Below are 71,760 nucleotides of genomic sequence, written 5' to 3' on the forward strand. Positions count from 1 at the left end.
TGGCAGAGTCCTCCGTGAGCAGAATGAACTGACCACCCTCTACTGTAGGATGTCCTACAGGGAGAGACAGCCCTGGCAGAGTCCTCCGTGAGCAGAATGAACTGACCACCCTCTACTGTAGGATGTCCTACAGGGAGAGACAGCCCTGGCAGAGTCCTCCGTGAGCAGAATGAACTGACCACCCTCTACTGTAGGATGTCCTACAGGGAGAGACAGCCCTGGCAGAGTCCTCCGTGAGCAGAATGAACTGACCACCCTCTACTGTAGGATGTCCTACAGGGAGAGACAGCCCTGGCAGAGTCCTCCGTGAGCAGAATGAACTGACCACCCTCTACTGTAGGATGTCCTACAGGGAGAGACAGCCCTGGCAGAGTCCTCCGTGAGCAGAATGAACTGACCACCCTCTACTGTAGGATGTCCTACAGGGAGAGACAGCCCTGGCAGAGTCTTCCGTGAGCAGAATGAACTGACCACCCTCTACTGTAGGATGTCCTACAGGGAGAGACAGCCCTGGCAGAGTCTTCCGTGAGCAGAATGAACTGACCACCCTCTACTGTAGGATGTCCTACAGGGAGAGACAGCCCTGGCAGAGTCCTCCGTGAGCAGAATGAACTGACCACCCTCTACTGTAGGATGTCCTACAGGGAGAGACAGCCCTGGCAGAGTCCTCCGTGAGCAGAATGAACTGTCCACCCTCTACTGTAGGATGTCCTACAGGGAGAGACAGCCCTGGCAGAGTCCTCCGTGAGCAGAATGAACTGACCACCCTCTACTGTAAGATGTCCTACAGGGAGAGACAGCCCTGGCAGAGTCCTCCGTGAGCAGAATGAACTGACCACCCTCTACTGTAGGATGTCCTACAGGGAGAGAGAGCCCTGGCAGAGTCCTCCGTGAGCAGAATGAACTGACCACCCTCTACTGTAGGATGTCCTACAGGGAGAGACAGCCCTGGCAGAGTCCTCCGTGAGCAGAATGAACTGACCACCCTCTACTGTAGGATGTCCTACAGGGAGAGACAGCCCTGGCAGAGTCCTCCGTGAGCAGAATGAACTGACCACCCTCTACTGTAGGATGTCCTACAGGGAGAGACAGCCCTGGCAGAGTCCTCCGTGAGCAGAATGAACTGACCACCCTCTACTGTAGGATGTCCTACAGGGAGAGAGAGCCCTGGCAGAGTCCTCCGTGAGCAGAATGAACTGTGCAGCATCAATGCAAGGACAAATGAACTGAAAAATTTGACCATAACTACCGCTGTCAGTCTTTTTCATAACCAAATGTGACTTTTAAACTGTAATTCCTTGTTAGCTAGTACCTTTTTAATTGAATGTAGTATCTTGTGTTTTTAAACTGTGCATTCTACATCATTCAGGCTGTGATCAAATCAAAATCATTGAAAATAACTAAGGTTACGTATGTAACCACGGGTTACGTGAGTGATCCGATCCCTCCAATATGGTGTCCTTCTGCTCAGCAGGATACATTCTGAGTAAGAATTCCGGATTAGTCCCGTGTACCAGGTAATGCTGCGGCTGACCCCCTTAAATAGCTTCCACGCACTACTCCCACCTTGTGTCCTTTTCGGGCTGCCGTAGATCACCGACAAGAGAATTGGAGTGATCCAATAGCTCACATAACCGTGGTTACATATGTAACCATCATTATGTAGCAATATATTGATCACTCCAATATGGTATCACAATACCAGATAAATCGGTGAACTAGGCCAGGCCAGACAAGAGCAAAATCCCGTAGGACTGAGCTCAGGGCAGTCATTGTTGCTGTGTCCCTTCATCCCCTTCCAGGGAAGTGTGGTCAACACCCAACAAGGCCGTCCCGACCTGGTTGGCGGCAGCAACATTGACTCGATAGTACCTAGGAAAAGTGCTAGACGACGCCTGTGTCACATCTGCTCCTGCCACACCCCCTAGTGGTCATCCGGTGTCTGCTTGACCTGCAGCCATTCCCCAGAACACCCTTTCTCTCTCTTTCCCCCTCCCTTTCTGTTTGTGTGATTGTGTGGTTGGAGACAGGTGTGCTGGATTCAGAGCAGATCCCTACCAGCTGCAACTCGTTCCATTATCAAGACCTCTACAAATACTCAGTCCTGCCACTTCCACTCTGCCAGATTGTAATCTCTGCTCAGTCAGTTCAGGATTCTAGCCATCATTATTATTCAAGCTCCTGTTACTCTGCCTGACGCTGTTTATCCTCTCACTGCAGTTTTGCCACTCTGACTCTGTCTCCTGTTCCACATTTCACCACACTGCTACCTTGTTCTGGACTCACCACACCACCTCTCCCCTGGATTCCCATCCAGACCTGTTTCCTCTGTCACAACCCAGCTCACTCCAACCTCAGCCTCCACTTCTGGTTTCCTACAACTCATCCGAGCTTCCCTGGATCTGCACTTCATTTCTCCCTGTGTACAATAAATATCTTGGTTCATTCATCCCTGTTTCCTGGTCTGAGTCTGCTCTTGGGTTCCCCTGTGCTGCTCCACCTGACACCCTGTGGTAGAAATTATATAGGAAGAGAGACTGCAGATACTTCCAAACAACAACTTTATAAGATTTGCAAAAATTGAACAGTTCAACAATCCACTCACAGTGCACAGTTAAAAAGCCCAACGAACAGAGTTGGCGTTCTCCTTTTACAGAAAGTATATCCTCTTATCTATGTGGCAGATTGCATAAACAGGGCCTAGGAACAGAGTTTACCATTCTTTGTTCCTCCCTGCAATTCCCACTTAGCTACATTCCTGCTGGTAATAAACACAGGAGGTCACACATTGCGGTCACACCCAAACGGCTCACAAATCTGTACGCTCAGTCACACGACAAGTTTGTATCAGTAAAAAACACTAGCATATGACAATGGACAATCTTTAATAAAAAAAACAGCAAAGCATATCTAATTAAACAATATAGTATGTAATGAATATTCATTTCCTCCACACGCCCAACTGGCCGAGGCGCAAATTTCATCAAGGGGAACTCCTCGGAGCAGGGCCCACGATGTAGCGACCCCTCTTGTTAGAGCCGATTTGGACATATTTGTGTAAAAGACAGAACATACAGAGCTCCATGTACATTTGTGTAATATATTAAATATGAATGTATATGATGAAATATTAGGTCAATATTTACCTGATTGAGATGTATTCATTTGTTGTTAGTGTAACTTCGTTTTTGCCCATTTTTTTGTTAGATATAAGAAGAATAAACCTTTTTGTTGCACCATATCCCTGGATCTCATTGAACGTTTTGGCCGTTTGGAAACCTTGAGTGTGGACTCTATGCGTACGAAACAACCCGGCTTCAGGCTAGGGCAATGGCTATGGTAAAGAGGAAAGGAAGCCACGACACCTCTAGTAGAATGCTTCACCACAGCGGACGGAAAAGGCCGGCCGGCCAACTGGTATGCTGTAGTAATAGTGTCTACAATCCAATGTGAGAGTGTTTCGATAGGCTCTTCTCCAGAACTCTCTGACCACAACACACAAACAGCTGATCCAACTGTCGTATTGTCTTAGTCAGTGTAACGTAAGTGTCTAGTGCCCTCACCGGGCACAGCACACTTGGGGAAAATCCCAGCCCATGGGAGGTGCGTATGCAGACAAATGTAAGGGCCGCTCCACAGACAGGACCTTCGGCTAGAAGACAGGACCTTATTGTGTATTGTGGCCAAATACATTGTGGCCAAAGTACAGTGAGGGAAAAAGTATTTGATCCCCTGCCGATTTTGGAAGTTTGCCCACTGACAAAGAAATTATCAGTCTATAATTGTAATGGTAGGTTTATTTGAACAGTGAGAGACAGAATAACAACAACAAAATCCAGAAAAACACATGTCAAATGTTATAAATTGATTTGCATTTTAATGAGGGAAATAAGTATTTGACCCCCTCAATCAGAAAGATTTCTGTCTCCCATGTGTCTTTTATACAGGTAACGAGCTTAGATTAGGAGCACACTCTTAAAGGGAGTGCTCCTAATCTCAGCTTGTTTTTATTTATTTATCCGTTATTTTACCAGGTAAGTTGACTGAGAACACATTCTCATTTGCAGCAATGACCTGGGGAATAGTTACAGGGGAGAGGAGGGAGATTAATGAGACAATTGTAAACTGGAGATTATTAGGTGACCGTGATGGTTTGAGGGCCGGATTGGGAATTTAGCCAGGACACCGGGGTTAACACCCCTACTCTTACGATAAGTGCCATGGGATCTTTAACCTTTAGCGTCGCGCAATCCCGTATACGGGAGCGTAATTATAGCCTCAAGCTCATTACCATAACGCAACATGAACTATTCATGAAAATCGCAAATGAAATGAAATAAATATATTCACTCACAAGCTTAGCCTTTTGTTAACAACACTGTCATCTCAGATTTTCAAAATATGCTTTTCAACCATAGCTACACAAGCATTTGTGTAAGAGTATTGATAGCTAGCATAGCATTAAGCCTAGCATTCAGCAGGCAACATTTTCACAAAAACTAGAAAAGCATTCAAATAAAATGATTTACCTTTGAAGAACTTCGGATGTTTTCAATGAGGAGACTCTCAGTTAGATAGCAAATGTTCATTTTTTCCCAAAATATTATTTGTGTAGGAGAAAACGCTCCGTTTTATTCATCACGTTTGGCTAAGAAACAAATCCGAAAATGCAGGCTCTACAATGCCGAACTTTTTACCAAATTAACTACATAATATCGACAGAAACATGGCAAATGTTGTTTAGAATCAATCCTCAAGGTGTTTTTCACATATCTATTCGATGATAAATCATTTCTTGGCAGCTGTGTTTCTCCTCGAAGCAAACGAAAAATACACGCAGCTGGAGATAACGCAATAATTGCAACGGAGGACACCAAGCGGCCACCTGGTAGATGTAGTCTCTTAAGGTCAATCTTCCAATGATTTGCCTACAAATACGTCATAATGCTGTCGACACCTTGGGGAAACGACAGAAAGTCTAAGCTCATTCGTGACCCATACACAGCCATATAAGGAGACATTGGAACACAGCACATTCAAAATCTGGGGCACTTCCTGTATGAAATTTCATCTTGGTTTCGCCTGTAGCATTAGTTCTGTGGCACTCACAGACAATATCTTTGCAGTTTTGGAAACGTCAGAGTGTTTTCTTTCCAAAGCGGTCAATTATATGCATAGTCGAGCATCTTTTCGTGACAAAATATCTTGTTTAAAACGGGAACGTTTTTTATCCATAAATTAAAAGAGTGCCCCCTATATCAAAGAAGTTAATGACCTCAGAGAGGTACAGTTGTTGCCTGTATAAAAGACACCTGTCCACAGAAGTAATCAATCAGATTCCAAACTCTCCAACATGGCCAAGACCAAAGAGCTCTCCAAGGATGTCAGGGACACAATTGTAGACCTACACAAGGCTGGAATGGGCTACAAAACCATCGCCAAGCAGCTTGGTGAGAAGGTGACAACAGTGCGATTATTCGCAAATGGAAGAAACACAAAACAACTGTCAATCTCCCTCGGCCTGGGGCTCCATGCAAGATCTCACCTCGTGGAGTTGCAATGATCATGAGAACAGTGAGAAATCAGCCCAGAACTACACAGGAGGATGTTGTTAATGATCTCAAGGCAGCTGGGACCATAGTCACCAAGAAAACAATTGGTAACACACTACACCGTGAAGGACTGATGTCCTGCAGCGCCCGCAAGGTCCACCTGCTCAAGAAAGCACATATACAGTGCCTTGCGAAAGTATTCGGCCCCCTTGAACTTTGCGACCTTTTGCCACATTTCAGGCTTCAAACATAAAGGGGCTGAATAATTTTGCATGCCCAAATTTTCAGTTTTTGATTTGTTAAAAAAGTTTGAAATATCCAATAAATCTCGTTCCACTTCATGATTGTGTCCCACTTGTTGTTGATTCTTCACCAAAAAATACAGTTTTATATCTTTATGTTTGAAGCCTGAAATTTGGCAAAAGGTCACAAAGTTCAAGGGGGCCGAATACTTTCGCAAGGCACTGTACATGCCTGTCTGAAGTTTGCCAATGAACATCTGAATGATTCAGAGGACAACTGGGTGAAAGTGTTGTGGTCAGATGAGACCAAAATTGAGCTCTTTGGCATCAACTCAACTGGCCATGTTTGGAGGAGGAGGAATGCTGCCTATGACCCCAAGAACACCATCCCCACTGTCAAACATGGAGGTGGAAACATTATGCTTTGGGGGTGTTTTTCTGCTAAGGGGACAGGACAACTTCACAGCATCAAAGGGACGATATGTACCGTCAAATCTTGGGTGAGAACCTCCTTCCCTCAGCCAGGGCATTGAAAATGGGTCGTGGATGGGTATTCCAGCATGACAATGACCCAAAACACACGGCCAAAGCAACAAAGGAGTGGCTCAAGAAGAAGCACATTAAGGTCCTGGAGTGGCCTCGCCGGTCTCCAGACCTTAATCCCATAGAAAATCTGTGGAGGGAGCTGAAGGTTCGAGTTGCCAAACGTCAGTGTAACGGTTTTCTTGACTTGAAGGAGAGGCGGACCAAAATGCAGCGTGGTTTCTATTCATGGTTCTTTAATAAAGACTCTACACATGAACAAACTAACAAAACAAGAAATGTGAAAACCCAAAACAGCCCTATCTAGTGCAAACACAGAGACAGGAACAATCACCCACAAAACCCAACACCAAACAGGCTACCTAAATATGGTTCCCAATCAGAGACAATGACTAACACCTGCCTCTGATTGAGAACCATATCAGGCCAAACATAGAAATAGACAAACTAGACATGTAACATAGAATGCCCACTCAGATCACACCCTGACCAAACAAAACATAGAAACATACAAAGCAAACTATGGTCAGGGTGTGACAGTCAGCCACAAAACCTTTATGACTTGGAGAAGATCTGCAAAGAGGAGTGGGACAAAATCCCTCCTGAGATGTGTGCAAACCTGGTGGCCAACTACAAGAAACGTCTGACCTCTGTGATTGCCAAAAAGGGTTTTGCCACCAAGTACTAAGTCATGTTTTGCACAGGGGTCAAATACTTATTTCTCTCATTAAAATGCAAATCAACTTATAATGTTTTTGACATGAGTTTTTCTGGATTATTTTGTTGTTATTCTGTCTCTCACTGTTCAAATAAACCTACCATTACAATTATAGACTGATCATTGCATTGTCAGTGGGGAAACGTAGGGCATCAAATACTTTCCCCCCTCACTGTAAATGCAGTTTAGCCCGCATCAAGCAGTGATTGTAAAAAGTGTAAAACCGTGTGTACATCACATGACTCGGGGGCAACATTATGACCCTCACACCAAGAAAAGAATATGCCCCACCGCATGTTATATGACACATTGGTGGAGGAGGCTCTGGTGTTCTGCACTGTGCTCACCACATTGTCCTGAATGCCTAGACTTGCCCATTTACGCCTCTCAGGGGCCAAGCCCAATACTGGAGGCGGCGTGGGTCCGGATCCCCGAGCCTGAGAGAGCAGGTCGGGTCTCAGCGGCAGTTGCCATTGGGTCCCACAGAGGAGGGACAACAGGAGGCTGGACCATAGTCGTCTAGGCCAGTATGTGACTATCAGGAGCTGCCAGTGGCCCTTCAAACTGACCCTGTCTAGTGTAGTTGTGATCAGCGGAAATGGTGGGAATGCATAAAGTGTCGTTGCCGACCAATCGTGAGCAAGGGCATCCAAACCCAGAGTGCCTGTAGGGTTCGATATCGAGAACCAGCTGGGACAATGAGTGTTCTCCTGAGATGCAAACAGGTGCACCTGCGCTCTCCCGAACCTTTCCCACAGCTGTAACACCAACTGAGGGTGTAGATTCCAGTCCCCCTCCATTGGGCCATTGCTGCTGTGCGGTTTGTTGCTAACGTTACTTTGCTACCTGACAACTTCACAGTTTTTACTTTTTAATTACTGTTTTATATTTGAATTTTTTTCCCTCCCTTGACTTTTTTCATTCAACTTTTTCACCCCGGACGCTTTATCTAGACATGGTTCTACTGGACCTCCACCAGGTAGTAACATTAACATGATGCCTTCTAATTGCAGTCGCTGTACTCATAAAATACAGGATAACTTAGGGTGAGGATTGCTATGCTGCAAGCCCAGCTTCAGACACAATCGTTAGTATGCTGGACGATAGAATGAGTCAAAACTCACCCAAGGCTGAAAAACAGTAAAAGAACGTTGGCTGAGCTGGAACACTAGCGAGTCCATAGCAAATGAATGGAATGGAACGTTGGCTGAGCTGGAACACTAGCGCGAGCCCATAGCAAATGAATGGAATGGAACGTTGGCTGAGCTGGAACACTAGCGCGAGCCCATAGCAAATGAATGGAATGGAACGTTGGCTGAGCTGGAACACTAGCGCGAGCCCATAGCAAATGAATGGAATGGAACGTTGGCTGAGCTGGAACACTAGCGCGAGCCCATAGCAAATGAATGGAATGGAACGTTGGCTGAGCTGGAACACTAGCGCGAGCCCATAGCAAATGAATGGAATGGAATGTTGGCTGAGCTGGAACACTAGCGCGAGCCCATAGCAAATGAATGGAATGGAACGTTGGCTGAGCTGGAACACTAGCGCGAGCCCATAGCAAATGAATGGAATGGAACGTTGGCAGAGCTGGAACACTAGCGCGAGCCCATAGCAAATGAATGGAATGGAACGTTGGCTGAGCTGGAACACTAGCGCGAGCCCATAGCAAATGAATGGAATGGAACGGTGGCTGAGCTGGAACACTAGCGCGAGCCCATAGCAAATGAATGGAATGGAACGTTGGCTGAGCTGGAACACTAGCGCGAGCCCATAGCAAATGAATGGAATGGAACGTTGTCTGAGCTGGAACACTAGCGCGAGCCCATAGCAAATGAATGGAATGGAACGTTGGCTGAGCTGGAACACTAGCGCGAGCCCATAGCAAATGAATGGAATGGAACGTTGGCTGAGCTGGAACACTAGCGCGAGCCCATAGCAAATGAATGGAATGGAACGTTGGCTGAGCTGGAACACTAGCGCGAGCCCATAGCAAATGAATGGAATGGAACGTTGGCTGAGCTGGAACACTAGCGCGAGCCCATAGCAAATGAATGGAATGGAACGTTGGCTGAGCTGGAACACTAGCGCGAGCCCATAGCAAATGAATGGAACGGAACGTTGGCTGAGCTGGAACACTAGCGCGAGCCCATAGCAAATGAATGGAATGGAACGTTGGCTGAGCTGGAACACTAGTGCGAGCCCATAGCAAATGAATGGAATGGAACGTTGGCTGAGCTGGAACACTAGTGCGAGCCTATAGCAAATGAATGGAATGGAACGTTGGCTGAGCTGGAACACTAGCGCGAGCCCATAGCAAATGAATGGAATGGAACGTTGGCTGAGCTGGAACACTAGTGCGAGCCCATAGCAAATGAATGGAATGGAACGTTGGCTGAGCCTGTTTTAACTGGAGTGATGCTTAGAATTCCATTTAGCTTAAATAGCACAAAGAACATGTATCCTTTTTATTTTACCAGTAACAGTCTGTTCGTCGGACGAAACTGGAAAAAAACTACTTGTGTAGAAAGTAAACATCAGCCCGTTGATGCTGTCAACTATGCTTATGTCTGAGTAATGAGAAAGATGCTGTCAACTATGCTTATGTCTGAGTAATGAGAAAGATGCTGTCAACTATGCTTATGTCTGAGTAATGAGAAAGATGCTGTCAACTATGCTTATGTCTGAGTAATGAGAAAGATGCTGTCAACTATGCTTATGTCTGAGTAATGAGAAAGATGCTGTCAACTATGCTTATGTCTGAATAATGAGAAAGATGCTGTCAACTATGCTTATGTCTGAGTAATGAGAAAGATGCTGTCAACTATGCTTATGTCTGAGTAATGAGAAAGATGCTGTCAACTATGCTTATGTCTGAGTAATGAGAAAGATGCTGTCAACTATGCTTATGTCTGAGTAATGAGAAAGATGCTGTCAACTATGCTTATGTCTGAGTAATGAGAAAGATGCTGTCAACTATGCTTATGTCTGAATAATGAGAAAGATGCTGTCAACTATGCTTATGTCTGAGTAATGAGAAAGATGCTGTCAACTATGCTTATGTCTGAGTAATGAGAAAGATGCTGTCAACTATGCTTATGTCTGAGTAATGAGAAAGATGCTGTCAACTATGCTTATGTCTGAGTAATGAGAAAGATGCTGTCAACTATGCTTATGTCTGAGTAATGAGAAAGATGCTGTCAACTATGCTTATGTCTGAGTAATGAGAAAGATGCTGTCAACTATGCTTATGTCTGAGTAATGAGAAAGATGCTGTCAACTATGCTTATGTCTGAATAATGAGAAAGATGCTGTCAACTATGCTTATGTCTGAGTAATGAGAAAGATGCTGTCAACTATGCTTATTCCTGATTAATGAGAAAGATGCTGTCAACTATGCTTATGTCTGAATAATGAGAAAGATGCTGTCAACTATGCTTATGTCTGAGTAATGAGAAAGATGCTGTCAACTATGCTTATGTCTGAGTAATGAGAAAGATGCTGTCAACTATGCTTATGTCTGAGTAATGAGAAAGCAGGGACAAAATGAAGACTTCTGACTATTTCTGGTCTAGTGATAGATGGCGTCCGACTTGATATTTGGCGAAATAGACGGACCTTAATATATATTTTTTTAACTAGACAAGTCAGTTAATAACAAATTCTTATTAACAATGACAGCCTAGGAACAGTGGGTTAATTGCCTTGTTCAGGGGCAGAATGACAGATTTATACCTTGTCAGGTTGGGGAGTTGATTTAACAAACTTTTGGCTACTGGCCCAATGCTCTAACCACTAGGCTACCTGCCACCCCGTACTTACTCTACAGCAGAGTCTCACAACTCAATTGATGGTTGAAAACTGTTTTCTGCCCCTCCCAAAAGATAGAATTTGTAGATAATTGGCCATCTTTCCGGGACTCACCCACAAACAGGGCCATGCCTGGCTTGCTGAGGAGAGACGGACTCCATCCGAGCTGGAGGGGTGCTCTCATCTTATCTACCAACATAGACAGGGCTCTAACTCATATAGCTCTACAATGAGATAGGGTGCAGGCCAGGCAGCAGGCTGTTAGCCATGACTTAAAGATTGCTGTACACCAGAAGAACCCATCCAACCTGAAGGAGCTGAAGCAGTTTTGCCTTGAAGAATGGGCAAAGATCCCAGTGGCTAGATGTGCCAAGCTTATAGACACATACTCCAAGAGACTTGCGGCTGTAATTGCTGCAAAAGGTGGCTCTACAAAATATTGACTTTGGGGGGGGGGGGGGGGGGGTGAATAGTTATGCAAAGCTCAATTTAAAAATATGGCGAGAGCATCTTCAGCTTGAGCTCCTTTAAACATTTGTTGAATACGTGGAGTGGAACCCACTTAACCGTTCTAGCGGCTCTATCTTCCTATCTCCAACCGGAGCACCTTCTTCCTCACCCCATCTGCCAAGGAGGTGACACCGATGCCTGACCCCTGACCCCTGTAGGACGACGGTCGGCATCGGAACTGGAGTTTGTATCCCTCCAGGACTGTGCTCAGTACCCAGGGAGACTCCACCTGCCTCTCCCATTTTCCCATTTGGGCCTGGGACAGATGGCCGAGACCGACCACCAGCATCTCTGGAGGACTGCCGGAGACCATCCTTCTTAGCCGTGTGTGTTGAATCATTTCTCTTATTTCCCCCCTTTCAGGGGTAAATAACACCTTCATCTTGTAATGAACACTAGTGAACTATTTAACTAACTATTCAAAACAAACATAAACAGAGGCAGTGGGAGCAGATCAGCACATCACGTTACAGCAGCACAGCCCACTGCAGCGCCTGGACGCTCACCGACCCATAGAGCTATAGGCTGCTATACTATCCACCAATCAATGGATCAGACTGGATCCATGTTCAAACTGTTTCCTGCAAATTGCACTTATTACATTCCCCAGTAGGTGTCAGCACCACTCCATTGTGTCCTCCGTCCTGTTCAGTCACAGCGGATCAAACTGAAATACATCACTGTAATGTCCAGTAGGCTACAGTCAGTGCATCATATTATCATAAGTCTTTTAGTCAAGTATAGAAACAAATGGCCATTTTCAAACAAACCCAAACATGCCTACTGGGGGTTTGGTCATGGACAATCCAGTTGTTGTTTTGTGCTTGTTCATGATATAACTACTGTATATATGCATGTGTTTTGTGATACTGGTTGAGTTATATATTAACAAACTGAGTCTCTAGCAGGTGTATTGGAGTGTATAATGAGATTCTAAAGTAGAAGCTATGGTACAGTATACTGCTTACGTTCAGTGTCACTTCCTTACTGTAATTTTAAATTGTAATGTGTGGCTCTGCCAACCTTCACCAGAGCAGTGTTCATTACTGCTCCATCAGTTTATATCCCTCTCTCTTTCTCTTAACGTCCTTCACTAACTATGTTCCATGTGTTACATTTGAATCCCCCTCCCCCACTCATCCTAGCCTCCACACTTCATTAATCCCCCCTCACGGAGACTGAAGAGGAGAAATAGGGGAGGGGGAGGGAGTGGGATATAAGGGAGATATAGGGGGAAAGGCAGTGAGAAAGTCATTCTGAGCAGAGAGCGAGGTTAGGGGTTGGGTGGGGGTGGAGAGAGATGAGTAGTGTATTGGGAAGGTATTGGGTATTGGGGTGATCCTGCCTCTCAGTCTCAACCTCTCTCTGTTTTGATCAGAACTGCTCATTCCTTTCCTCACTCTCTTCCCCTCTCCCTCTGTTTCTGCCACTGCCTGGCTACCACTCTGCTGCCTCTTCCCCTCTTTACCTCACTCCCTCTGTTGCTGCCAGCTTCTCTTCCTCTCTACCACCCCAACCTCCCTCCCTGCCCCACTCTCCTTGTTTCTCTCTCTCTCCCCCCTCTCCCCCTCCTCCTCCTCATCCCCCCCCCTCTGTCTGTTGCTGCCAGCTTCTCTTCCTCTCTACCACCCCAACCTCCCTCCCTGCCCCACTCTCCTTGTTTCTCTCTCTCTCCCCCCTCTCACCCCTCTCCCACTCCCTCTGTCTGTTGCTGCCCGACCTGCTCCTGACTTGTCCTCCCTCCCTCTCTATTCCACTCTACCCTGCCTCTCTCTCTCTCTCTCTCTCTCTCTTCCCTCTGTCTGTTGCTGCCCGACCTGCTCCTGACTTGTCCTCCCTCCCTCTGTATTCCACTCTACCCTGTCTCTCTCTCTCTCTCTCTCTCCCCTCTGTCTGTTGCTGCCCGACCTGCTCCTGACTTGTCCTCCCTCCCTCTGTATTCCACTCTACCCTGACTCTCTCTCTCTCTCTCTCTCTCTCTTCCCTCTGTCTGTTGCTGCCCGACCTACTCCTGACTTGTCCTCCCTCCCTCTGTATTCCACTCTACCCTGCCTCTCTCTCTCTCTCTTCCCTCTGTCTGTTGCTGCCCGACCTGCTCCTGACTTGTCCTCCCTCCCTCTGTATTCCACTCTACCCTGCCTCTCTCTCTCTCTTCCCTCTGTCTGTTGCTGCCCGACCTGCTCCTGACTTGTCCTCCCTCCCTCTGTATTCCACTCTACCCTGCCTCTCTCTCTCTCTCTCTCTCTCTGTTGTTCCCTGTCTTTTTCTCTGCTCTCTATTTTCAGTGGTGCAACATGAGGCAGTTTGTGGCTATCTGTCTGTTTGGACTCTCAGCTCTGCTCCACGGTGAGTGACTTTCATTCCCTCTCTCTCTCTGTATGTGTGTGTATGTATTTGTTGTGTGTGTTTGTGTGTCTGTGTCTGTCCGTGAATGTACAGTGTGTGTGTGTGTGTGTGTGTGTGTGTGTGTGTGTGTGTGTGTGTGTGTGTGTGTGTGTGTGTGTGTGTGTGTGTGTGTGTGTGTGTGTGTGTGTGTGTGTGTGTGTGTGTGTGTGTGTGTGTGTGTGTGTGTGTGTGTGTGTGTGTGTGTGTGTGTGTGTGTGTGCATGTGTGTGTGTGCATGTATGTGTGTGAGAGAGAGATGCATAGTGTCACGGCAGTGACAGTGAATTTACACAACTTTCTATAAACAGGGACACACAGTTTGTATGTCTGGGTGCACGGCCATTGATATATGAGATAACTCAACCGTACAGTTCCAGCTGTATAGCAGAGAGAGAAGAGAGGAGAGGGAAATGAACAGAGAGGGAGGAGAGAAGAGGAGCAGGAATAAAGAGAGACAAGGGAGAGGAATGATCACAGAGCTTGCAGGTTAGAATGTTGTTTATCACAGTTGTAAAATCCAACACTCATGTCTGTTTTAATCCATCGTTGGTTGATGTGTTCCTCTCTGCACCAGCAGCAGTATCTTAGATGACTAACTGTATATTGATATGGGCATCTCCATGCCCCATGTAAAGCTCATGATGGGGAGCACATCAAAAGCTAATAGTCTTTTTGAGAAGTTAAGAACATACAGTGCCTTCCGAAAGTATTCAGACCCCTTGGCTATTTCCACATTTTGTTACGTTACAGGCTTATTAGAAAATGGATGAAATAAATAAAAATCCTCAACAATCTGCACACAATACTCCATAATGACAAAGCAAAAACAGTTTTTCAAATGTATAAAATATTTCCATAACTATTCAGACCCTTTGCTATGAGACTCAGGTGAGCTCAGGTGCATCCTGTTTCCATTGATCCCGTTTCCATCCTTGAGATGTTTCAACAACTTGATTGGAATCCACCTGTGGTAAATGCAATTAGTTGGACCTGATTTGTAAAGGCACACACCTGGCTATATATGGTCCCACAGTTGACAGTGCATGTCAGAGCAAAAACCAAGCCATGAGGTCAAAGTTATTGTCCATAGAGCTCTGAGACAGGATTGTGTTGAGGCACAGATCTGGGTAAGGGTACCAAAACATTTCTGCAGCATTGAAGGTCCCCAAGAGCACAGTGGCCTCCATCATTCTTAAATGGAAGAAGTTTGGAATCACCAAGACTCTTCCTAGAGTTGGCCACTTGGCCCACTTGGCCAAACTGAGCATTTGGGGGAGAAGGGCCTTAGTCAGGGAGGTGACCAAGAATCCGATGGTCAATCTGACAAAGCTCCAAAGTCCCTATGTGGAGATGGGAGAACTTTCCAGAAGGACAACCATCTCTGCAGTACTCCACCAATCATTCCTTTACAGTAGAGTGGCCAGACTGAAGCCACTCCTCAGTAAAAGGCACATGACAGCCCACTTGGAGTTTTCCAAAAGGCACCTAAAGGACTCTCAGACCATGAGAAACAAGATTCTCTGGTCTGATGAAACCAAGATTGAATTGTTTGGCCTGAATGCCAAGCGTCATGTCTGGAGGAAACCTGGCACCATCCCTATGGTGAAGCATGGTGGTGGCAGGATCATGCTGTGGGGATGTTTTTCAGCGTCAGGGACTGAGAGACTAGTCAGAATGGAGGGAAAGATGAACAGAGCAAAGTACAGAGATATCCTTGATGAAAACCTACTCCAGAGTGCTCAGGACCTCAGATTGCAGCACAGAGCCAAGACAATGCAGGAGTGGCTACAGGACAAGTCTCTGAAGGTCCTTGAGTGGCCCAGCCAGAGCCCGGATTTGAGCCCGATCGAACATCTCTGGAGAGACCTGAAAATATCTCTGCTGCGACACTCCCCATCCAACCTGACAGAGCTTGAGAGGCTCTGCAGAAACTCCTCAAATAGAGGTGTGCCAAACTTGTACCATCATACCCAAGAAGAATAGAGGCTGTAATCGCTGCCAAAGGTGCTCCAACTAAGTGCTGAGTAATGGGTCTGAAAGCTTATGTAAATGTTTTTGCTTTGTCATTATTGGGAGTTGTGTATAGATTGATGAGGGGTAAAAGATTTTAATACATTTTAGAATAAGGCTGTAACATAACAAAATATGGAAAAAGTCAAGGGGTCTGAATACTTCCCGAATGCACTGTATACTGTACTGTATGTGGGCCTACAATAACCTTGTTAGACATTGCTACAGAATTGAATCAACTGCACAGATACATTAAGTCTGATACAGTTGTGAAACAGGAGTGAGTGAAGTCAGTCCACGATGGAGCTGCTAGAAGTGAGGTTCCTGGTCTGTCTGTCTGTCTGTCTGTCTGTCTGTCTGTCTGTCTGTCTGTCTGTCTGTCTGTCTGTCTGTCTGTCTGTCTGTCTGTCTGTCTGTCTGTCTGTCTGTCTGTCTGTCTGTCTGTCTGTCTGTCTGTCTGTCTGTCTGTCTGTCTGTCTGTCTGTCTGTCTGTCTGTCTGTCTGTCTGTCTGTCTGTCTGTATGTCTGTATGTCTGTCTGTCTGTCTGTCCTCCTGTCTGTGTGGAGTGTGTTAGTGTTTAATGTGTCTCTATTTGAAGGACTCGAGCATACGTTTTAACGGCCACAGAAAAGACTCTTGTCTGTTACTGATCGAGTCACTTAACAATTAACTGGCCTGTCTTGATACTTTCTCCCTCTCGTCACTCTCTCTCTCTTCTTGATTCTCCTCATTCTTCTTCTCTCGCCTCATCTTTCTCCCTCTCGTCACTCTCTCCTCTTGATTCTCCTCTTTCACCCTCTCTTCATGTCCCGCTCCCTGCCTCTTCCAGTCATCTATAAATCACTGTACTCGTTTTCAAAACAGCTTCGTTCAAAACCATTTGAAATTGTTCCATTCAGATGCTCTTCTTTTTTGCTGCATTTGTTCTCATCATGTTTTCATCTTCATCACTCACTTCTGTATTCATCTTTTCTTTTCCTACAGCTTCTCTCTTCCCCCTGTTTTACATATTCTTCATCTATCAGTGCATTCACATCTCCCACTCTCCTCCTTTTCTATTTATTTCTCTCTCATTTTCCTTCTGTCTTCTGGAATGTAGCTGTCTCTTTGTAACTGTCAGTTTTCTCTCCTCTGTTCCACTGTCTTCCAACCCCCCCATTGCCCTCTCTCCCCTCCCTCCTCATCCTTTTCCCTCCTTTCTACTCCTTATTCCCCCCCTCTCTCTCTCTCCCCTCCCTCCTCCTCATCCTTTTCCCTCCTTTCTACTCCTTATCCCCCTCTCTCTCTCCCCTCCCTCCTCATCCTTTTCCCTCCTTTCTACTCCTTATCCCCCTCTCTCCCCTCCCTCCTCCTCATCCTTTTCCCTCCTTTCTACTCCTTATCCCCCTCACCCCCTCCTCCTCATCCTTTTCCCTCCTTTCTACTCCTTATCCCCCCTCCCCTCTCTCTACCCCCTCCTCCTCATCCTTTTTTCTCCTTTCTACTCCTTATCCCCCATCCTCATCCTTTTCCCTCCTTTCTACCCCTTATCTTCCCCCTCTCTCTCTCCCCTCCCTCCTCCTCATCCTTTTCCCTCCTTTCTACTCCTTATCCCCCCTCTCTCCCTCCCCCTCTCTCAGTATCTGAGCAGGGTCCCCACCAGCGTAATCTATTGAGGGAGCTACTGAGGGACTATAACCGTATGGAGAGACCTGTTGCCAACGACTCTCTACCACTCACTGTCCGATTCTCCTACACTCTCTTACAAGTCATGAATGTGGTACGCTACCATGTTCTCTTATACATTCATATAAACACACACACACACACACACACACACACACACACACACACACACACACACACACACACACACACACACACACACACACACACACACACACACACACACACACACACACACACACACACACACACACACACACACACACACACACACTAACTGAACTGTCTTCATCTTATTCCAGGATGAGAAAAACCAGATCCTCACCACTAATGCCTGGCTTCAGATGGTGAGGATGACCCTGCATGTGTGTCCATGCCCGCTTGTGTGTGTGTGTGGCTCCCTGGCTGCGTTTAGACAGGCAGCCCAATTCTGTAATTTCTTTCACTAATTGGTATTTTGCTCTGAAAAAGATCTGATGTGAAAAGATCTGATGTGATTGGTCAAAATATCAATTAGTGGCAAGATATCAGAATTGGTCTGCCTGTGTAAACACAGCCCCTGTAACCTTAATAATTTATTGACTGGATTTGTATAGCAATGGTTTGACCACTACCTTCAGTGGAACCAGTCAGAGTACCCTGGAGTGAAAACCCTTCGCTTCACTACTGACCAGGTCTGGATACCTGATATACTACTGTACAACAGGTGTGGGTCTCTCTCTTTCTCTTTCTCTCTCTCTCTTTCTAAAAATGTATTTGTTTATTAAAATTAAAATATCAAGGCAACCAGCTGCAATAGGATTTATAGTTTGCTCAACTGTATAGGATAGATAGCAAGAGCTTAACACACGTGCGTTGTACTATATACTGAGTTTGGAAGGACACCTGTATCTTTGTAGTGACTGGGTGCATTGATACACCATCAAAATGGAATTAATAACACCATGCTCAAGGGGTATTCAATGTCTGAATTTTTTTAACGTCTCAACCAATAGGTGCCCTTCTTTGCGAGGAATTGGAAAATATCCCTGGTCTTTGTGATTGAATCTGTTTGAAATTCACTTCTCGACTGAGGGACCTTACAGATAATTGTATGTGTGGGGTACAGAGATGAGGTAAAGAACCATGTTAAACACTAATATTGCACACAGAGCAAGCAATATATATTTAAAAAAAAGTTGAATAATTATTGACTCAAGACATGCAGCTTTTCATTTTTAATTAATTTCAAAACATTTCTAAAAAACGAAATTCAACTTTCACATTATGGGGTACTTCGTGTTGTCCAGTGACACAAAATCTCAAAGTAATCCATTTTAAATTCAGGCTGTAACACAACAAAATGTGGATCAAGTCTAGGGGTTGTGTCACGGATCCCCGGTACTACTGCTCATTCCGGAGGTACTACTGTTCATTCCATTCACCAGCTCCGGAGGTACTACTGCTCATTCCTCATTCCATTCACCAGCTCCGGAGGTACTACTGCTCATTCCGGAGGTACTACTGCTCATTCCATTCACCAGCTCCGGAGGTACTACTGCTCATTCCATTCACCAGCTCCGGAGGTACTACTGCTCATTCCATTCACCAGCTCCGGAGGTACTACTGCTCATTCCGGAGGTACTACTGCTCATTCCATTCACCAGCTCCGGAGGTACTACTGCTCATTCCTCATTCCATTCACCAGCTCCGGAGGTACTACTGCTCATTCCGGAGGTACTACTGCTCATTCCATTCACCAGCTCCAGAGGTACTACTGCTCATTCCATTCACCAGCTCCGGAGGTACTATTGCTCATTCCATTCACCAGCTCCGGAGGTACTACTGCTCATTCCATTCACCAGCTCCGGAGGTACTACTGCTCATTCCATTCACCAGCTCCGGAGGTACTACTGCTCATTCCATTCACCAGCTCCGGAGGTACTACTGCTCATTCCATTCACCAGCTCCGGAGGTACTACTGCTCATTCCATTCATCAGCTCCGGAGGTACTACTGCTCATTCCATTCACCAGCTCCGGAGGTACTACTGCTCATTCCGGAGGTACTACTGCTCATTCCATTCACCAGCTCCGGAGGTACTACTGCTCATTCCGGAGGTACTACTGCTCATTCCATTCACCAGCTCCGGAGGTACTACTGCTCATTCCATTCACCAGCTCCGGAGGTACTACTGCTCATTCCATTCACCAGCTCCGGAGGTACTACTGCTCATTCCATTTACCAGCTCCGGAGGTACTACTGCTCATTCCATTCACCAGCTCCGGAGGTCTATGTCACCGGCCTTCTAGGCGTCACTGGATTCATTACCACCAACCACAGACTGTCTTGTCTCATTGCGCACCCCTGGTTCCCATTCCCCCTGATTAGTATGTTATATATGTGCCCTCTGTTCCCCATTGTCCTTGTCGGTTATTGTTACCATGTCCCTTAGTCCTGTGAGTACCTGTGCTATTGTTTCGGCTTCCATGATACGTGTTATTGTGTACTTGTTTTACGGGTCTCATCCCGTGTATTATTTAGAAGTTTCTACCTCGCTCTTATGTTTGGGTGGAGAGAATAAAAACCCTATTACGCATTCCTGCAGCTGTCTCCAATCATTAGACAACGTGAAAGGTTGTGAATGCTTTATGAGCTACATTATAATAGGTTACATATTAGTGATGAGTTGTTCGCAAATGAACAGCTCTTTTTGAACAGATCTTTTTGATGAACGTCTGGAACCATATTGTATCTGTGAATGAGGCGTTCATTTGACTCACTGCTACTACTGCTTTAGGAGCTCCAGACAACCATTCTCTGAAGCTATTCATTCCTCGCTGCAGGAACAGTAGGTAGTGAGGAGAGAGCCAAGCAATCTAATTTTGTCATTTAAAATGTATTTGAACTCACATTTCACTATCTGCATAATGGTAGGGAACATTTTAGGCTTTATATTAGAAATATGCTATTTTTTATGTTTCTCACACTTTTTTTATGCACTACTAAATAAAGAGCCGTTTGGGAGCCAAATGAACGGCTCATTTAGGTGAACGGCACCAAAGATCTGGCTTCCCGAAAAATACTCATCACTAGTTATACCCTAACACAGTGATCTGAAACTCCTGGTTTACAGGCCACATCAAGCCTGCAAGTCACATAATTGCTGGCTTGCAAAATTATGTAATTCCTATTAGAATCTAGCCAGAGTGAAGATATCCAGACTAATAGATTGGATTAGTTTAGAAAAATGCCTTTTGTCTTTGTGTAGCATAAGCTTAGTCAGCCAAACAATGTGTATGCAAAAACACAGGTATTAAAACAAAAAAAATCATCCTGTAATAAAGCACGCTGGGAAATATGTTAATGATGGGCATGGCTTTGAGCAGAATCTAGAATCTTGTGTTGAGAAAACAGCTGGTTGCCTTGATATTTGAATTTAAATCAACTTAAATGCTATTTTGAAGTTCACTCAACCCAGAGAATAATGCTGATTAAGCAACTGGTTAAGTTAAAGTATACGCACGCACGCACGCACGCACGCACGCACGCACGCACGCACGCACGCACGCACGCACGCACGCACGCACGCACGCACGCACGCACGCACGCACGCACGCACGCACGCACACACACACACACACACACACACACACACACACACACACACACACACACACACCTTGCTGATCTTTCTTTTTTGTCCTTCTCAGTGCTCATGATAAATTTGATGCCACCTTTAAGAGCTATGTGCTGGTCAACTCCAGTGGATTCTGTGAGTACCTCCCTCCAGGTAAGTCTATAGATCAACCTTTCTCTCGTTTTATTCTTCCCTGACCTTCCCCTCTCTCATTTTAGGGATATTCATAGTTTCACATAGACATACCAGTAAAGCACTTCTCTCTCAATGTCTGTTTCATCTTCTCCCTTCTCTCACTCCCTCTCTCCTACTCTCTCACCTTCCCCCTCACTGTCCCAGGTATTTTCAGCAGTGCGTGTAATGTGGACGTGCGTTGGTTTCCATTTGACATCCAACGGTGTGAGCTGAAGTTTGGCTCGTGGACGTTTGACGGCTGGCTGCTGGACCTCCAGATGCAGGAGGCTGACCTGTCAGGATACATGTCCAATGGAGAGTGGGACCTGCTGGGTGAGAGAGCTCTGTCTGCCCCTGACCCAGGTTGTCCCTCCTCCTTTACCCTCCCTCTCTTCTTTTCCATCTCTCTTGTATCTCTCTCTCCTCTCTCTTATTTTCTAATCTCTCACTCCCTCTTTCCTCCCCTCCCCCCTCTTGTAGGTGTACCAGGTGATCGTCATGAGATATTTTATGAGTGCTGTACAGAGCCCTACTCTGACGTGACCTTTGTTGTGACCCTACGACGGAGAACTCTGTTCTACGCTCTCAACCTCCTCGTCCCCTGTGTTCTCATCTCCTCCTTGACATTGCTGTTGTTCATACTGCCAGCCCGATCGGGGGAGAAGATCGGTCTGGGTGAGGAAAGGGGGAGGAGGATAAGAGGGGGAGATGGAGGACAGGGGGAGGGAGGGTAGCAGGGATGGAGACAGGAGAGATGTGGCGGTGAAAAGGGGAGTGCTGAGGCGCTCTCTCCCTCTCTTTCTCTACTCTCTCCTTTCCGCTCTTTTCTCCGTACCTGACCTCTCTCTTTCACTGTTTCTGTGTCAGTAATTCTGCAGTGTTCCAAGAAAATCTCTATTAAATGTTTACAATCAGAAAGACAGAGAGTAGAGGGGAGCGACAGAGATGGAGGGAGAGAAGGGGGCAGGGAGGTGAGGGACAGTGATAGAGGGAGAGAAGGGGGCAGGGAGGTGAGGGACAGTGATAGAGGGAGAGAAGGGGGCAGGGAGGTGAGGGACAGTGATAGAGGGAGAGAAGGGGGCAGGGAGGTGAGGGACAGTGATAGAGGGAGAGAAGGGGGCAGGGAGGTGAGGGACAGTGATAGAGGGAGAGAAGGGGGCAGGGAGGTGAGGGACAGTGATAGAGGGAGAGAAGGGGGTGGGGAATTGAGGGACAGTGATAGAGGGAGAGAAGGGGGCAAGGAGGTGAGGGACAGTGATATAGGGAGAGAAGGGGGCAAGGAGGTGAGGGACAGTGATAGAGGGAGAGAAGGGGGCTAGGATCTGACGGACAGTGATAGAGGGAGAGAAGGGGTGTGGGTAGGGGAGGGACAGAGATAGAGGGAGAGAAAGGGTGTGGGTAGGGGAGGGACAGAGATAGAGATAGAGGGAGAGAAGGGGTGTGGGTAGGGGAGGGACAGAGATAGAGATAGAGGGAGAGAAGGGGTGTGGGTAGGGGAGGGACAGAGATAGAGGGAGAGAAGGGGTGTGGGTCGGGGAGGGACAGTGATAGAGGGAGAGAAGGGGCTGGGATCTGACAGACAGTGATAGAGGGAGAGAAGGGGTGTGGGTAGGGGTGGGACAGAGATAGGGGGAGAGAATGGGCTGGGATCTGACGGACAGTGATAGAGGGAGAGAAGGGGTGTGGGTAGGGAAGGGACAGAGATAGAGGGAGAGAAGGGGTGTGGGTAGGGGAGGGACAGTGATAGAGGGAGAGAAGGGGTGTGGGTAGGGGAGGGACAGTGATAGAGGGAGAGAAGGGGCTGGGATCTGACAGACAGTGATAGAGGGAGAGAAGGGGTGTGGGTAGGGGAGGGACAGAGATAGAGGGAGAGAAGGGGTGTGGGTAGGGGAGCGACAGAGATGGAGGGAGAGAAGGGGGCAGGGAGGTGAGGGACAGTGATAGAGGGAGAGAAGGGGGCAGGGAGGTGAGGGACAGTGATAGAGGGAGAGAAGGGGGCAGGGAGGTGAGGGACAGTGATAGAGGGAGAGAAGGGGGTGGGGAGTTGAGGGACAGTGATAGAGGGAGAGAAGGGGGCAGGGAGGTGAGGGACAGTGATAGAGGGAGAGAAGGGGGCAAGGAGGTGAGGGACAGTGATAGAGGGAGAGAAGGGGGCAAGGAGGTGAGGGACAGTGATAGAGGGAGAGAAGAGGGCAAGGAGGTGAGGGACAGTGATAGAGGGAGAGAAGGGGGCAAGGAGGTGAGGGACAGTGATAGAGGGAGAGAAGGGGGCAGGGAGGTGAGGGACAGTGATAGAGGGAGAGAAGGGGGCAAGGAGGTGAGGGACAGTGATAGAGGGAGAGAAGGGGTGTGGGTAGGGGAGGGACAGAGATAGAGGGAGAGAAGGGGTGTGGGTAGGGGAGGGACAGAGATAGAGATAGAGATAGAGGGAGAGAAGGGGTGTGGGTAGGGGAGAGACAGAGATAGAGATAGAGGGAGAGAAGGGGTGTGGGTAGGGGAGGGACAGAGATAGAGGGAGAGAAGGGGCTGGGATCTGACGGACAGTGATAGAGGGAGAGAAGGGGTGTGGGTAGGGGAGGGACAGAGATAGAGGGAGAGAAGGGGCTGGGATCTGACAGACAGTGATAGAGGGAGAGAAGGGGTGTGGGTAGGGGAGGGACAGAGATAGAGGGAGAGAAGGTGCTGGGATCTGACAGACAGTGATAGAGGGAGAGAAGGGGTGTGGGTAGGGGAGGGACAGAGATAGAGGGAGAGAAGGGGCTGGGATCTGATGGACAGTGATAGAGGGAGAGAAGGGGTGTGGGTAGGGGAGGGACAGAGATAGAGGGAGAGAAGGGGCTGGGATCTGACGGACAGTGATAGAGGAGAGAAGGGGTGTGGGTAGGGGAGGGACAGAGATAGAGGGAGAGAAGGTGCTGGGATCTGACAGACAGTGATAGAGGGAGAGAAGGGGTGTGGGTAGGGGAGGGACAGAGATAGAGGGAGAGAAGGGGCTGGGATCTGATGGACAGTGATAGAGGGAGAGAAGGGGTGTGGGTAGGGGAGGGACAGAGATAGAGGGAGAGAAGGGGTGTGGGTAGGGGAGGGACAGTGATAGAGGGAGAGAAGGGGTGTGGGTAGGGGAGAGACAGAGATAGAGATAGAGGGAGAGAAGGGGTGTGGGTAGGGGAGGGACAGAGATAGAGGGAGAGAAGGGGCTGGGATCTGACGGACAGTGATAGAGGGAGAGAAGGGGTGTGGGTAGGGGAGGGACAGAGATAGAGGGAGAGAAGGGGCTGGGATCTGACGGACAGTGATAGAGGGAGAGAAGGGGTGTGGGTAGGGGAGGGACAGAGATAGAGGGAGAGAAGGTGCTGGGATCTGACAGACAGTGATAGAGGGAGAGAAGGGGTGTGGGTAGGGGAGGGACAGAGATAGAGGGAGAGAAGGGGCTGGGATCTGATGGACAGTGATAGAGGGAGAGAAGGGGTGTGGGTAGGGGAGGGACAGAGATAGAGGGAGAGAAGGGGCTGGGATCTGACGGACAGTGATAGAGGGAGAGAAGGGGTGTGGGTAGGGGAGGGACAGAGATAGAGGGAGAGAAGGTGCTGGGATCTGACAGACAGTGATAGAGGGAGAGAAGGGATGTGGGTAGGGGAGGGACAGAGATAGAGGGAGAGAAGGGGCTGGGATCTGATGGACAGTGATAGAGGGAGAGAAGGGGTGTGGGTAGGGGAGGGACAGAGATAGAGGGAGAGAAGGGGTGTGGGTAGGGGAGGGACAGTGATAGAGGGAGAGAAGGGGTGTGGGTAGGGGAGGGACAGTGATAGAGGGAGAGAAGGGGCTGGGATCTGACTGACAGTGATAGAGGGAGAGAAGGGGTGTGGGTAGGGGAGGGACAGAGATAGAGGGAGAGAAGGGGTGTGGGTAGTGGAGGGACAGTGATAGAGGGAGAGAAGGGGTGTGGGTAGGGGAGGGACAGAGATAGAGGGAGAGAAGGGGTGTGGGTAGGGGAGGGACAGTGATAGAGGGAGAGAAGGGTGTGGGTAGGGGAGGGACAGAGATAGAGGGAGAGAAGGGGTGTGGGTAGGGGAGGGACAGAGATAGAGGGAGAGAAGGGGTGTGGGTAGGGGAGGGACAGTGATAGAGGGAGAGAAGGGTGTGGGTAGGGGAGGGACAGAGATAGAGGGAGAGAAGGGGTGTGGGTAGGGGAGGGACAGAGATAGAGGGAGAGAAGGGGTGTGGGTAGGGGAGGGACAGTGATAGAGGGAGAGAACATTTAACATTTACATTTAAGTCATTTAGCAGGCGCTCTTATCCAGAGCGACTTACAAATTGGTGCATTCACCTTATGACATCCAGTGGAACAGCCACTTTATGATAGTGCATCTAAATCTTAAAGGGGGGGGGGAAATACTTATCCTATCCTAGGTATTCCTTAAAGAGGTGGGGTTTCAGGTGTCTCCGGAAGGTGGTGATTGACTCCGCTGTCCTGGCGTCGTGAGGGAGTTTGTTCCACCATTGGGGGGCCAGAGCAGCGAACAGTTTTGACTGGGCTGAGCGGGAGCTGTACTTCCTCAGTGGTAGGGAGGCGAGCAGGCCAGAGGTGGATGAACGCAGTGCCCTTGTTTGGGTGTAGGGCCTGATCAGAGCCTGGAGGTACTGAGGTGCCGTTCCCCTCACAGCTCCGTAGGCAAGCACCATGGTCTTGTAGCGGATGCGGGATCTGACAGACAGTGATAGAGGGAGAGAAGAGGGATGGGGAGGTGAAGGTGGAGGACAGTGATAGAGGGAGAGAAGAGGGGTGGGGAGATGGAGGACAGTGATAGAGGGAGAAAAGAGGGGTGGGGAGATGGAGGACAGTGATAGAGGGAGAGAAGAGGGGTGGGGAGGTGGAGGACAGTGGTAGAGGGAGAGAAGAGGGGTGGGGAGATGGAGGACAGTGATAGAGGGAGAACAGAGGGGTGGGGAGATGGAGGACAGTGATAGAGGGAGAGAAGATGGGTGGGGAGGTGGAGGACAGTGATAGAGGGAGAGAAGAGGGGTGGGGAGATGGAGGACAGTGATAGAGGGAGAGAAGGTGTGTTGGTAGGGGAGGGACAGAGATAGAGGGAAAGAAGGGGTGTGGGTAGGGGAGGGACAGTGATAGAGGGAGAGAAGAAGGGTGGGGAGATGGAGGACAGTGATAGAGGGAGAGAAGAGGGGTGGGGAGATGGAGGACAATGATAGAGGGAGAAAAGAAGGGTGGGGAGATGGAGGACAATGATAGAGGGAGAAAAGAAGGGTGGGGAGATGGAGGACAGTGATAGAGGGAGAGAAGAGGGGTGGGGAGATGGAGGACAGTGATAGAGGGAGAGAAGAGGGGTGGGGAGATGGAGGACAGTGATAGAGGGAGAGAAGAGGGGTGGGGAGATGGAGGACAGTGATAGAGGGAGAGAAGAGGGGTGGGGAGATGGAGGACAGTGATAGAGGGAGAGAAGAGGGGTGGGGAGATGGAGGACAGTGATAGAGGGAGAACAGAGGGGTGGGGAGATGGAGGACAGTGATAGAGGGAGAGAAGAGGGGTGGGGAGGTGGAGGACAGTGATAGAGGGAGAGAAGAGGGGTGGGGAGATGGAGGACAGTGATAGAGGGAGAGAAGGTGTGTTGGTAGGGGAGGGACAGAGATAGAGGGAAAGAAGGGGTGTGGGTAGGGGAGGGACAGTGATAGAGGGAGAGAAGAAGGGTGGGGAGATGGAGGACAGTGATAGAGGGAGAGAAGAGGGGTGGGGAGATGGAGGACAATGATAGAGGGAGAAAAGAAGGGTGGGGAGATGGAGGACAATGATAGAGGGAGAAAAGAAGGGTGGGGAGATGGAGGACAGTGATAGAGGGAGAGAAGAGGGGTGGGGAGATGGAGGACAGTGATAGAGGGAGAGAAGAGGGGTGGGGAGATGGAGGACAGTGATAGAGGGAGAGAAGAGGGGTGGGGAGATGGAGGACAGTGATAGAGGGAGAGAAGAGGGGTGGGGAGATGGAGGACAGTGATAGAGGGAGAGAAGAGGGGTGGGGAGATGGAGGACAGTGATAGAGGGAGAGAAGAGTGGTGGGGAGATGGAGGACATTGATAGAGGGAGAAAAGAGGGGTGGGGAGATGCAGGACAGTGATAGAGGGAGAGAAGAAGGGTGGGGAGATGGAGGACAGTGATAGAGGGAGAGAAGAGGGGTGGGGAGATGGAGGACAATGATAGAGGGAGAGAAGAAGGGTGGGGAGATGGAGGACAGTGATAGAGGGAGAGAAGAGGGGTGGGGAGATGGAGGACAGTGATAGAGGGAGAGAAGGTGTGTTGGTAGGGGAGGGACAGAGATAGAGGGAAAGAAGGGGTGTGGGTAGGGGAGGGACAGTGATAGAGGGAGAGAAGAAGGGTGGGGAGATGGAGGACAGTGATAGAGGGAGAGAAGAGGGGTGGGGAGGTGGAGGACAGTGATAGAGGGAGAGAAGAGGGGTGGGGAGATGGAGGACAGTGATAGAGGGAGAGAAGAAGGGTGGGGAGATGGAGGACAGTGATAGAGGGAGAGAAGAAGGGTGGGGAGATGGAGGACAGTGATAGAGGGAGAGAAGGGGTGTGGGGAGATGGAGGACAGTGAGAGGGAGAGAAGAAGGGTGGGGAGATGGAGGACAGTGATAGAGGGAGAGAAGAAGGGTGGGGAGATGGAGGACAATGATAGAGGGAGAAAAGAAGGGTGGGGAGATGGAGGACAATCATAGAGGGAGAGAAGAAGGGTGGGGAGATGGAGGACAATGATAGAGGGAGAGAAGAAGGGTGGGGAGATGGAGGACAATGATAGAGGGAGAGAAGAAGGGTGGGGAGATGGAGGACAATGATAGAGGGAGAAAAGAAGGGTGGGGAGATGGAGGACAATGATAGAGGGAGAGAAGAGGGGTGGGGAGATGGAGGACAGTGATAGAGGGAGAAAAGAAGGGTGGGGAGATGGAGGACAATGATAGAGGGAGAAAAGAAGGGTGGGGAGATGGAGGACAATGATAGAGGGAGAGAAGAGGGGTGGGGAGATGGAGGACAGTGATAGAGGGAGAAAAGAAGGGTGGGGAGATGGAGGACAGTGATAGAGGGAGAGAAGAGGGGTGGGGAGATGCAGGACAGTGATAGAGGGAGAGAAGAAGGGTGGGGAGATGGAGGACAGTGATAGAGGGAGAGAAGAGGGGTGGGGAGATGGAGGACAATGATAGAGGGAGAGAAGAAGGGTGGGGAGATGGAGGACAGTGATAGAGGGAGAGAAGGTGTGTTGGTAGGGGAGGGACAGAGATAGAGGGAAAGAAGGGGTGTGGGTACGGGAGGGACAGTGATAGAGGGAGAGAAGAAGGGTGAGGAGATGGAGGACAGTGATAGAGGGAGAGAAGAGGGGTGGGGAGGTGGAGGACAGTGATAGAGGGAGAGAAGAGGGGTGGGGAGATGGAGGACAGTGATAGAGGGAGAGAAGAAGGGTGGGGAGATGGAGGACAGTGATAGAGGGAGAGAAGGGGTGTGGGGAGATGGAGGACAGTGATAGAGGGAGAGAAGAAGGGTGGGGAGATGGAGGACAATGATAGAGGGAGAAAAGAAGGGTGGGGAGATGGAGGACAATGATAGAGGGAGAGAAGAAGGGTGGGGAGATGGAGGACAATGATAGAGGGAGAGAAGAAGGGTGGGGAGATGGAGGACAATGATAGAGGGAGAAAAGAAGGGTGGGGAGATGGAGGACAATGATAGAGGGAGAAAAGAAGGGTGGGGAGATGGAGGACAATGATAGAGGGAGAGAAGAGGGGTGGGGAGATGGAGGACAGTGATAGAAGGAGAAAAGAAGGGTGGGGAGATGGAGGACAATGATAGAGGGAGAAAAGAAGGGTGGGGAGATGGAGGACAATGATAGAGGGAGAGAAGAGGGGTGGGGAGATGGAGGACAGTGATAGAGGGAGAAAAGAAGGGTGGGGAGATGGAGGACAGTGATAGAGGGAGAGAAGAGGGGTGGGGAGATGGAGGACAGTGATAGAGGGAGAGAAGAGGGGTGGGGAGATGGAGGACAGTGATAGAGGGAGAGAAGAGGGGTGGGGAGATGGAGGACAGTGATAGAGGGAGAGAAGGTGTGTTGGTAGGGGAGGGACAGAGATAGAGGGAAAGAAGGGGTGTGGGTAGGGGAGGGACAGTGATAGAGGGAGAGAAGAAGGGTGGGGAGATGGAGGACAGTGATAGAGGGAGAAAGAGGGGTGGGGAGGTGGAGGACAGTGATAGAGGGAGAGAAGAGGGGTGGGGAGATGGAGGACAGTGATAGAGGGAGAAAAAAAGGGGGGGAGATGGAGGACAGTGATAGAGGGAGAGAAGAAGGGTGGGGAGATGGAGGACAATGATAGAGGGAGAAAAGAAGGGTGGGGAGATGGAGGACAATGATAGAGGGAGAGAAGAAGGGTGGGGAGATGGAGGACAATGATAGAGGGAGAGAAGAAGGGTGGGGAGATGGAGGACAATGATAGAGGGAGAGAAGAAGGGTGGGGAGATGGAGGACAATGATAGAGGGAGAGAAGAGGGGTGGGGAGATGGAGGACAGTGATAGAGGGAGAAAAGAAGGGTGGGGAGATGGAGGACAATGATAGAGGGAGAAAAGAAGGGTGGGGAGATGGAGGACAATGATAGAGGGAGAGAAGAGGGGTGGGGAGATGGAGGACAGTGATAGAGGGAGAAAAGAAGGGTGGGGAGATGGAGGACAGTGATAGAGGGAGAGAAGAGGGGTGGGGAGATGGAGGACAGTGATAGAGGGAGAGAAGAGGGGTGGGGAGATGGAGGACAGTGATAGAGGGAGAGAAGAGGGGTGGGGAGATGGAGGACAGTGATAGAGGGAGAGAAGGTGTGTTGGTAGGGGAGGGACAGAGATAGAGGGAAAGAAGGGGTGTGGGTAGGGGAGGGACAGTGATAGAGGGAGAGAAGAAGGGTGGGGAGATGGAGGACAGTGATAGAGGGAGAGAAGAGGGGTGGGGAGGTGGAGGACAGTGATAGAGGGAGAGAGAGGGGTGGGGAGATGGAGGACAGTGATAGAGGGAGAGAAAAAGGGGGGAGATGGAGGACAGTGATAGAGGGGAGAAGAAGGGTGGGGAGATGGAGGACAGTGATAGAGGGAGAGAAGAGGGGTGGGGAGGTGGAGGACAGTGATAGAGGGAGAGAAGAGGGTGGGGAGATGGAGGACAGTGATAGAGGGAGAGAAAAAGGGGGGAGATGGAGGACAGTGATAGAGGGAGAGAAGAAGGGTGGGGAGATGGAGGACAATGATAGAGGAGAAAAGAAGGGTGGGGAGATGGAGGACAATGATAGAGGGAGAGAAGAAGGGTGGGGAGATGGAGGACAATGATAGAGGGAGAGAAGAAGGGTGGGGAGATGGAGGACAATGATAGAGGGAGAGAAGAAGGGTGGGGAGATGGAGGACAATGATAGAGGGAGAGAAGAGGGGTGGGGAGATGGAGGACAGTGATAGAGGGAGAAAAGAAGGGTGGGGAGATGGAGGACAATGATAGAGGGAGAAAAGAAGGGTGGGGAGATGGAGGACAATGATAGAGGGAGAGAAGAGGGGTGGGGAGATGGAGGACAGTGATAGAGGGAGAAAAGAAGGGTGGGGAGATGGAGGACAGTGATAGAGGGAGAGAAGAGGGGTGGGGAGATGCAGGACAGTGATAGAGGGAGAGAAGAAGGGTGGGGAGATGGAGGACAGTGATAGAGGGAGAGAAGAGGGGTGGGGAGATGGAGGACAATGATAGAGGGAGAGAAGAAGGGTGGGGAGATGGAGGACAGTGATAGAGGGAGAGAAGAAGGGTGGGGAGATGGAGGACAATGATAGAGGGAGAAAAGAAGGGTGGGGAGATGGAGGACAATGATAGAGGGAGAGAAGAAGGGTGGGGAGATGGAGGACAATGATAGAGGGAGAGAAGAAGGGTGGGGAGATGGAGGACAATGATAGAGGGAGAGAAGAAGGGTGGGGAGATGGAGGACAATGATAGAGGGAGAGAAGAGGGGTGGGGAGATGGAGGACAGTGATAGAGGGAGAAAAGAAGGGTGGGGAGATGGAGGACAATGATAGAGGGAGAAAAGAAGGGTGGGGAGATGGAGGACAATGATAGAGGGAGAGAAGAGGGGTGGGGAGATGGAGGACAGTGATAGAGGGAGAAAAGAAGGGTGGGGAGATGGAGGACAGTGATAGAGGGAGAGAAGAGGGGTGGGGAGATGCAGGACAGTGATAGAGGGAGAGAAGAAGGGTGGGGAGATGGAGGACAGTGATAGAGGGAGAGAAGAGGGGTGGGGAGATGGAGGACAATGATAGAGGGAGAGAAGAAGGGTGGGGAGATGGAGGACAGTGATAGAGGGAGAGAAGAGGGGTGGGGAGATGGAGGACAGTGATAGAGGGAGAGAAGAGGGGTGGGGAGATGGAGGACAGTGAGAGAGGGAGAGAAGAGGGTTGGGGAGGTGGAGGACAGTGATAGAGGGAGAGAGAAGGAGAGTGTGGAGGGGAAGGACAGAGATGGGGGAGAGATGGATGGGTGGGGTGAGTTGGCAGAGAGATGGAGAATTGTACTACCCACAAGTATTGCTGTATTTCCCAGTGTCATAATATCCCTTTCCCCATCTCTCTCTCCAGGCATTACAGTTCTTCTCTCTCTGACTGTCTTCATGTTGCTGGTGGCTGAGATTATGCCAGCTACCTCAGACTCCATACCACTGATAGGTAAGTAACTGTGTGTGTGTATGCAAGTGTGTGCACATGCCTTGTGTGCGTACGCATTTAACTAGCCTGCTAATATAGACTGACTTCGGAAAGTATTCAGACCCCTTGAATTTTTCCACATTTTGTTAGGTTACAGCCTTATTCTGAAATGTATGAAATAGTTTTTTCCACTCATCAGTTTACACACAATATCCCACAATGACAAAGCTAAAACAGGTTTTTAGAAATGTTTGCTAATTTATAAATATCAAATTTACATAAGTATTCAGACCCTGTACTCAGTACTTTGTTGGAGCACCTTTGGCAGCGATTCTACATTGAGTCTTGGGTATGACACTACGAGCATGGCACAGCTGTACTTGGGGAGTTTCTCCCATTCTTCTCTGCAGATCATCTCAAGCTCTGTCAGGTTGGATGGGGAGCGTTGTTGCACAGCTATAACCAGGTCTCTCCAGAGATGTTCGGGTTCAAGTCCGGGCTCTGGCTGGGCCACTCAAGGACATTCAGAGACTTGCCCTAAAGCCACTCGTGATTGCTCGCACCTGTGGACTTATGAAAGCTTCCTGGCAGAGCGCAGCCCTGACCCTGTTGGTGCTGCCCCCTGGGGATGGAGTGTGGAAGTGGTAGTGTCTAATCATGCTCCTAAGACCTAATCTACGGAACCTATTCCATTACAGTGTGTATAATACTGTGTCTCCATCCTAGGTCAGTATTTTGTGAGTACCATGGTTACCGTAGGGATGTCAGTGGTGGCGACTGTAGTTGTACTTCAGTACCATCACCACGACCCCAACAGTGGAGACATGCCTCAATGGGTGAGGCTCTGTCTGTCTACTGATTATGACGTGTGTCTGTGACTGTCTGTGTGTGTTCATCTCATATCTGTGAATGTCTGCACCTTGTGTGTGTCCTGTCCTCTTCTATCAGGTGCAGTTTGTTCTGCTGCAGTACATTCCCTGGTTCCTCTTATCTATGTGTGTGTGTCCTCTCCCTATCTCTGTTTCTTCTGCCACAATGGGTCTCTGGGTCCTCTTGCCTACTCTCACTCTCTGTGTGTCTCTCAGGTTGAGTTGGTTCTACTCCAGTGGGTTCCCTGGTTTCTGAGGATGAAGCGTCCAGGAGAGTGGGGTGAGCTCACACCCCACCACAGCCCCTCCAACCCCCAGACCAAGAACTGCTCCTCTCCCCCCTACCACCACCACCACCACCCCAGCCCCCTCCACCCTCCCTCAGAGCCTCACCTCTCTGCAGGCCAGTCTAAGCCAGCTCAGTCAGCCCCTACCACACCCACCGTCCAACCCAACCCTCCAGTCCTATACCAACCATAACCCAAACCTCCAGCCTAACATCCACCCTACCCCAAATCTCCCCTCCACCCCCCACTCCCACCCACAGCCAAATGGACACCGACCCTACATTGGCTTCCAGAATCCTATTGAACCAGACCCTGCTGTCACCTGGAGAGGAGGAGGAAGGGGTTCTGACACCCCAATCCTCCACCACCACCCACCCTCCTCCACAATGTTTGGTAGCCCCCCCTCCACAACCCCCCACATCTCTGGACCCTGACCCCTCAGGCTCCAGCTGTGTGGAGGATGGGGCTGGAGCAGTCGAAGCGGGTACTTGCCATGCCCAGGCCAGGGTGTTCCAGGCTGGGGTAGTGGAGGCCCAGCTCCAGGCCCTGCTGGAGGAAGTGCAGTTCCTGGCCAATCGTTTCCGTGAGCAGGACCGCAGGGTGAGCGTGGCGGAGAAGTGGCAGTTTGCAGCGGCGGTCATCGACCGCCTGTGTCTGGTGGGGTTCAGTGTGTTCAACATCATTTGTACCATCACCATCCTCATGGCCGCACCCAACTTTGTGGAGGCCGCCTCCAAGGACTTCTTCTGAGATGGAGAGAGAGAGGGGAGGTGGAGAGAGGGGGAAGAGGAGAGGGGGGAGGGGGAGAGAGGGAGAGAGGGGGAGGAGGAGAGAGGGGGAAGAGGAGAGGGGGAGGAGGAGAGAGGGGGAGAGAGGGAGAGAGGGGGAGGAGGAGAGAGGGGGAAGAGGAGAGAGGGGGAGAGGGGGAGAGACGGGGAGAGACGGGGAGAGGGGGAGAGAGGGGGAGGAGGAGAGAAGGGGAAGAGGAGAGAGGGGGAGGAGGAGAGAAGGGGAAGAGGAGAGAGGGGGAAGAGGAGGGAGGGGGAGGAGAGAATGGGAGGAGGAGAAAGGCGGGAGAGGATAGATGGGGAAGAGAGAGGGGAGGTGGAGAGGAGTAGAGGAGAAAGGGGTCTAGAGAGGGGGAAGAGGAGAGAGGGGGAAGAGGGGAGAGGGGGAGAGGAGAGAGGGGGAGAGGATAGAGAGGGAAGAGAGAGGGGGAGGAGGAGAGAGGGGGAAGAGGAGAGAAGGGGGAGAGGAGAGAGGGGGAGAAGATAGAGAGGGAAGAGAGAGGGGGAGGAGGAGAGAGGGGGAGAGGAGAGAGGGGGAGAAGATAGAGAGGAAAGAGAGAGGGGGAAGAGGAGAGAGGGGGAGGCGGAGAGGAGAGAGGGGGAGAAGATAGAGAGGGAAGAGAGAGGGGGAGGAGGAGAGAGGGGGAAGAGGAGAGGGGGAGGAGGAGAGGGGGAAGAGGAAAGAGTGGGAGGAGGAGAGAGAGAGAGGAGGAGAGAGGGGGGAGGAGGAGAGAAGGGGAGAGGAGAGAGGGGGAGAAGATAGAGAGGGAAGAGAGAGGGGGAGGAGGAGGAGAGGGGGAGAGAAGGGGGAGAGGAGAGAGGGGGAGAAGATAGAGAGGGAAGAGAGAGGGGGAAGAGGAGAGAGGGGGGAGGAGGAGAGAAGGGGAGAGGAGAGAGGGTGGAGAAGATAGAGAGGGAAGAGAGAGGGGGAGGAGGAGAGAGGGGGAAGAGGAGAGAGGGGGAGGAGGAGAGAGGGGGAAGAGGAGAGAGGGGGAGGAGGAGAGAGGGGGAAGAGGATGGAGGGTGAGGAGAGAGGGGGAGGAGGAGAGAGGGGGAAGAGGATGGAGGGGGAGGAGAGAGGGGGAGGAGGAGAGAGGGGGAAGAGGATGGAGGGGGAGGAGGAAAGAAGGGGAGGAGGAGAGAGGGGGAGGAGGGAGAGAGGGGGAGGAGGAGAGAGGGGGAAGAGGAGAGAGGGGGAAGAGGATGGAGGGGGAGGAGGAGAGAGGGGGAGGAGGAGAGAGGGGGAGGAGGAGAGAGGGGGAAGAGAATGGAGGGGGAGGAGAGAGGGGGAGGAGGATGGAGGAGGAGGAGAGAGGGGGAAGAGGATGGAGGGGAGGAGAGAGGGGGAGGAGGATGGAGGAGGAGGAGAGAGTGGGAAGAGGATGGAGGGGGAGGAGGAGAGAGGGGGAAGAGGATGGAGGGGGAGGAGAGAGGGGGAGGAGGAGAGAGGGGGAGGAGGAGAGAGGGGGAAGAGGAGAGAGGGGGAAGAGGATGGAGGGGGAAGAGGAGGGAGGAGAGGACCCTTGCTATCTTTATGGACTATGGCTGTACAGACTTACCATGTGGAAACTGGACAGTCACTTGAGTTTCTTGTCACCTCATCATGTTACAAAAAGTGAACTTGTGATTGTACATGGTGGAACTGTTTTAAATACTGCTGTTCATCTGAACTTTGTGGCTGTAGATAAGAGTGTCACCTTAATGATTAAAACGTCAGTATAAATCAGATATGTGGCCTGCCCAAATTCAAAGTGCTTACTGTGCAATTCTTCTGTCTTCTGGGTCTTCATGCCCAGTTTGGCTAATGCAGGGAGTTATGTGTCCAATCCTTCACTGATGATGATGTTATTGCCCTTTGGCCATGTGTTAATGAATGTGATATGATGGTGGGAATTGGACAGAGTGATCTGAGCTCAAACTGGGCAGGCCTCAGCTGAGCACTGCTGTAGCCAAAAGACCCACAGACGTGTGAATTATTCACAAAAGAACATGTTGATTCTGGCACCAGATTCTGGCAAGAGAAACTTTTTCTGTTCTCCCTTTCTCGCTCACTGTCACTTTCAAATAATACTTTTAATAAATAAAACATAACTGGTTGTTGACAGACTGTCTGGAGGAACTACAATAAGTGTCAGTCTACGTTTTGCATTTCTACTTTTCTATGTCTTTTCTGGACAGTCTCCTTCCGATCGAAGACGCAGAGACAGAGAGTAGTTAACAGAGACGCAGAGAGTAGTTAACAGAGATGCAGAGACAGAGAGTAGTTAACAGAGACGCAGAGAGTAGTTAACAGAGATGCAGAGACAGAGAGTAGTTAACAGAGACGCAGAGACAGAGAGTAGTTAACAGAGAGTAGTTAACAGAGACAGAGAGTAGTTAACAGAGAGTAGTTAACAGAGACAGAGAGTAGTTAACAGAGACGCAGAGACAGAGAGTAGTTAACAGAGACGCAGACACAGAGAGTAGTTAACAGAGACGCAGACACAGAGAGTAGTTAACAGAGACGCAGACACAGAGAGTAGTTAACAGAGACGCAGAGGGAGATAGTAGTTAACAGAGACACAGAGACAGAGAGTAGTTAACAGAGACGCAGAGACAGAGAATAGTTAACAGAGACGCAGAGACAGAGAGTAGTTAACAGAGACGCAGAGACAGAGAGTAGTTAACAGAGAGTAGTTAACAGAGACAGAGAGTAGTTAACAGAGAGTAGTTAACAGAGACGCAGACACAGAGAGTAGTTAACAGAGACGCAGAGACAGAGAGTAGTTAACAGAGACGCAGAGACAGAGAGTAGTTAACAGAGACACAGAGACAGAGAGTAGTTAACAGAGACGCAGAGACAGAGAGTAGTTGACAGAGACGCAGAGGGAGATAGTAGTTAACAGAGACACAGAGACAGAGAGTAGTTAACAGAGACGCAGAGACAGAGAGTAGTTAACAGAGACGCAGAGACAGAGAGTAGTTAACAGAGAGTAGTTAACAGAGACAGAGAGTAGTTAACAGAGAGTAGTTAACAGAGACAGAGAGTAGTTAACAGAGACGCAGAGACAGAGAGTAGTTAACAGAGACGCAGACACAGAGAGTAGTTAACAGAGACGCAGACACAGAGAGTAGTTAACAGAGACGCAGACACAGAGAGTAGTTAACAGAGACGCAGAGACAGAGAGTAGTTAACAGAGACACAGAGACAGAGAGTAGTTAACAGAGACGCAGAGACAGAGAGTAGTTAACAGAGACGCAGAGACAGAGAGTAGTTAACAGAGACTCAGAGACAGAGAGTAGTTAACAGAGGCGCAGAGACAGAGAATAGTTAACAGAGACACAGAGACAGAGAATAGTTAACAGAGACACAGAGACAGAGAGTAGTTAACAGAGACACAGAGACAGAGAGTAGTTAACAGAGGCGCAGAGACAGAGAGTAGTTAACAGAGACACAGAGACAGAGAATAGTTAACAGAGACACAGAGACAGAGAGTAGTTAACAGAGGGAGAGATGCAGAGACAGAGAGTAGTTAACAGAGACACAGAGACAGAGAGTAGTTAACAGAGACACAGAGACAGAGAGTAGTTAACAGAGGCGCAGAGACAGAGAATAGTTAACAGAGACGCAGAGACAGAGAGTAGTTAACAGAGACGCAGAGACAGAGAGTAGTTAACAGAGACGCAGAGGGAGAGAGTAGTTAACAGAGACAGAGAGTAGTTAACAGAGATGCAGAGGGAGAGAGTAGTTAACAGAGACGCAGAGGGAGATAGTAGTTAACAGAGACGAAGAGAGAGAGAGAGTAGTTAACAGAGACGCAGAGGGAGAGAGTAGTTAACAGAGACAGAGAGTAGTTAACAGAGACGCAGAGACAGAGAGTAGTTAACAGAGACACAGAGACAGAGAGTAGTTAACAGAGACGCAGAGACAGAGAGTAGTTAACAGAGACGCAGAGACAGAGAGTAGTTAACAGAGACGCAGAGGGAGAGAGTAGTTAACAGAGACAGAGAGTAGTTAACAGAGACGCAGAGGGAGAGAGTAGTTAACAGAGACGCAGAGACAGAGAGTAGTTAACAGAGACGCAGAGGGAGAGAGTAGTTAACAGAGACAGAGAGTAGTTAACAGAGACGCAGAGGAAAGGTGGAGGAAGGGAAGGAGAGGGAGAGATGCAGAGAGAGAGAGTAGTTAAGAGACAGAGAGTAGTTAACAGAGACAGAGAGTAGTTTACAGAGACGCAGAGACAGAGAGTAGTTTACAGAGACAGAGAGCAGTTAATAGAGACAGAGAGTAGTTAACAGAGACGCAGAGACAGAGAGTAGTTAACAGAGGGAGAGAGTAGTTAACAGAGGGAGGGAGTAGTTAGAGACGCACAGTAGTTAACAGAGACGCAGAGCAGTTAACAGAGGGAGAGACACAGAGACAGAGAGTAGTTCACAGAGACGCAGAGACAGAGAGTAGTTAACAGAGGGAGAGATGCAGAGACAGAGAGTAGTTAACAGAGACGCAGAGACAGAGAGTAGTTAACAGGGATGCAGAGACAGAGAGTAGTTAACAGGGACGCAGAGACAGAGAGTAGTTAACAGGGACGCAGAGACAGAGAGTAGTTAACAGAGACACAGATACAGAGAGTAGTTGACAGAGGTGCAGAGACAGAGAGTAGTTAACAGAGACGCAGAGACAGAGAGTAGTTAACAGAGACGCAGAGGGAGAGAGTAGTTAACAGAGATGCAGAAACAGAGAGTAGTTAACAGAGACGCAGAGGGAGAGAGTAGTTAACAGAGACAGAGAGTAGTTAACAGAGACGCAGAGACAGAGAGTAGTTAAGAGACAGAGAGTAGTTAACAGAGATGCAGAGACAGAGAGTAGTTAACAGATACGCAGAGACAGAGAGTAGTTAACAGAGACAGAGAGTAGTTAACAGAGACGCAGAGACAGAGAGTAGTTAAGAGACAGAGAGTAGTTAACAGAGACGCAGAGGGAGAGAGTAGTTAACAGAGACAGAGAGTAGTTAACAGAGACGCAGAGAGAGAGAGTAGTTAACAGAGACGCAGAGGGAGAGAGTAGTTAACAGAGACAGAGAGTAGTTAACAGAGACGCAGAGACAGAGAGTAGTTAACAGGGATGCAGAGACAGAGAGTAGTTAACAGGGACGCAGAGACAGAGAGTAGTTAACAGGGACGCAGAGACAGAGAGTAGTTAACAGAGACACAGAGACAGAGAGTAGTTGACAGAGGCGCAGAGACAGAGAGTAGTTAACAGAGACGCAGAGACAGAGAGTAGTTAACAGAGACGCAGAGCCAGAGAGTAGTTAACAGAGACGCAGAGGGAGAGAGTAGTTAACAGAGATGCAGAAACAGAGAGTAGTTAACAGAGACGCAGAGGGAGAGAGTAGTTAACAGAGACAGAGAGTAGTTAACAGAGACGCAGAGACAGAGAGTAGTTAAGAGACAGAGAGTAGTTAACAGAGATGCAGAGACAGAGTAGTTAACAGATACGCAGAGACAGAGAGTAGTTAACAGAGACAGAGAGTAGTTAACAGAGACGCAGAGACAGAGAGTAGTTAAGAGACAGAGAGTAGTTAACAGAGACGCAGAGGGAGAGAGTAGTTAACAGAGACAGAGACTAGTTAACAGAGACGCAGAGAGAGAGAGAGTAGTTAACAGAGACGCAGAGGGAGAGAGTAGTTTACAGAGACAGAGAGTAGTTAACAGAGACGCAGAGGAGAAGTGGAGGAAGGGAAGGAGAGGGAGAGATGCAGAGACAGAGAGTAGTTAACAGAGACGCAGAGGGAGAGAGTAGTTAACAGAGACAGAGAGTAGTTAACAGAGACGCAGAGACAGAGAGTAGTTAACAGAGACGCAGAGGGAGAGGTGGAGGAAGGGAAGGGTAGGGAGAGATGCAGAGACAGAGAGTAGTTAACAGAGACGCAGAGACAGAGAGTAGTTAACAGAGGGAGAGATGCAGAGAGAGTAGTTAACAGCAACGCAGAGACAGAGAGTAGTTAACAGAGACGCAGACACAGAGAGTAGTTAACAGAGACGCAGAGGGAGATAGTAGTTAACAGAGACACAGAGACAGAGAGTAGTTAACAGAGACGCAGAGACAGAGAGTAGTTGACAGAGACGCAGAGGGAGATAGTAGTTAACAGAGACACAGAGACAGAGAGTAGTTAACAGAGACGCAGAGACAGAGAGTAGTTAACAGAGACGCAGAGACAGAGAGTAGTTAACAGAGAGTAGTTAACAGAGACAGAGAGTAGTTAACAGAGAGTAGTTAACAGAGACAGAGAGTAGTTAACAGAGACGCAGAGACAGAGAGTAGTTAACAGAGACGCAGACACAGAGAGTAGTTAACAGAGACGCAGACACAGAGAGAGTAGTTAACAGAGACGCAGACACAGAGAGTAGTTAACAGAGACGCAGAGGGAGATAGTAGTTAACAGAGACACAGAGACAGAGAGTAGTTAACAGAGACGCAGAGACAGAGAGTAGTTAACAGAGACGCAGAGACAGAGAGTAGTTAACAGAGACTCAGAGACAGAGAGTAGTTAACAGAGGCGCAGAGACAGAGAATAGTTAACAGAGACACAGAGACAGAGAATAGTTAACAGAGACACAGAGACAGAGAGTAGTTAACAGAGACACAGAGACAGAGAGTAGTTAACAGAGGCGCAGAGACAGAGAGTAGTTAACAGAGACACAGAGACAGAGAATAGTTAACAGAGACACAGAGACAGAGAGTAGTTAACAGAGGGAGAGATGCAGAGACAGAGAGTAGTTAACAGAGACACAGAGACAGAGAGTAGTTAACAGAGACACAGAGACAGAGAGTAGTTAACAGAGGCGCAGAGACAGAGAGTAGTTAACAGAGACGCAGAGACAGAGAGTAGTTAACAGAGAGTAGTTAACAGAGACAGAGAGTAGTTAACAGAGAGTAGTTAACAGAGACGCAGACACAGAGAGTAGTTAACAGAGACGCAGAGACAGAGAGTAGTTAACAGAGACGCAGAGACAGAGAGTAGTTAACAGAGACACAGAGACAGAGAGTAGTTAACAGAGACGCAGAGACAGAGAGTAGTTGACAGAGACGCAGAGGGAGATAGTAGTTAACAGAGACACAGAGACAGAGAGTAGTTAACAGAGACGCAGAGACAGAGAATAGTTAACAGAGACACAGAGACAGAGAATAGTTAACAGAGACACAGAGACAGAGAGTAGTTAACAGAGGCGCAGAGACAGAGAATAGTTAACAGAGACGCAGAGACAGAGAGTAGTTAACAGAGACGCAGAGACAGAGAGTAGTTAACAGAGACGCAGAGGGAGAGAGTAGTTAACAGAGACAGAGAGTAGTTAACAGAGACGCAGAGGGAGAGAGTAGTTAACAGAGACGCAGAGGGAGATAGTAGTTAACAGAGACGAAGAGAGAGAGAGTAGTTAACAGAGACGCAGAGGGAGAGAGTAGTTAACAGAGACAGAGAGTAGTTAACAGAGACGCAGAGACAGAGAGTAGTTAACAGAGACACAGAGACAGAGAGTAGTTAACAGAGACGCAGAGACAGAGAGTAGTTAACAGAGACGCAGAGACAGAGAGTAGTTAACAGAGACGCAGAGGGAGAGAGTAGTTAACAGAGACAGAGAGTAGTTAACAGAGACGCAGAGGGAGAGAGTAGTTAACAGAGACGCAGAGACAGAGAGTAGTTAACAGAGACGCAGAGGGAGAGAGTAGTTAACAGAGACAGAGAGTAGTTAACAGAGACGCAGAGGAAAGGTGGAGGAAGGGAAGGAGAGGGAGAGATGCAGAGAGAGAGAGTAGTTAAGAGACAGAGAGTAGTTAACAGAGACAGAGAGTAGTTTACAGAGACGCAGAGACAGAGAGTAGTTTACAGAGACAGAGAGCAGTTAATAGAGACAGAGAGTAGTTAACAGAGACGCAGAAACAGAGAGTAGTTAACAGAGGGAGAGAGTAGTTAACAGAGGGAGGGAGTAGTTAGAGACGCACAGTAGTTAACAGAGACGCAGAGCAGTTAACAGAGGGAGAGACACAGAGACAGAGAGTAGTTCACAGAGACGCAGAGACAGAGAGTAGTTAACAGAGGGAGAGATGCAGAGACAGAGAGTAGTTAACAGAGACGCAGAGACAGAGAGTAGTTAACAGAGGGAGAGACGCAGAGACAGAGAGTAGTTAACAGAGGGAGAGACGCAGAGACAGAGAGTAGTTAACAGAGACGCAGAGACAGAGAGTAGTTAACAGGGATGCAGAGACAGAGAGTAGTTAACAGGGACGCAGAGACAGAGAGTAGTTAACAGGGACGAAGAGACAGAGAGTAGTTAACAGAGACACAGATACAGAGAGTAGTTGACAGAGGTGCAGAGACAGAGAGTAGTTAACAGAGACGCAGAGACAGAGAGTAGTTAACAGAGACGCAGAGGGAGAGAGTAGTTAACAGAGATGCAGAAACAGAGAGTAGTTAACAGAGACGCAGAGGGAGAGAGTAGTTAACAGAGACAGAGAGTAGTTAACAGAGACGCAGAGACAGAGAGTAGTTAAGAGACAGAGAGTAGTTAACAGAGATGCAGAGACAGAGAGTAGTTAACAGATACGCAGAGACAGAGAGTAGTTAACAGAGACAGAGAGTAGTTAACAGAGACGCAGAGACAGAGAGTAGTTAAGAGACAGAGAGTAGTTAACAGAGACGCAGAGGGAGAGAGTAGTTAACAGAGACAGAGAGTAGTTAACAGAGACGCAGAGAGAGAGAGTAGTTAACAGACGCAGAGGGAGAGAGTAGTTAACAGAGACAGAGAGTAGTTAACAGAGACGCAGAGACAGAGAGTAGTTAACAGGGATGCAGAGACAGAGAGTAGTTAACAGGGACGCAGAGACAGAGAGTAGTTAACAGGGACGCAGAGACAGAGAGTAGTTAACAGAGACACAGAGACAGAGAGTAGTTGACAGAGGCGCAGAGACAGAGAGTAGTTAACAGAGACGCAGAGACAGAGAGTAGTTAACAGAGACGCAGAGCCAGAGAGTAGTTAACAGAGACGCAGAGGGAGAGAGTAGTTAACAGAGATGCAGAAACAGAGAGTAGTTAACAGAGACGCAGAGGGAGAGAGTAGTTAACAGAGACAGAGAGTAGTTAACTGAGACGCAGAGACAGAGAGTAGTTAAGAGACAGAGAGTAGTTAACAGAGATGCAGAGACAGAGTAGTTAACAGATACGCAGAGACAGAGAGTAGTTAACAGAGACAGAGAGTAGTTAACAGAGACGCAGAGACAGAGAGTAGTTAAGAGACAGAGAGTAGTTAACAGAGACGCAGAGGGAGAGAGTAGTTAACAGAGACAGAGACTAGTTAACAGAGACGCAGAGAGAGAGAGAGTAGTTAACAGAGACGCAGAGGGAGAGAGTAGTTTACAGAGACAGAGAGTAGTTAACAGAGACGCAGAGGGAGAAGTGGAGGAAGGGAAGGAGAGGGAGAGATGCAGAGACAGAGAGTAGTTAACAGAGACGCAGAGGGAGAGAGTAGTTAACAGAGACAGAGAGTAGTTAACAGAGACGCAGAGACAGAGAGTAGTTAACAGAGACGCAGAGGGAGAGGTGGAGGAAGGGAAGGGTAGGGAGAGATGCAGAGACAGAGAGTAGTTAACAGAGACGCAGAGACAGAGAGTAGTTAACAGAGGGAGAGATGCAGAGAGAGTAGTTAACAGCAACGCAGAGACAGAGAGTAGTTAACAGAGACGCAGACACAGAGAGTAGTTAACAGAGACGCAGAGGGAGATAGTAGTTAACAGAGACACAGAGACAGAGAGTAGTTAACAGAGACGCAGAGACAGAGAGTAGTTGACAGAGACGCAGAGGGAGATAGTAGTTAACAGAGACACAGAGACAGAGAGTAGTTAACAGAGACACAGAGACAGAGAGTAGTTAACAGAGACGCAGAGACAGAGAGTAGTTAACAGAGACGCAGAGACAGAGAGTAGTTAACAGAGAGTAGTTAACAGAGACAGAGAGTAGTTAACAGAGAGTAGTTAACAGAGACAGAGAGTAGTTAACAGAGACGCAGAGACAGAGAGTAGTTAACAGAGACGCAGACACAGAGAGTAGTTAACAGAGACGCAGACACAGAGAGTAGTTAACAGAGACGCAGACACAGAGAGTAGTTAACAGAGACGCAGAGGGAGATAGTAGTTAACAGAGACACAGAGACAGAGAGTAGTTAACAGAGACGCAGAGACAGAGAGTAGTTAACAGAGACGCAGAGACAGAGAGTAGTTAACAGAGACTCAGAGACAGAGAGTAGTTAACAGAGGCGCAGAGACAGAGAATAGTTAACAGAGACACAGAGACAGAGAATAGTTAACAGAGACACAGAGACAGAGAGTAGTTAACAGAGACACAGAGACAGAGAGTAGTTAACAGAGGCGCAGAGACAGAGAGTAGTTAACAGAGACACAGAGACAGAGAATAGTTAACAGAGACACAGAGACAGAGAGTAGTTAACAGAGGGAGAGATGCAGAGACAGAGAGTAGTTAACAGAGACACAGAGACAGAGAGTAGTTAACAGAGACACAGAGACAGAGAGTAGTTAACAGAGGCGCAGAGACAGAGAGTAGTTAACAGAGACACAGAGACAGAGAATAGTTAACAGAGACACAGAGACAGAGAGTAGTTAACAGAGACACAGAGACAGAGAGTAGTTAACAGAGGCGCAGAGACAGAGAGTAGTTAACAGAGACGCAGAGACAGAGAGTAGTTAACAGAGACGCAGAGACAGAGAGTAGTTAACAGAGACGCAGAGGGAGAGAGTAGTTAACAGAGACAGAGAGTAGTTAACAGAGACGCAGAGGGAGAGAGTAGTTAACAGAGACGCAGAGGGAGATAGTAGTTAACAGAGACGAAGAGGGAGAGAGTAGTTAACAGAGACGCAGAGGGAGAGAGTAGTTAACAGAGACAGAGAGTAGTTAACAGAGACGCAGAGACAGAGAGTAGTTAACAGAGACGCAGAGACAGAGAGTAGTTAACAGAGACGCAGAGGGAGAGAGTAGTTAACAGAGACAGAGAGTAGTTAACAGAGACGCAGAGGGAGAGAGTAGTTAACAGAGACGCAGAGACAGAGAGTAGTTAACAGAGACGCAGAGGGAGAGAGTAGTTAACAGAGGCGCAGAGACAGAGAGTAGTTAACAGAGACACAGAGACAGAGAATAGTTAACAGAGACACAGAGACAGAGAGTAGTTAACAGAGACACAGAGACAGAGAGTAGTTAACAGAGGCGCAGAGACAGAGAGTAGTTAACAGAGACGCAGAGACAGAGAGTAGTTAACAGAGACGCAGAGACAGAGAGTAGTTAACAGAGACGCAGAGGGAGAGAGTAGTTAACAGAGACAGAGAGTAGTTAACAGAGACGCAGAGGGAGAGAGTAGTTAACAGAGACGCAGAGGGAGATAGTAGTTAACAGAGACGAAGAGGGAGAGAGTAGTTAACAGAGACGCAGAGGGAGAGAGTAGTTAACAGAGACAGAGAGTAGTTAACAGAGACGCAGAGACAGAGAGTAGTTAACAGAGACACAGAGACAGAGAGTAGTTAACAGAGACGCAGAGACAGAGAGTAGTTAACAGAGACGCAGAGACAGAGAGTAGTTAACAGAGACGCAGAGGGAGAGAGTAGTTAACAGAGACAGAGAGTAGTTAACAGAGACGCAGAGGGAGAGAGTAGTTAACAGAGACGCAGAGACAGAGAGTAGTTAACAGAGACGCAGAGGGAGAGAGTAGTTAACAGAGACAGAGAGTAGTTAACAGAGACGCAGAGGGAGAGGTGGAGGAAGGGAAGGAGAGGGAGAGATGCAGAGAGAGAGAGTAGTTAAGAGACAGAGAGTAGTTAACAGAGACAGAGAGTAGTTTACAGAGACGCAGAGACAGAGAGTAGTTTACAGAGACAGAGAGCAGTTAATAGAGACAGAGAGTAGTTAACAGAGAAGCAGAGACAGAGAGTAGTTAACAGAGGGAGAGAGTAGTTAACAGAGGGAGGGAGTAGTTAGAGACGCACAGTAGTTAACAGAGACGCAGAGCAGTTAACAGAGGGAGAGACACAGAGACAGAGAGTAGTTCACAGAGACGCAGAGACAGAGAGTAGTTAACAGAGGAGAGATGCAGAGACAGAGAGTAGTTAACAGAGACGCAGAGACAGAGAGTAGTTAACAGAGGGAGAGACGTAGAGACAGAGAGTAGTTAACAGAGACGCAGAGACAGAGAGTAGTTAACAGAGACGCAGAGACAGAGAGTAGTTAACAGGGATGCAGAGACAGAGAGTAGTTTACAGGGACGCAGAGACAGAGAGTAGTTAACAGGGACGCAGAGACAGAGAGTAGTTAACAGAGACACATATACAGAGAGTAGTTGACAGAGGCGCAGAGACAGAGAGTAGTTAACAGAGACGCAGAGACAGAGAGTAGTTAACAGAGACGCAGAGACAGAGAGTAGTTAACAGAGACGCAGAGGGAGAGAGTAGTTAACAGAGATGCAGAAACAGAGAGTAGTTAACAGAGACGCAGAGGGAGAGAGTAGTTAACAGAGACGCAGAGACAGAGAGTAGTTAAGAGACAGAGAGTAGTTAACAGAGATGCAGAGACAGAGAGTAGTTAACAGATACGCAGAGACAGAGAGTAGTTAACAGAGACAGAGAGTAGTTAACAGAGACGCAGAGACAGAGAGTAGTTAAGAGACAGAGAGTAGTTAACAGAGACGCAGAGGGAGAGAGTAGTTAACAGAGACAGAGAGTAGTTAACAGAGACGCAAAGAGAGAGAGAGTAGTTAACAGAGACGCAGAGGGAGAGAGTAGTTAACAGAGACAGAGAGTAGTTAACAGAGACGCAGAGACAGAGAGTAGTTAACAGGGATGCAGAGACAGAGAGTAGTTAACAGGGACGCAGAGACAGAGAGTAGTTAACAGGGACGCAGAGACAGAGAGTAGTTAACAGAGACACAGAGACAGAGAGTAGTTGACAGAGGCGCAGAGACAGAGAGTAGTTAACAGAGACGCAGAGACAGAGAGTAGTTAACAGAGACGCAGAGACAGAGAGTAGTTAACAGAGACGCAGAGGGAGAGAGAAGTTAACAGAGATGCAGAAACAGAGAGTAGTTAACAGAGACGCAGAAGGAGAGAGTAGTTAACAGAGACAGAGAGTAGTTAACAGAGACGCAGAGACAGAGAGTAGTTAAGAGACAGAGAGTAGTTAACAGAGATGCAGAGACAGAGAGTAGTTAACAGATACGCAGAGACAGAGAGTAGTTAACAGAGACAGAGAGTAGTTAACAGAGACGCAGAGACAGAGAGTAGTTAAGAGACAGAGAGTAGTTAACAGAGACGCAGAGGGAGAGAGAGTAGTTAACAGAGACAGAGAGTAGTTAACAGAGACGCAGAGAGAGAGAGAGTAGTTAACAGAGACGCAGAGGGAGAGAGTAGTTTACAGAGACAGAGAGTAGTTAACAGAGACGCAGAGGGAGAAGTGGAGGAAGGGAAGGAGAGGGAGAGATGCAGAGACAGAGAGTAGTTAACAGAGACGCAGAGGGAGAGAGTAGTTAACAGAGACAGAGAGAGTAGTTAACAGAGACGCAGAGACAGAGAGTAGTTAACAGAGACGCAGAGGGAGAGGTGGAGGAAGGGAAGGGTAGGGAGAGATGCAGAGACAGAGAGTAGTTAACAGAGACGCAGAGACAGAGAGTAGTTAACAGAGGGAGAGATGCAGAGAGAGTAGTTAACAGCAACGCAGAGACAGAGAGTAGTTAACAGAGACGCAGAGACAGGGACGCAGAGACAGAGAGTAGTTAACAGAGACGCAGAGGGAGAGAGTAGTTAACAGAGACGCAGAGACAGAGAGTAGTTAACAGAGACGCAGAGGGAGAGAGTAGTTAACAGAGACGCAGAGACAGAGAGTAGTTAGAGACGCAGAGTAGTTAACAGAGACGCACAGTAGTTAACAGAGATGCAGAGTAGTTAACAGAGACGCAGAGACAGAGAGTAGTTAACAGAGACAGAGAGTAGTTAACAGAGATGCAGAGACAGAGAGTAGTTAACAGAGGGAGAGATGCAGAGACAGAGAGTAGTTAACAGAGACGCAGAGACAGAGAGTAGTTAACAGAGATGCAGAGACAGAGAGTAGTTAACAGAGGGAGAGATGCAGAGACAGAGAGTAGTTAACAGAGACGCAGAGACAGAGAGTAGTTAACAGAGATGCAGAGACAGAGAGTAGTTAACAGAGGGAGAGATGCAGAGACAGAGAGTAGTTAACAGAGACGCAGAGACAGAGAGTAGTTAACAGAGACGCAGAGGGAGAGAGTAGTTAACAGAGATGCAGAAACAGAGAGTAGTTAACAGAGACGCAGAGGGAGAGAGTAGTTAACAGAGACAGAGAGTAGTTAACAGAGATGCAGAGACAGAGAGTAGTTAACAGAGACGCAGAGACAGAGAGTAGTTAACAGAGACAGAGAGTAGTTAACAGAGACAGAGAGTAGTTAATAGAGACACAGAGACAGAGAGTAGTTAAGATACAGAGAGTAGTTAAGAGACAGAGCGTAGTTAACAGAGACGCAGAGGGAGAGAGTAGTTAACAGAGACAGAGAGTAGTTAACAGAGACGCAGAGGGAGAGAGTAGTTAACCGAGACAGAGAGTAGTTAACAGAGACATAGAGGGAGAGAGTAGTTAACAGAGACGCAGAGGGAGAGAGTAGTTAACAGAGAGTAGTTAACAGAGACGCAGAGGGAGAGGTGGAGGAAGGGAAGGAGAGGGAGAGATGCAGAGACAGAGAGTAGTTAACAGAGACGCAGAGGGAGAGAGTAGTTAACAGAGACAGAGAGTAGTTAACAGAGACGCAGAGACAGAGAGTAGTTAAGAGACAGAGAGTAGTTAACAGAGACAGAGAGTAGTTAACAGAGACGCAGAGGGAGAGAGAGTTAAGAGACAGAGAGAAGTTAACAGAGACAGAGAGTAGTTAACAGAGATGCAGAGACAGAGAGTAGTTAACAGAGACGCAGAGGGAGAGAGTAGTGAACAGAGACAGAGAGTAGGTAACAGAGACGCAGAGGGAGAGGTGGAGGAAGGGAAGGAGAGGGAGAGATGCAGAGACAGAGAGTAGTTAACAGAGACACAGAGACAGAGAGTAGTTAATAGAGGGAGAGATGCAGAGAGAGTAGTTAACAGAGACGCAGAGACAGAGAGTAGTTAACAGGGACACAGAGACAGAGAGTAGTTAACAGAGGCGCAGAGACAGATAATAGTTAACAGAGACACAGAGACAGAGAATAGTTAACAGAGACACAGAGACAGAGAGTAGTTAACAGAGACACAGAGACAGAGAGTAGTTAACAGAGGCGCAGAGACAGAGAGTAGTTAACAGAGACACAGAGACAGAGAATAGTTAACAGAGACACAGAGACAGAGAGTAGTTAACAGAGGGAGAGATGCAGAGACAGAGAGTAGTTAACAGAGACACAGAGACAGAGAGTAGTTAACAGAGACACAGAGACAGAGAGTAGTTAACAGAGGCGCAGAGACAGAGAGTAGTTAACAGAGACACAGAGACAGAGAATAGTTAACAGAGACACAGAGACAGAGAGTAGTTAACAGAGACACAGAGACAGAGAGTAGTTAACAGAGGCGCAGAGACAGAGAGTAGTTAACAGAGACGCAGAGACAGAGAGTAGTTAACAGAGACGCAGAGACAGAGAGTAGTTAACAGAGACGCAGAGGGAGAGAGTAGTTAACAGAGACAGAGAGTAGTTAACAGAGACGCAGAGGAGAGAGTAGTTAACAGAGACGCAGAGGGAGATAGTAGTTAACAGAGACGAAGAGGAGAGAGTAGTTAACAGAGACGCAGAGGGAGAGAGTAGTTAACAGAGACAGAGAGTAGTTAACAGAGACGCAGAGACAGAGAGTAGTTAACAGAGACACAGAGACAGAGAGTAGTTAACAGAGACGCAGAGACAGAGAGTAGTTAACAGAGACGCAGAGACAGAGAGTAGTTAACAGAGACGCAGAGGGAGAGAGTAGTTAACAGAGACAGAGAGTAGTTAACAGAGACGCAGAGGGAGAGAGTAGTTAACAGAGACGCAGAGACAGAGAGTAGTTAACAGAGACGCAGAGGGAGAGAGTAGTTAACAGAGGCGCAGAGACAGAGAGTAGTTAACAGAGACACAGAGACAGAGAATAGTTAACAGAGACACAGAGACAGAGAGTAGTTAACAGAGACACAGAGACAGAGAGTAGTTAACAGAGGCGCAGAGACAGAGAGTAGTTAACAGAGACGCAGAGACAGAGAGTAGTTAACAGAGACGCAGAGACAGAGAGTAGTTAACAGAGACGCAGAGGGAGAGAGTAGTTAACAGAGACAGAGAGTAGTTAACAGAGACGCAGAGGGAGAGAGTAGTTAACAGAGACGCAGAGGGAGATAGTAGTTAACAGAGACGAAGAGGAGAGAGTAGTTAACAGAGACGCAGAGGGAGAGAGTAGTTAACAGAGACAGAGAGTAGTTAACAGAGACGCAGAGACAGAGAGTAGTTAACAGAGACACAGAGACAGAGAGTAGTTAACAGAGACGCAGAGACAGAGAGTAGTTAACAGAGACGCAGAGACAGAGAGTAGTTAACAGAGACGCAGAGGGAGAGAGTAGTTAACAGAGACAGAGAGTAGTTAACAGAGACGCAGAGGGAGAGAGTAGTTAACAGAGACGCAGAGACAGAGAGTAGTTAACAGAGACGCAGAGGGAGAGAGTAGTTAACAGAGACAGAGAGTAGTTAACAGAGACGCAGAGGGAGAGGTGGAGGAAGGGAAGGAGAGGGAGAGATGCAGAGAGAGAGAGTAGTTAAGAGACAGAGAGTAGTTAACAGAGACAGAGAGTAGTTAACAGAGACGCAGAGACAGAGAGTAGTTAACAGAGACGCAGAGGGAGAGAGTAGTTAACAGAGACAGAGAGTAGTTAACAGAGACGCAGAGGGAGAGGTGGAGGAAGGGAAGGAGAGGGAGAGATGCAGAGAGAGAGAGTAGTTAAGAGACAGAGAGTAGTTAACAGAGACAGAGAGTAGTTTACAGAGACGCAGAGACAGAGAGTAGTTTACAGAGACAGAGAGCAGTTAATAGAGACAGAGAGTAGTTAACAGAGAAGCAGAGACAGAGAGTAGTTAACAGAGGGAGAGAGTAGTTAACAGAGGGAGGGAGTAGTTAGAGACGCACAGTAGTTAACAGAGACGCAGAGCAGTTAACAGAGGGAGAGACACAGAGACAGAGAGTAGTTCACAGAGACGCAGAGACAGAGAGTAGTTAACAGAGGGAGAGATGCAGAGACAGAGAGTAGTTAACAGAGACGCAGAGACAGAGAGTAGTTAACAGAGGGAGAGACGTAGAGACAGAGAGTAGTTAACAGAGACGCAGAGACAGAGAGTAGTTAACAGAGACGCAGAGACAGAGAGTAGTTAACAGGGATGCAGAGACAGAGAGTAGTTTACAGGGACGCAGAGACAGAGAGTAGTTAACAGGGACGCAGAGACAGAGAGTAGTTAACAGAGACACATATACAGAGAGTAGTTGACAGAGGCGCAGAGACAGAGAGTAGTTAACAGAGACGCAGAGACAGAGAGTAGTTAACAGAGACGCAGAGACAGAGAGTAGTTAACAGAGACGCAGAGGGAGAGAGTAGTTAACAGAGATGCAGAAACAGAGAGTAGTTAACAGAGACGCAGAGGGAGAGAGTAGTTAACAGAGACGCAGAGACAGAGAGTAGTTAAGAGACAGAGAGTAGTTAACAGAGATGCAGAGACAGAGAGTAGTTAACAGATACGCAGAGAGAGAGAGAGTAGTTAACAGAGACGCAGAGGGAGAGAGTAGTTTACAGAGACAGAGAGTAGTTAACAGAGACGCAGAGGGAGAAGTGGAGGAAGGGAAGGAGAGGGAGAGATGCAGAGACAGAGAGTAGTTAACAGAGACGCAGAGGGAGAGAGTAGTTAACAGAGACAGAGAGTAGTTAACAGAGACGCAGAGACAGAGAGTAGTTAACAGAGACGCAGAGGGAGAGGTGGAGGAAGGGAAGGGTAGGGAGAGATGCAGAGACAGAGAGTAGTTAACAGAGACGCAGAGACAGAGAGTAGTTAACAGAGGGAGAGATGCAGAGAGAGTAGTTAACAGCAACGCAGAGACAGAGAGTAGTTAACAGAGACGCAGACACAGAGAGTAGTTAACAGAGACGCAGAGGGAGATAGTAGTTAACAGAGACACAGAGACAGAGAGTAGTTAACAGAGACGCAGAGACAGAGAGTAGTTGACAGAGACGCAGAGGGAGATAGTAGTTAACAGAGACACAGAGACAGAGAGTAGTTAACAGAGACGCAGAGACAGAGAGTAGTTAACAGAGACGCAGAGACAGAGAGTAGTTAACAGAGAGTAGTTAACAGAGACAGAGAGTAGTTAACAGAGAGTAGTTAACAGAGACAGAGAGTAGTTAACAGAGACGCAGAGACAGAGAGTAGTTAACAGAGACGCAGACACAGAGAGTAGTTAACAGAGACGCAGACACAGAGAGTAGTTAACAGAGACGCAGACACAGAGAGTAGTTAACAGAGACGCAGAGGGAGATAGTAGTTAACAGAGACACAGAGACAGAGAGTAGTTAACAGAGACGCAGAGACAGAGAGTAGTTAACAGAGACGCAGAGACAGAGAGTAGTTAACAGAGACTCAGAGACAGAGAGTAGTTAACAGAGGCGCAGAGACAGAGAATAGTTAACAGAGACACAGAGACAGAGAATAGTTAACAGAGACACAGAGACAGAGAGTAGTTAACAGAGACACAGAGACAGAGAGTAGTTAACAGAGGCGCAGAGACAGAGAGTAGTTAACAGAGACACAGAGACAGAGAATAGTTAACAGAGACACAGAGACAGAGAGTAGTTAACAGAGGGAGAGATGCAGAGACAGAGAGTAGTTAACAGAGACACAGAGACAGAGAGTAGTTAACAGAGACACAGAGACAGAGAGTAGTTAACAGAGGCGCAGAGACAGAGAGTAGTTAACAGAGACACAGAGACAGAGAATAGTTAACAGAGACACAGAGACAGAGAGTAGTTAACAGAGACACAGAGACAGAGAGTAGTTAACAGAGGCGCAGAGACAGAGAGTAGTTAACAGAGACGCAGAGACAGAGAGTAGTTAACAGAGACGCAGAGACAGAGAGTAGTTAACAGAGACGCAGAGGGAGAGAGTAGTTAACAGAGACAGAGAGTAGTTAACAGAGACGCAGAGGGAGAGAGTAGTTAACAGAGACGCAGAGGGAGATAGTAGTTAACAGAGACGAAGAGGGAGAGAGTAGTTAACAGAGACGCAGAGGGAGAGAGTAGTTAACAGAGACAGAGAGTAGTTAACAGAGACGCAGAGACAGAGAGTAGTTAACAGAGACACAGAGACAGAGAGTAGTTAACAGAGACGCAGAGACAGAGAGTAGTTAACAGAGACGCAGAGACAGAGAGTAGTTAACAGAGACGCAGAGGGAGAGAGTAGTTAACAGAGACAGAGAGTAGTTAACAGAGACGCAGAGGGAGAGAGTAGTTAACAGAGACGCAGAGACAGAGAGTAGTTAACAGAGACGCAGAGGGAGAGAGTAGTTAACAGAGGCGCAGAGACAGAGAGTAGTTAACAGAGACACAGAGACAGAGAATAGTTAACAGAGACACAGAGACAGAGAGTAGTTAACAGAGACACAGAGACAGAGAGTAGTTAACAGAGGCGCAGAGACAGAGAGTAGTTAACAGAGACGCAGAGACAGAGAGTAGTTAACAGAGACGCAGAGACAGAGAGTAGTTAACAGAGACGCAGAGGGAGAGAGTAGTTAACAGAGACAGAGAGTAGTTAACAGAGACGCAGAGGGAGAGAGTAGTTAACAGAGACGCAGAGGGAGATAGTAGTTAACAGAGACGAAGAGGGAGAGAGTAGTTAACAGAGACGCAGAGGGAGAGAGTAGTTAACAGAGACAGAGAGTAGTTAACAGAGACGCAGAGACAGAGAGTAGTTAACAGAGACACAGAGACAGAGAGTAGTTAACAGAGACGCAGAGACAGAGAGTAGTTAACAGAGACGCAGAGACAGAGAGTAGTTAACAGAGACGCAGAGGGAGAGAGTAGTTAACAGAGACAGAGAGTAGTTAACAGAGACGCAGAGGGAGAGAGTAGTTAACAGAGACGCAGAGACAGAGAGTAGTTAACAGAGACGCAGAGGGAGAGAGTAGTTAACAGAGACAGAGAGTAGTTAACAGAGACGCAGAGGGAGAGGTGGAGGAAGGGAAGGAGAGGGAGAGATGCAGAGAGAGAGAGTAGTTAAGAGACAGAGAGTAGTTAACAGAGACAGAGAGTAGTTTACAGAGACGCAGAGACAGAGAGTAGTTTACAGAGACAGAGAGCAGTTAATAGAGACAGAGAGTAGTTAACAGAGAAGCAGAGACAGAGAGTAGTTAACAGAGGGAGAGAGTAGTTAACAGAGGGAGGGAGTAGTTAGAGACGCACAGTAGTTAACAGAGACGCAGAGCAGTTAACAGAGGGAGAGACACAGAGACAGAGAGTAGTTCACAGAGACGCAGAGACAGAGAGTAGTTAACAGAGGGAGAGATGCAGAGACAGAGAGTAGTTAACAGAGACGCAGAGACAGAGAGTAGTTAACAGAGGGAGAGACGTAGAGACAGAGAGTAGTTAACAGAGACGCAGAGACAGAGAGTAGTTAACAGAGACGCAGAGACAGAGAGTAGTTAACAGGGATGCAGAGACAGAGAGTAGTTTACAGGGACGCAGAGACAGAGAGTAGTTAACAGGGACGCAGAGACAGAGAGTAGTTAACAGAGACACATATACAGAGAGTAGTTGACAGAGGCGCAGAGACAGAGAGTAGTTAACAGAGACGCAGAGACAGAGAGTAGTTAACAGAGACGCAGAGACAGAGAGTAGTTAACAGAGACGCAGAGGGAGAGAGTAGTTAACAGAGATGCAGAAACAGAGAGTAGTTAACAGAGACGCAGAGGGAGAGAGTAGTTAACAGAGACGCAGAGACAGAGAGTAGTTAAGAGACAGAGAGTAGTTAACAGAGATGCAGAGACAGAGAGTAGTTAACAGATACGCAGAGACAGAGAGTAGTTAACAGAGACAGAGAGTAGTTAACAGAGACGCAGAGACAGAGAGTAGTTAAGAGACAGAGAGTAGTTAACAGAGACGCAGAGGGAGAGAGTAGTTAACAGAGACAGAGAGTAGTTAACAGAGACGCAAAGAGAGAGAGTAGTTAACAGAGACGCAGAGGGAGAGAGTAGTTAACAGAGACAGAGAGTAGTTAACAGAGACGCAGAGACAGAGAGTAGTTAACAGGGATGCAGAGACAGAGAGTAGTTAACAGGGACGCAGAGACAGAGAGTAGTTAACAGGGACGCAGAGACAGAGAGTAGTTAACAGAGACACAGAGACAGAGAGTAGTTGACAGAGGCGCAGAGACAGAGAGTAGTTAACAGAGACGCAGAGACAGAGAGTAGTTAACAGAGACGCAGAGACAGAGAGTAGTTAACAGAGACGCAGAGGGAGAGAGTAGTTAACAGAGATGCAGAAACAGAGAGTAGTTAACAGAGACGCAGAAGGAGAGAGTAGTTAACAGAGACAGAGAGTAGTTAACAGAGACGCAGAGACAGAGAGTAGTTAAGAGACAGAGAGTAGTTAACAGAGATGCAGAGACAGAGAGTAGTTAACAGATACGCAGAGACAGAGAGTAGTTAACAGAGACAGAGAGTAGTTAACAGAGACGCAGAGACAGAGAGTAGTTAAGAGACAGAGAGTAGTTAACAGAGACGCAGAGGGAGAGAGTAGTTAACAGAGACAGAGAGTAGTTAACAGAGACGCAGAGAGAGAGAGAGTAGTTAACAGAGACGCAGAGGGAGAGAGTAGTTTACAGAGACAGAGAGTAGTTAACAGAGACGCAGAGGGAGAAGTGGAGGAAGGGAAGGAGAGGGAGAGATGCAGAGACAGAGAGTAGTTAACAGAGACGCAGAGGGAGAGAGTAGTTAACAGAGACAGAGAGAGTAGTTAACAGAGACGCAGAGACAGAGAGTAGTTAACAGAGACGCAGAGGGAGAGGTGGAGGAAGGAAGGGTAGGGAGAGATGCAGAGACAGAGAGTAGTTAACAGAGACGCAGAGACAGAGAGTAGTTAACAGAGGGAGAGATGCAGAGAGAGTAGTTAACAGCAACGCAGAGACAGAGAGTAGTTAACAGAGACGCAGAGACAGGGACGCAGAGACAGAGAGTAGTTAACAGAGACGCAGAGGGAGAGAGTAGTTAACAGAGACGCAGAGACAGAGAGTAGTTAACAGAGACGCAGAGGGAGAGAGTAGTTAACAGAGACGCAGAGACAGAGAGTAGTTAGAGACGCAGAGTAGTTAACAGAGACGCACAGTAGTTAACAGAGATGCAGAGTAGTTAACAGAGACGCAGAGACAGAGAGTAGTTAACAGAGACAGAGAGTAGTTAACAGAGATGCAGAGACAGAGAGTAGTTAACAGAGGGAGAGATGCAGAGACAGAGAGTAGTTAACAGAGACGCAGAGACAGAGAGTAGTTAACAGAGATGCAGAGACAGAGAGTAGTTAACAGAGGGAGAGATGCAGAGACAGAGAGTAGTTAACAGAGACGCAGAGACAGAGAGTAGTTAACAGAGATGCAGAGACAGAGAGTAGTTAACAGAGGGAGAGATGCAGAGACAGAGAGTAGTTAACAGAGACGCAGAGACAGAGAGTAGTTAACAGAGACGCAGAGGGAGAGAGTAGTTAACAGAGATGCAGAAACAGAGAGTAGTTAACAGAGACGCAGAGGGAGAGAGTAGTTAACAGAGACAGAGAGTAGTTAACAGAGATGCAGAGACAGAGAGTAGTTAACAGAGACGCAGAGACAGAGAGTAGTTAACAGAGACAGAGAGTAGTTAACAGAGACAGAGAGTAGTTAATAGAGACACAGAGACAGAGAGTAGTTAAGATACAGAGAGTAGTTAAGAGACAGAGCGTAGTTAACAGAGACGCAGAGGGAGAGAGTAGTTAACAGAGACAGAGAGTAGTTAACAGAGACGCAGAGGGAGAGAGTAGTTAACCGAGACAGAGAGTAGTTAACAGAGACATAGAGGGAGAGAGTAGTTAACAGAGACGCAGAGGGAGAGAGTAGTTAACAGAGAGTAGTTAACAGAGACGCAGAGGGAGAGGTGGAGGAAGGGAAGGAGAGGGAGAGATGCAGAGACAGAGAGTAGTTAACAGAGACGCAGAGGGAGAGAGTAGTTAACAGAGACAGAGAGTAGTTAACAGAGACGCAGAGACAGAGAGTAGTTAAGAGACAGAGAGTAGTTAACAGAGACAGAGAGTAGTTAACAGAGACGCAGAGGGAGAGAGTAGTTAAGAGACAGAGAGTAGTTAACAGAGACAGAGAGTAGTTAACAGAGATGCAGAGACAGAGAGTAGTTAACAGAGACGCAGAGGGAGAGAGTAGTGAACAGAGACAGAGAGTAGGTAACAGAGACGCAGAGGGAGAGGTGGAGGAAGGGAAGGAGAGGGAGAGATGCAGAGACAGAGAGTAGTTAACAGAGACACAGAGACAGAGAGTAGTTAATAGAGGGAGAGATGCAGAGAGAGTAGTTAACAGAGACGCAGAGACAGAGAGTAGTTAACAGGGACACAGAGACAGAGAGTAGTTAACAGAGGCGCAGAGACAGATAATAGTTAACAGAGACACAGAGACAGAGAATAGTTAACAGAGACACAGAGACAGAGAGTAGTTAACAGAGACACAGAGACAGAGAGTAGTTAACAGAGGCGCAGAGACAGAGAGTAGTTAACAGAGACACAGAGACAGAGAATAGTTAACAGAGACACAGAGACAGAGAGTAGTTAACAGAGGGAGAGATGCAGAGACAGAGAGAGAATAGTTAACAGAGACACAGAGACAGAGAGTAGTTAACAGAGACACAGAGACAGAGAGTAGTTAACAGAGGCGCAGAGACAGAGAGTAGTTAACAGAGACACAGAGACAGAGAGTAGTTAACAGAGACACAGAGACAGAGAGTAGTTAACAGAGACAGAGACAGAGAATAGTTAACAGAGACAGAGACAGAGAGTAGTTAACAGAGACACAGAGACAGAGAGTAGTTAACAGAGACGCAGAGACAGAGAGTAGTTAACAGAGACGCAGAGACAGAGAGTAGTTAACAGAGACGCAGAGACAGAGAGTAGTTAACAGAGACGCAGAGGGAGAGAGTAGTTAACAGAGACAGAGAGTAGTTAACAGAGACGCAGAGGGAGAGAGAGTAGTTAACAGAGACGCAGGGAGATAGTAGTTAACAGAGACGAAGAGGGAGAGAGTAGTTAACAGAGACGCAGAGGGAGAGAGTAGTTAACAGAGACAGAGAGTAGTTAACAGAGACGCAGAGACAGAGAGTAGTTAACAGAGACACAGAGACAGAGAGTAGTTAACAGAGACGCAGAGACAGAGAGTAGTTAACAGAGACGCAGAGACAGAGAGTAGTTAACAGAGACGCAGAGGGAGAGAGTAGTTAACAGAGACAGAGAGTAGTTAACAGAGACGCAGAGGGAGAGAGTAGTTAACAGAGACGCAGAGACAGAGAGTAGTTAACAGAGACGCAGAGGGAGAGAGTAGTTAACAGAGGCGCAGAGACAGAGAGTAGTTAACAGAGACACAGAGACAGAGAATAGTTAACAGAGACACAGAGACAGAGAGTAGTTAACAGAGACACAGAGACAGAGAGTAGTTAACAGAGGCGCAGAGACAGAGAGTAGTTAACAGAGACGCAGAGACAGAGAGTAGTTAACAGAGACGCAGAGACAGAGAGTAGTTAACAGAGACGCAGAGGGAGAGAGTAGTTAACAGAGACAGAGAGTAGTTAACAGAGACGCAGAGGGAGAGAGTAGTTAACAGAGACGCAGAGGGAGATAGTAGTTAACAGAGACGAAGAGGGAGAGAGTAGTTAACAGAGACGCAGAGGGAGAGAGTAGTTAACAGAGACAGAGAGTAGTTAACAGAGACGCAGAGACAGAGAGTAGTTAACAGAGACACAGAGACAGAGAGTAGTTAACAGAGACGCAGAGACAGAGAGTAGTTAACAGAGACGCAGAGACAGAGAGTAGTTAACAGAGACGCAGAGGGAGAGAGTAGTTAACAGAGACAGAGAGTAGTTAACAGAGACGCAGAGGGAGAGAGTAGTTAACAGAGACGCAGAGACAGAGAGTAGTTAACAGAGACGCAGAGGGAGAGAGTAGTTAACAGAGACAGAGAGTAGTTAACAGAGACGCAGAGGGAGAGGTGGAGGAAGGGAAGGAGAGGGAGAGATGCAGAGAGAGAGAGTAGTTAAGAGACAGAGAGTAGTTAACAGAGACAGAGAGTAGTTAACAGAGACGCAGAGACAGAGAGTAGTTAACAGAGACGCAGAGGGAGAGAGTAGTTAACAGAGACAGAGAGTAGTTAACAGAGACGCAGAGGGAGAGGTGGAGGAAGGGAAGGAGAGGGAGAGATGCAGAGAGAGAGAGTAGTTAAGAGACAGAGAGTAGTTAACAGAGACAGAGAGTAGTTTACAGAGACGCAGAGACAGAGAGTAGTTTACAGAGACAGAGAGCAGTTAATAGAGACAGAGAGTAGTTAACAGAGAAGCAGAGACAGAGAGTAGTTAACAGAGGGAGAGAGTAGTTAACAGAGGGAGGGAGTAGTTAGAGACGCACAGTAGTTAACAGAGACGCAGAGCAGTTAACAGAGGGAGAGACACAGAGACAGAGAGTAGTTCACAGAGACGCAGAGACAGAGAGTAGTTAACAGAGGGAGAGATGCAGAGACAGAGAGTAGTTAACAGAGACGCAGAGACAGAGAGTAGTTAACAGAGGGAGAGACGTAGAGACAGAGAGTAGTTAACAGAGACGCAGAGACAGAGAGTAGTTAACAGAGACGCAGAGACAGAGAGTAGTTAACAGGGATGCAGAGACAGAGAGTAGTTTACAGGGACGCAGAGACAGAGAGTAGTTAACAGGGACGCAGAGACAGAGAGTAGTTAACAGAGACACATATACAGAGAGTAGTTGACAGAGGCGCAGAGACAGAGAGTAGTTAACAGAGACGCAGAGACAGAGAGTAGTTAACAGAGACGCAGAGACAGAGAGTAGTTAACAGAGACGCAGAGGGAGAGAGTAGTTAACAGAGATGCAGAAACAGAGAGTAGTTAACAGAGACGCAGAGGGAGAGAGTAGTTAACAGAGACGCAGAGACAGAGAGTAGTTAAGAGACAGAGAGTAGTTAACAGAGATGCAGAGACAGAGAGTAGTTAACAGATACGCAGAGACAGAGAGTAGTTAACAGAGACAGAGAGTAGTTAACAGAGACGCAGAGACAGAGAGTAGTTAAGAGACAGAGAGTAGTTAACAGAGACGCAGAGGGAGAGAGTAGTTAACAGAGACAGAGAGTAGTTAACAGAGACGCAAAGAGAGAGAGTAGTTAACAGAGACGCAGAGGGAGAGAGTAGTTAACAGAGACAGAGAGTAGTTAACAGAGACGCAGAGACAGAGAGTAGTTAACAGGGATGCAGAGACAGAGAGTAGTTAACAGGGACGCAGAGACAGAGAGTAGTTAACAGGGACGCAGAGACAGAGAGTAGTTAACAGAGACACAGAGACAGAGAGTAGTTGACAGAGGCGCAGAGACAGAGAGTAGTTAACAGAGACGCAGAGACAGAGAGTAGTTAACAGAGACGCAGAGACAGAGAGTAGTTAACAGAGACGCAGAGGGAGAGAGTAGTTAACAGAGATGCAGAAACAGAGAGTAGTTAACAGAGACGCAGAAGGAGAGAGTAGTTAACAGAGACAGAGAGTAGTTAACAGAGACGCAGAGACAGAGAGTAGTTAAGAGACAGAGAGTAGTTAACAGAGATGCAGAGACAGAGAGTAGTTAACAGATACGCAGAGACAGAGAGTAGTTAACAGAGACAGAGAGTAGTTAACAGAGACGCAGAGACAGAGAGTAGTTAAGAGACAGAGAGTAGTTAACAGAGACGCAGAGGGAGAGAGTAGTTAACAGAGACAGAGAGTAGTTAACAGAGACGCAGAGAGAGAGAGAGTAGTTAACAGAGACGCAGAGGGAGAGAGTAGTTTACAGAGACAGAGAGTAGTTAACAGAGACGCAGAGGGAGAAGTGGAGGAAGGGAAGGAGAGGGAGAGATGCAGAGACAGAGAGTAGTTAACAGAGACGCAGAGGGAGAGAGTAGTTAACAGAGACAGAGAGAGTAGTTAACAGAGACGCAGAGACAGAGAGTAGTTAACAGAGACGCAGAGGGAGAGGTGGAGGAAGGGAAGGGTAGGGAGAGATGCAGAGACAGAGAGTAGTTAACAGAGACGCAGAGACAGAGAGTAGTTAACAGAGGGAGAGATGCAGAGAGAGTAGTTAACAGCAACGCAGAGACAGAGAGTAGTTAACAGAGACGCAGAGACAGGGACGCAGAGACAGAGAGTAGTTAACAGAGACGCAGAGGGAGAGAGTAGTTAACAGAGACGCAGAGACAGAGAGTAGTTAACAGAGACGCAGAGGGAGAGAGTAGTTAACAGAGACGCAGAGACAGAGAGTAGTTAGAGACGCAGAGTAGTTAACAGAGACGCACAGTAGTTAACAGAGATGCAGAGTAGTTAACAGAGACGCAGAGACAGAGAGTAGTTAACAGAGACAGAGAGTAGTTAACAGAGATGCAGAGACAGAGAGTAGTTAACAGAGGGAGAGATGCAGAGACAGAGAGTAGTTAACAGAGACGCAGAGACAGAGAGTAGTTAACAGAGATGCAGAGACAGAGAGTAGTTAACAGAGGGAGAGATGCAGAGACAGAGAGTAGTTAACAGAGACGCAGAGACAGAGAGTAGTTAACAGAGATGCAGAGACAGAGAGTAGTTAACAGAGGGAGAGATGCAGAGACAGAGAGTAGTTAACAGAGACGCAGAGACAGAGAGTAGTTAACAGAGACGCAGAGGGAGAGAGTAGTTAACAGAGATGCAGAAACAGAGAGTAGTTAACAGAGACGCAGAGGGAGAGAGTAGTTAACAGAGACAGAGAGTAGTTAACAGAGATGCAGAGACAGAGAGTAGTTAACAGAGACGCAGAGACAGAGAGTAGTTAACAGAGACAGAGAGTAGTTAATAGAGACACAGAGACAGAGAGTAGTTAAGATACAGAGAGTAGTTAAGAGACAGAGCGTAGTTAACAGAGACGCAGAGGGAGAGAGTAGTTAACAGAGACAGAGAGTAGTTAACAGAGACGCAGAGGGAGAGAGTAGTTAACCGAGACAGAGAGTAGTTAACAGAGACATAGAGGGAGAGAGTAGTTAACAGAGACGCAGAGGGAGAGAGTAGTTAACAGAGAGTAGTTAACAGAGACGCAGAGGGAGAGGTGGAGGAAGGGAAGGAGAGGGAGAGATGCAGAGACAGAGAGTAGTTAACAGAGACGCAGAGGGAGAGAGTAGTTAACAGAGACAGAGAGTAGTTAACAGAGACGCAGAGACAGAGAGTAGTTAAGAGACAGAGAGTAGTTAACAGAGACAGAGAGTAGTTAACAGAGACGCAGAGGGAGAGAGTAGTTAAGAGACAGAGAGTAGTTAACAGAGACAGAGAGTAGTTAACAGAGATGCAGAGACAGAGAGTAGTTAACAGAGACGCAGAGGGAGAGAGTAGTGAACAGAGACAGAGAGTAGGTAACAGAGACGCAGAGGGAGAGGTGGAGGAAGGGAAGGAGAGGGAGAGATGCAGAGACAGAGAGTAGTTAACAGAGACACAGAGACAGAGAGTAGTTAATAGAGGGAGAGATGCAGAGAGAGTAGTTAACAGAGACGCAGAGACAGAGAGTAGTTAACAGGGACACAGAGACAGAGAGTAGTTAACAGGGACGCAGAGGGAGAGAGTAGTTAACAGAGACGCAGAGACAGAGAGTAGTTAACAGATACGCATAGACAGAGAGTAGTTAGAGACGCAGGGACAGAGAGTAGTTAACAGGGACGCAGAGACAGAGAGTAGTTAACAGAGACGCAGAGGGAGAGAGTAGTTAACAGAGATGCAGAGATAAAGAGTAGTTAACAGAGACGCTGAGACAGACAGTAGTTAACAGAGACAGGGAGTAGTTAACAGAGACGCAGAGACAGAGAGTAGTTAACAGAGGGAGAGATGCAGAGAGAGTAGTTAACAGCAACGCAGAGACAGAGAGTAGTTAACAGAGACGCAGAGACAGAGAGTAGTTAACAGGGACACAGAGACAGGGACGCAGAGACAGAGAGTAGTTAACAAAGACGCAGAGGGAGAGAGTAGTTAACAGAGACGCAGAGACAGAGAGTAGTTAACAGAGACGCAGAGGGAGAGAGTAGTTAACAGAGACGCAGAGACAGAGAGTAGTTAGTGACGCAGAGTAGTTAACAGAGACGCACAGTAGTTAACAGAGATGCAGAGTAGTTAACAGAGGGAGAGACGCAGAGACAGAGAGTAGTTAATGGAGACGCAGAGACAGAGAGTAGTTAACAGAGACGCAGAGACAGAGAGTAGTTAACAGGGACGCAGAGACAGAGAGTAGTTAACATAGACGCACAGTAGTTAACAGAGACACAGAGTAGTTAACAGAGGGAGAGACGCAGAGACAGAGAGTAGTTAACGGAGACGCAGAGACAGAGAGTAGTTAACAGAGACGCAGAGACAGAGAGTAGTTAACAGAGACGCAGAGACAGAGAGTAGTTAACAGAGACACAGAGACAGAGAGTAGTTAACAGAGACACAGACACAGAGAGTAGTGAACAGAGGGAGAGACGCAGAGACAGAGAGTAGTTAACAGAGACGCAGAGACAGACAGTAGTTAACAGAGACAGGGAGTAGTTAACAGAGACGCAGAGACAGAGAGTAGTTAACAGAGGGAGAGATGCAGAGAGAGTAGTTAACAGCAACGCAGAGACAGAGAGTAGTTAACAGAGACGCAGAGACAGAGAGTAGTTAACAGGGACACAGAGACAGGGACGCAGAGACAGAGAGTAGTTAACAGAGACGCAGAGGGAGAGAGTAGTTAACAGAGACGCAGAGACAGAGAGTAGTTAACAGAGACGCAGAGGGAGAGAGTAGTTAACAGAGACGCAGAGACAGAGAGTAGTTAGAGATGCAGAGTAGTTAACAGAGACGCACAGTAGTTAACAGAGATGCAGAGTAGTTAACAGAGACGCAGAGACAGAGAGTAGTTAACAGAGACAGAGAGTAGTTAACAGAGATGCAGAGACAGAGAGTAGTTAACAGAGGGAGAGACGCAGAGACAGAGAGTAGTTAACAGAGACGCAGAGACAGAGAGTAGTTAACAGAGATGCAGAGACAGAGACTAGTTAACAGAGGGAGAGATGCAGAGACAGAGAGTAGTTAACAGAGACGCAGAGACAGAGAGTAGTTAACAGAGACGCAGAGGGAGAGAGTAGTTAACAGAGATGCAGAAACAGAGAGTAGTTAACAGAGACGCAGAGGGAGAGAGTAGTTAACAGAGACAGAGAGTAGTTAACAGAGATGCAGAGACAGAGAGTAGTTAACAGAGACGCAGAGACAGAGAGTAGTTAACAGAGACAGAGAGTAGTTAACAGAGACACAGAGACAGAGAGTAGTTAAGATACAGAGAGTAGTTAAGAGACAGAGCGTAGTTAACAGAGACGCAGAGGGAGAGAGTAGTTAACAGAGACAGAGAGTAGTTAACAGAGACGCAGAGGGAGAGAGTAGTTAACCGAGACAGAGAGTAGTTAACAGAGACATAGAGGGAGAGAGTAGTTAACAGAGACGCAGAGGGAGAGAGTAGTTAACAGAGACAGAGAGTAGTTAACAGAGACGCAGAGACAGAGAGTAGTTAACAGAGACGCAGAGGGAGAGGTGGAGGAAGGGAAGGAGAGGGAGAGATGCAGAGACAGAGAGTAGTTAACAGAGACGCAGAGGGAGAGAGTAGTTAACAGAGACAGAGAGTAGTTAACAGAGACGCAGAGACAGAGAGTAGTTAAGAGACAGAGAGTAGTTAACAGAGACAGAGAGTAGTTAACAGAGACGCAGAGGGAGAGAGTAGTTAAGAGACAGAGAGTAGTTAACAGAGACAGAGAGTAGTTAACAGAGATGCAGAGACAGAGAGTAGTTAACAGAGACGCAGAGGGAGAGAGTAGTGAACAGAGACAGAGAGTAGGTAACAGAGACGCAGAGGGAGAGGTGGAGGAAGGGAAGGAGAGGGAGAGATGCAGAGACAGAGAGTAGTTAACAGAGACGCAGAGACAGAGAGTAGTTAACAGAGGGAGAGATGCAGAGAGAGTAGTTAACATAGACGCAGAGACAGAGAGTAGTTAACAGGGACACAGAGACAGAGAGTAGTTAACAGGGACGCAGAGGGAGAGAGTAGTTAACAGAGACGCAGAGACAGAGAGTAGTTAACAGATACGCAGAGACAGAGAGTAGTTAGAGACGCAGGGACAGAGAGTAGTTAACAGGGACGCAGAGACAGAGAGTAGTTAACAGAGACGCAGAGGGAGAGAGTAGTTAACAGAGATGCAGAGACAGAGAGTAGTTAACAAAGACGCTGAGACAGAGAGTAGTTAACAGGGACACAGAGACAGAGAGTAGTTAACAGGGACGCAGAGACAGAGAGTAGTTAACATAGACACACAGTAGTTAACAGAGACACAGAGTAGTTAACAGAGGGAGAGACGCAGAGACAGAGAGTAGTTAACGGAGACGCAGAGACAGAGAGTAGTTAACAGAGACGCAGAGACAGAGAGTAGTTAACAGAGACGCAGAGACAGAGAGTAGTTAACAGAGACGCAGAGACAGAGAGTAGTTAACAGAGACACAGAGACAGAGAGTAGTTAACAGAGACACAGACACAGAGAGTAGTGAACAGAGGGAGAGACGCAGAGACAGAGAGTAGTTAACAGAGACGCAGAGACAGAGAGTAGTTAACAGAGACGCAGAGACAGACAGTAGTTAACAGAGACAGGGAGTAGTTAACAGAGACGCAGAGACAGAGAGTAGTTAACAGGGACGTAGAGACAGAGAGTAGTTAACAGAGACGCAGAGGGTGAGAGTAGTGAACAGAGACAGAGAGTAGTTAACAGAGATGCAGAGGGAGAGGTGTAGGAAGGGAAGGAGAGGGAGAGATGCAGAGAGAGTAGTTAACAGAGACGCAGAGACAGAGAGTAGTTAACAGGGACACAGAGACAGAGAGTAGTTAACAGGGACGCAGAGGGAGAGAGTAGTTTACAGAGACGCAGAGACAGAGAGTAGTTAACAGAGACGCAGAGACAGAGAGTAGTTAGAGACGCAGGGACAGAGAGTAGTTAACAGGGACGCAGAGACAGAGAGTAGTTAACAGAGACACAGAGGGAGAGAGTAGTTAATAGAGATGCAGAGACAGAGAGTAGTTAACAGAGACGCTGAGACAGAGAGTAGTTAAAAGAGACGCAGAGACAGAGAGTAGTTAACAGAGACGCAGAGACAGAGACTAGTTAACAGAGACGCAGAGACAGAGAGTAGTTAACAGAGGGAGAGATGCAGAGAGAGTAGTTAACAGCAACGCAGAGACAGAGAGTAGTTAACAGAGACGCAGAGACAGAGAGTAGTTAACAGGGACACAGAGACAGGGACGCAGAGACAGAGAGTAGTTAACAGAGACGCAGAGGGAGAGAGTAGTTAACAGAGACGCAGAGGGAGAGAGTAGTTAACAGAGACGCAGAGACAGAGAGTAGTTAGAGAACAGGGCTCCGGGCAGCCGAGCGGAAATGGAGGAAAACTCGCCTCCCTGCGGACCTGGCATCCTTTCACTCCCTCCTCTCTACATTTTCCTCCTCTGTCTCTGCTGCTAAAGCCATTTTCTACCACTCTAAATTCCAAGCATCTGCCTCTAACCCTAGGAAGCTCTTTGCCACCTTCTCCTCCCCCTGAATCCCCCCTCCTCCCTCTCTGCAGATGACTTCGTCAACCATTTTGAAAAGAAGGTCGACGACATCCGATCCTCATTTGCTAAGTCAAACGGCAACGCTGGTTCTGCTCACACTGCCCTACCCTGTGCTCTGACCTCTTTCTCCCCTCTCTCTCCAGATGAAATCTCGCGTCTTGTGACGGCCGGCCGCCCAACAACCTGCCCGCTTGACCCTATCCCCTCCTCTCTTCTCCAGACCATTTCCGGAGACCTTCTCCCTTACCTCACCTCGCTCATCAACTCATCCCTGGCCGCTGGCTACGTCCCTTCCGTCTTCAAGAGAGCGAGAGTTGCACCCCTTCTGAAAAAACCTACACTCGATCCCTCCGATGTCAACAACTACAGACCAGTATCCCTTCTTTCTTTTTTCTCCAAAACTCTTGAACGTACCGTCCTTGGCCAGCTCTCCCGCTATCTCTCTCTGAATGACCTTCTTGATCCAAATCAGTCAGGTTTCAAGACTAGTCATTCAACTGAGACTGCTCTTCTCTGTATCACGGAGGCGCTCCGCACCGCTAAAGCTAACTCTCTCTCCTCTGCTCTCATCCTTCTAGACCTATCGGCTGCCTTCGATACTGTGAACCATCAGATCCTCCTCTCCACCCTCTCCGAGTTGGGCATCTCTGGCGCGGCCCACGCTTGGATTGCGTCCTACCTGACAGGTCGCTCCTACCAGGTGGCGTGGCGAGAATCTGTCTCCTCACCACGCGCTCTCACCACTGGTGTCCCCCAGGGCTCTGTTCTAGGCCCTCTCCTATTCTCGCTATACACCAAGTCACTTGGCTCTGTCATAACCTCACATGGTCTCTCCTATCATTGCTATGCAGACGACACACAATTAATCTTCTCCTTTCCCCCTTCTGATGACCAGGTGGCGAATCGCATCTCTGCATGTCGGGCAGACATATCAGTGTGGATGATGGATCACCACCTCAAGCTGAACCTCGGCAAGACGGAGCTGCTCTTCCTCCCGGGGAAGGACTGCCCGTTCCATGATCTCGCCATCACGGTTGACAACTCCATTGTGTCCTCCTCCCAGAGCGCTAAGAACCTTGGCGTGATCCTGGACAACACCCTGTCGTTCTCAACTAACATCAAGGCGGTGGCCCGTTCCTGTAGGTTCATGCTCTACAACATCCGCAGAGTACGACCCTGCCTCACACAGGAAGCGGCGCAGGTCCTAATCCAGGCACTTGTCATCTCCCGTCTGGATTACTGCAACTCGCTGTTGGCTGGGCTCCCTGCCTGTGCCATTAAACCCCTACAACTCATCCAGAACGCCGCAGCCCGTCTGGTGTTCAACCTTCCCAAGTTCTCTCACGTCACCCCGCTCCTCCGCTCTCTCCACTGGCTTCCAGTTGAAGCTCGCATCCGCTACAAGACCATGGTGCTTGCCTACGGAGCTGTGAGAGGAACGGCACCTCAGTACCTCCAGGCTCTGATCAGGCCCTACACCCAAACAAGGGCACTGCGTTCATCCACCTCTGGCCTGCTCGCCTCCCTACCACTGAGGAAGTACAGTTCCCGCTCAGCCCAGTCAAAACTGTTCGCTGCTCTGGCCCCCCAATGGTGGAACAAACTCCCTCACGACGCCAGGACAGCGGAGTCAATCACCACCTTCCGGAGACACCTGAAACCCCACCTCTTTAAGGAATACCTAGGATAGGATTAGTAATCCTTCTCACCCCCCCCCCCATTAAGATCTAGATGCACTATTGTAAAGTGACTGTTCTACTGGATGTCATAAGGTGAATGCACCAATTTGTAAGTCGCTCTGGATAAGAGCGTCTGCTAAATGACTTAAATGTAAATGTAAATGCAGAGTAGTTAACAGAGACGCACAGTAGTTAACAGAGATGCAGAGTAGTTAACAGAGACGCAGAGACAGAGAGTAGTTAACAGAGACAGAGAGTAGTTAACAGAGACACAGAGACAGAGAGTAGTTAACAGAGGGAGAGATGCAGAGACAGAGAGTAGTTAACAGAGACGCAGAGACAGAGAGTAGTTAACAGAGGGAGAGACGCAGAGACAGAGAGTAGTTAACAGAGACGCAGAGACAGAGAGTAGTTAACAGAGATGCAGAGACAGAGAGTAGTTAACAGAGGGAGAGATGCAGAGACAGAGAGTAGTTAACAGAGAAGCAGAGACAGAGAGTAGTTACCAGAGACGCAGAGGGAGAGGGTCGTTAACAGAGATGCAGAAACAGAGAGTAGTTAACAGAGGCGCAGAGGGAGAGAGTAGTTAACAGAGACAGAGAGTAGTTAACAGAGACGCAGAGACTGAGAGTAGTTAACAGAGACGCAGAGACAGAGAGTAGTTAACAGAGACAAAGAGTAGTTAACAGAGACAGAGAGTAGTTAACAGAGACCCAGAGACAGAGAGTAGTTAAGATACAGAGAGTAGTTAAGAGACAGAGAGTAGTTAACAGAGACGCAGAGGGAGAGAGTAGTTAACAGAGACAGAGAGTAGTTAACAGAGACGCAGAGGGAGAGAGTAGTTAACAGAGACAGAGAGTAGTTAACAGAGACATAGAGGGAGAGAGTAGTTAACAGAGACGCAGAGGGAGAGAGTAGTTAACAGAGACAGAGAATAGTTAACAGAGACGCAGAGGGAGAGGTGGAGGAAGGGAAGGAGAGGGAGAGACGCAGAGACAGAGAGTAGTTAACAGAGACGCAGAGACAGAGAGTAGTTAACATAGACGCACAGTAGTTAACAGAGACACAGAGTAGTTAACAGAGGGAGAGACGCAAAGACAGAGAGTAGTTAACGGAGACGCAGAGACAGAGAGTAGTTAACAGAGACGCAGAGACAGAGAGTAGTTAACAGGGACGCAGAGACAGAGAGTAGTTAACATAGACGCACAGTAGTTAACAGAGACACAGAGTAGTTAACAGAGGGAGAGACGCAGAGACAGAGAGTAGTTAACGGAGACGCAGAGACAGAGAGAGTAGTTAACAGCAACGCAGAGACAGAGAGTAGTTAACAGAGGCGCAGAGACAGAGAGTAGTTAACAGGGACACACAGACAGGGACGCAGAGACAGAGAGTAGTTAACAGAGACGCAGAGGGAGAGAGTAGTTAACAGAGACGCAGAGACAGAGAGTAGTTAACAGAGACGCAGAGGGAGAGAGTAGTTAACAGAGACGCAGAGACAGAGAGTAGTTAGAGACGCAGAGTAGTTAACAGAGACGCACAGTAGTTAACAGAGACGCAGAGACAGAGAGTAGTTAACAGAGACAGAGAGTAGTTAACAGAGATGCAGAGACAGAGAGTAGTTAACAGAGGGAGAGATGCAGAGACAGAGAGTAGATAACAGAGATGCAGAGACAGAGAGTAGTTAACAGAGACGCAGAGACAGAGAGTAGTTAACAGAGACGCAGAGGGAGAGAGTAGTTAACAGAGATGCAGAAACAGAGAGTAGTTAACAGAGACGCAGAGGGAGAGAGTAGTTAACAGAGACAGAGAGTAGTTAACAGAGATGCAGAGACAGAGAGTAGTTAACAGAGGCGCAGAGGGAGAGAGTAGTTAACAGAGACAGAGAGTAGTTAACAGAGACGCAGAGACTGAGAGTAGTTAACAGAGACGCAGAGACAGAGAGTAGTTAACAGAGACAGAGAGTAGTTAACAGAGACAGAGAGTAGTTAACAGAGACATAGAGGGAGAGAGTAGTTAACAGAGACGCAGAGGGAGAGAGTAGTTAACAGAGACAGAGAATAGTTAACAGAGACGCAGAGGGAGAGGTGGAGGAAGGGAAGGAGAGGGAGAGATGCAGAGACAGAGAGTAGTTAACAGAGATGCAGAGACAGAGAGTAGTTAACAGAGGGAGAGATGCAGAGACAGAGAGTAGTTAACAGAGACGCAGAGACAGAGAGTAGTTAACAGAGACGCAGAGGGAGAGAGTAGTTAACAGAGATGCAGAAACAGAGAGTAGTTAACAGAGACGCAGAGGGAGAGAGTAGTTAACAGAGACAGAGAGTAGTTAACAGAGATGCAGAGACAGAGAGTAGTTAACAGAGGCGCAGAGGGAGAGAGTAGTTAACAGAGACAGAGAGTAGTTAACAGAGACGCAGAGACTGAGAGTAGTTAACAGAGACGCAGAGACAGAGAGTAGTTAACAGAGACAGAGAGTAGTTAACAGAGACAGAGAGTAGTTAACAGAGACATAGAGGGAGAGAGTAGTTAACAGAGACGCAGAGGGAGAGAGTAGTTAACAGAGACAGAGAATAGTTAACAGAGACGCAGAGGGAGAGGTGGAGGAAGGGAAGGAGAGGGAGAGACGCAGAGACAGAGAGTAGTTAACAGAGACGCAGAGGGAGAGAGTAGTTAACAGAGACGCAGAGGGAGAGAGTAGTTAACAGAGACGCAGAGGGAGAGAGTAGTTAACAGAGACAGAGAGTAGTTAACAAAGATGCAGAGACAGAGAGTAGTTAAGAGACAGAGAGTAGTTTAGAGACAGAGAGTAGTTAACAGAGACGCAGAGGGAGAGAGTAGTTAACAGAGACAGAGAGTAGTTAACAGAGACGCAGAGGGAGAGAGTAGTTAACAGAGACAGAGAGTAGTTAACAGAGACGCAGAGGGAGAGAGTAATTAACAGAGACGCAGCGGGCGAGAGTAGTTAACAGAGACAGAGAGTAGTTAACAGAGACGCAGAGGGCGAGGTGGAGGAAGGGATGAGTGAGAGATGCAGAGACAGAGAGTAGTTAACAGAGGGAGAGATGCAGAGAGAGTAGTTAACAGAGACGCAGAGACAGAGAGTAGTTAACAGAGACGCAGAGACAGAGAGTAGTTAACAGAGATGCAGAGACAGAGAGTAGTTAACAGGAACGCAGAGACAGAGAGTAGTTAACAGAGGCGCAGAGGGAGAGAGTAGTTAACAGAGACG

At 48.1% G+C, this 71,760-nt stretch overlaps 1 pseudogene; it reads left to right on the forward strand.

Moving 5' to 3' along the window:
• The first annotated feature begins 13,535 nt into the window (after positions 1-13,535).
• On the forward strand, positions 13,536-33,831 carry LOC123996993 (annotated as a pseudogene).
• Positions 33,832-71,760: the final 37,929 nt, after the last annotated feature.

This window comes from Oncorhynchus gorbuscha, linkage group LG15 (genome assembly GCF_021184085.1).
Source record: "Oncorhynchus gorbuscha isolate QuinsamMale2020 ecotype Even-year linkage group LG15, OgorEven_v1.0, whole genome shotgun sequence".
Taxonomy (NCBI): Eukaryota; Metazoa; Chordata; class Actinopteri; order Salmoniformes; family Salmonidae; genus Oncorhynchus; species Oncorhynchus gorbuscha.